At 35.1% G+C, this 60,948-nt stretch overlaps 1 long non-coding RNA gene across 4 annotated transcripts; it reads right to left on the reverse strand.

Annotated features, from left to right (window-relative positions):
* Positions 1-6,890: 6,890 nt before the first annotated feature.
* LOC116488114 lies at positions 6,891-57,381 on the reverse strand. Of its 4 annotated transcripts, XR_004253135.1 has the most exons (6): positions 57,088-57,376; positions 54,293-54,357; positions 41,758-41,868; positions 28,677-29,004; positions 9,362-9,453; positions 6,891-8,752 (listed from the first exon to the last, which is right to left on the reverse strand). It is a non-coding gene; the product is annotated as an uncharacterized LOC116488114 (long non-coding RNA). The 4 variants fall into 4 exon arrangements; XR_004253134.1 differs by lacking the exon at positions 6,891-8,752 and having other exon boundaries at positions 9,201-9,453; positions 57,088-57,371; XR_004253136.1 differs by lacking the exons at positions 6,891-8,752; positions 9,362-9,453 and adding an exon at positions 29,145-29,280 and having other exon boundaries at positions 26,854-29,004; positions 57,088-57,381.
* Positions 57,382-60,948: the final 3,567 nt, after the last annotated feature.

Here is a 60,948-nt window from a genome sequence, read left to right on the forward strand (position 1 = left end):
TCCTCAAGTTCTTCTATTTATGGGTTCTCTTCAGTTTATAAAATCCTTTGTAACTCACACGGCCACAAAGAATAGATAATCTTGCATATAAAAATGACATTATTATATGCACCACTATCAATCACTTCAGCCAATGAATTTTCTGATGAAAAGTTAAAATTTAAGTTGAATTTGTCTGCCTTTCTGCATGCGAGTAGGATTTTGCACGTGGCCATAACATAACATAATGTTCCATTACTTAGGTTTTGAAGTAGGTTTATATAAAACAGAAACTTCAACTGTATATAATACACTGTTCACCTTGTATTTCTTGAATTCCTTTGCCCTCCTCTGTGAGTGGCATGGACTTCATCAACATAAATAAAACATGAATCTACATCAAAATGTAAAGTAAGTTTCTCATAGATGAATCTACATTACAGTTAACCGAGTGAGAGGTAGAAGCACAAATTTACTTGAAATACTGCTAAGAATATACGTTGGGTTGTATCTTGTAAGTTTAGAAAAATCAGGGTATGAGCAATTTTAAAAGTCTTTAGAAATATGATGGGGATGGATGCTACTTGTAGCATCCACTTGTGAAACACAAACTTGAATACTTCCAATCAAAAAACCCTAATATGTCTAAAACTATTGAAATTAGGTTCATCTCTATAATGTGAATGCATCATCAGTCCTAACAGGGAAAAAAATATCCAGTATGAAAATGTCAGTCTCCTAAGCTGAAACTCTAAAAAATTTCATTATATCTATTATCACTTAGACTTCCTTTTTTAATGAACGTGGGATGGTAAAAAGACTTTCCTCAGCTAATGAAGAAAATTTAATTGAAAGTAACTATACACTAAATAAATTATTTTACAGAGAAAACATAAATCCTAACAATATTGAAAATATCCAAAGGTATATGAGCCAATATACATATACTAATATATGTCAAAGTTAGGTACCCTATTTCATACTACTTAGGGCCTATGGCCCTAAGTAAAATCAAAAACTTGTGCTAGTAACCTAGATTTACAGTCAATTGCCTAATGCCATTTCAATTGCCCTTGGCTTATCTACCTGGCTTCCAGCTGCTGATCCAGAGGTGCATGGGTTTCATATATCAGTTATGTCATATTAACTATGCTACTTAGTATGTTTTACATATATAGTTGAAATATTTAGCCAACCACATTCTGTCCTCTGCTTCTTCAAGGAAACATTGGTAGATTTTGTCATCTTTTTATGGCATGCAGAATGGAAATACCAAACAAAAGAGATTTGTAAGCACATTCTAATGCCTTGAGCTGAGCAACAAAAATACTTTCTAATTTTCCTGGAGGGCTCCAACAGCCCTGGACTGTCTGTTGAAAGGGTATCAATATACTTTCTTTGGGAAAAAGAAGAAAAGAAAACAGACGAACAACAACACCAAGACAAACTTTTACTTTTATTTATTCCTTTTCCTCTTTTTCTTTTTCTTTATTATTTTCTTTTTCTTTTTCTTTTTTCTTTTTTTCTTTTATTATTTTTTTCTTGTTTCTTTTCTTTTTTTTTTATTTTTTCTTTTCCTTTTCCTTTTTTCTTTTCTCCTTTACTTTTTCTTTTTCTTTTTCTTTTTCTTTTTCTTTTTCTTTTTCTTTTCCTCTTTCTCTTTCTTTTTCTTTTTCTCTTTCTTTTTCTTTTTCTCTTTCTTTTTCTTTTTCTTTTTCTTTTTCTTTTTCTTTTTCTTTTTCTTTTTCTTTTTCTTTTTCTTTTTCTTTTTCTTTTTCTTTTTCTTTTTCTTTTTCTTTCTTCTTCTTCTTCTTCTTCTTCTTCTTCTTCTTCTTCTTTTCCTTTTTTTTTATCTTTCCCTTTTTCTTTTTCTTTTCTCTGTTTTTCTAGATTTTCGAGAAAATCCGTATTATTTAATTCAAGATATCTACACCGTAAATATCAGAGGTATTACCCTTTGCACCTTTGTAGTCAATTAAAAGCAGATTAATTATACCCCCAAATTGTCTGATTTACCTGAATTTACCTTTGTTTTTTATTTATGTGTTTGTTTGTTTTTCTGGATGAGACAAACCACATTGTAAACTCTGTGTATCTCCAGAAAAACAGGGATGGTGTTCTGACTGTCTAATTTTGGATGGCTACAATGTAGTGACTGTATCTACACCTACACCTACTACATCTAGTCAGTAAAATCAGCAGAGTGTAAGGAGTGTTCTGGCTCATCAGCATTAAGAGTAGGATCAGTTGCTGAAATATAGGCACGGATCAGTTTTCACACCATGGGTTACCCTAACCTGTAGCTACCACTTGGAAAAATCTCCTGCAATGCTTATACTCTGTTAACCTATCTCAGGCACCTTAGGACATCTCAGATTGTGTCAGATGTCAACACTGAGACAACTGAATGCTGTCCTAGTGCCTTCTTTAAAGTGAGTTTTGTTGCTCTGCAGATATCACTGTGTGAGGGTTCAATTCAGTTGCCTGATCAGAAGCACGAGAGGCAGGACAAATGGGAAATCTTCCCCTTCTTAGGAGAGGTAAACTGAGATCAGGTGGGATGGCTGAGGGCCTCTGAGGTGACACTAGAACTCCTATATTTCAGAAGCTGAATTAGTCTTCAGATTTTCTTTGATCATACAGGGGGGTTAAAGATCTTGTTTGCCTGTAGACAACAGTGTAGACAACAGTTGTAGATGTACACACAGAAGTTCAACCTTGAACTGAATCATACACCCACAGACAGGTGAATGAATCTCATGCAGAGTGCAGAATTAAACCTGTACTGTGTAATCCTGGGACAAATCCCATTTTTGCATTTACATTTGCATTAGTGATTTTTTTTTCCTAGGTAATATCCTAGCAAATAACTCAATAATCCTTGCATCTCTTTTCAGATAAAACAGAAATAGCATATTCTCATTAAGTAAAGATCTTCCCACACACCAATGTCAGAAATGTGAATTAGGTATTTATTTATTTTTAATCAAGTGTTTATTTTGTTACAAATAAAGTAGTGAATGATATACATCATTTCCAGCTTCATGGCAATATAGAAATTTTTCACTTATCCCAGGATGCCCAAAAGAAAATCATAGCACATTAAATTACCATTTTAATTTGTGTCATGGGACATCTTTGATACCTTATCAATCTCAAGATATTTTACTGTGAAGTATGGAGTTTTTTAGGAAGCCAAAAGAGAATTGTGGATTTCCTTTCCTGATTATATTATGGTGTGCATGATATCTACTTACACATCCTGCATATTAGTTAACCCATCCTTGAAATAGGCACAGGAGTGCGAACTGTTCTTGATAATCACTTGTGTGAACCCTGGGCACAGAAGACTCCTGCACTGTACCTACCGGCATTGCTCAGAGATTGGGTATCCTGTGCAGCCGATAGTGTGGCTGCTGTGCTCTGTGAAAGTATCTGAGGTAGTTGTGGTGGTTTTACCCTGCTGAGCAGCTGAAATCCACCACAACCACTCTTGCAACCTCCCTCCTCAAAGGAAAAGAGGGAGAAAATAAAATGGAAAGGTCTCAGGGGTTGAGATAAGGACAAGGAGATCACTCTGTGATTTTATGGGCAAAACAGACTCAGCACAGGGGAATTTTTTACCTATTGGATGTTTCTGGGTATTTGCTGTTGTTACATTTAAAGTTGTTTGACCAATGAGAAGTTGTTTTGAAAAGAACTGCTGTGTAGAGAAGGGTATAAGAGGGGAGCCTGACCTCAAGATAAAAAAGGAAGGCAACACAATGTGATGAAGTTATGATCAATAAAGAAGCAGGAAAAAGGAGTGAAGAGGAACAGGCTAGCAGAACGGAGACCAGGACAGGAACAGACACATTGATCACCTCATGAAGATGGGTTCGGCCAAACTCAGCAAACTGCTCAGAGAAGCTTGTACTGAAAGTTGCTGGAAATGGGCGCATCGGAGCTGGGAAGAAGCTTGAGCTGAGAGAAGCGGACCTGTACACACAACTGCCTCCCGCTGGTAAGCAGTTGCTCATTATGGGGAATCAGTTGCTCATTATGGGGACCATGCTGTTTACTTGCCTTTTATACCTTTTAGAAATATTTGTTTTATAAATATTACAAAATTCAGATTGAGTTGAGACCTCATTTATAACAAACCCAATATAGTAGTAGCTGAGGCTGCACAGTCACAACCTGCAGTTGCCCACAGCAAGTATCCACCAAATATGGTGGATATACATATCCACCAAACTTATGACTTATTTTCTTATCACGCACCAAACTGTGTTTAGAGTGTTTGGGAAATGGTGAGGAGGCAGTTGTGTCCACATGGAACTGAAGCAGAGATGGTGTGCAAATTTGGGAGCTCACAATGTGTTGTACATAGATCTACTGAATCCACAGGGTAGTGCCAGACGGTGCTCCTTTTGTCTTAGCAAGAACTGCCTCTTGTCCATACAGCACTCAGTATATCTTCCTTGTTTAGATAGTTGTAAGAGTTCATATGCAGAAAGGGCAAAAGGAGCAGTTCAGAATAGTGCAGAAATATCTCTGTTTGTGTGGAGCTTGGCTGGTGCACCCTTGTGTCAAAGTGCAGAACTTTATAGTGGTATTAGTTCAGGATTGAAGAAATTATGTCTGTATTTGCACAGTACTGTGCCTAAACTAATGAGATTATAACACCTCTGATTCTGGCAGTAACTCAATGTTTTGTCTCTATGCTGTGCTGCGTGGTTTTAAACATGGCCCTAGATGACTGATGAATATGCAGTGATTTCAGCATTTGATCAAAAAAAAAAAAAAAAAAAAAAAGAATATATAAATGTGGTATGAGACCTTATGCAGATTTAGATTGCCTATGAACAGTAACCTTATCCTGGAACAGAATTGCCCTTTGATAGTCCTGACCCATAGATGTGAGACAGAGAGTTATCTTTAATTCATCTTGGTCTTTTCAATCTGATTAAAGGCCTAATTTGTCAAATTTCTGTACATTGTATTAAAAATGCAGAATATGAAAATCCATGTATTCTGATTGGTTGAGGTCAGTATTAGCTAATCAAAGGGCTGGAAATCATTAAACATGCACTGATATTTTCGTCATCAGAAACTCATTTTACAAATTTAATCTCTCACTCTCAAATGATTCTTTTCTGATTTGCTGCTACTACCTGAATTCTTCATCTCCATGTCATTAGCAGTCATGGTTTTCTTCTGTTTTTCTTCTGACCCTACTTCTCATCGCAAAACCAAAGATATTATCTGCCTTAAGGAAGAAATAAACACATCTTAGCAGACAAGAATCCCCATGTGCAGGTCAAAGGATGATGATCCCATAAAACTTTTATTTTTTTTTATAGGTGGACAGTAAAGAAAGGTAAGTATACTCCTTTTTTTTTTTTTTGTGAGGGAGAGGATGTGGGGTAAGAGGAAGCAAGATAATTTTATGTCTACAGTTATGACTAGATGCCTAGTGAGGAATTTTGCTTTGCTATATTCTTTGTTCCCCATTGCCCTTAATTGAAGGATGTTTATTCCTCATCTCCCTCTGCTCAGCTATTTAGGTTATTTTTTATATCTTTCAATCAAAATATCTGAATTAACACAAGATCACAAGATCCAGTTTAAGCTGTTATGTTAGTTTGTCATTTTTATGGAAACATAGTGGAGAGCTATCTCATGGACATCTGATGACACAGCTCTAATAAAAAGCAATGAGAAGCAGCAATGTGTACTGCCTGCTTTTTGGACTTTGCACCTGAAGATGGAAGGAATAAAAGCCCTGAAAAGCCCTCAAGATTAAAAAACAAAACAAAACAAAACAAAACAAAACAAAAAAACAACCAACCAACCAACCAAACAAAAAAAAAACAAGATATAATGAAGTTATGTCACCAATAAAGAAGCAGAAAGAAGGAATTAAAAAGAACAGGCTAGCAGAACGGAGACCAGGACAGGAACAGGCACATTGATCACCTCATGAAGATGGGTTCGGCCAAACTCAGCAAACTGCTCAGAGAAGCTCGTACTGAAAGTTGCTGGAAATGGGCGCACCGGAGCTGGGAAGAAGCTCGAGTTGAGAGAAGAGGACCCGCGCACACAACTGCCTCTCGCTGGTAAGCAGTTGCTCATTATGGGGAATCATACGTTCTTAGAAACAAAATTGTCCTGGTAACCTTACAGCTTATTCTCCTTATTAACAATCATACAGTTTATGATCCTGAAATATGGGACCAAACTGAGGTCAAGGTGTGGGACTCTGCAACTAAAAATGACAAGGTTGCAGTGGGATTGCTCGGCACCTGGCGAGCACTCTCTGAGGCCTTAAAGAGCCCTGTGGGACCACAGTCAGAAACGTGTGGTTTGCCAGATAGCTGCGGGCTCGTTTAGTGATCCAACTGCTACGCCATGGGCCCCTCTGCTGCTACAGCCATCGAAGATTTTGCTGTTACGCCCCCTGCTGACCTGATCGTGCCTTTTGACCCAGGCCTCATTGGCCTTGAAAAGGAGATGGATATGTTTTTCTTCAATCTGGGAAGAACGGGATACATAAGGCCCGAAGACCGAGTTGCTTGACAACTTAAAGTGAGACATATTGTTCAAAAGGAATGGAAAATGGAGACTTGTTTGTAATTAAGAAAAGGAATGGAAAATGGAGACTATTAAGTCATGGAACTGAAAGGATTGTTTGTTACCTTTTCTGATTGTATAGGCATATACAATCTGATCATATCATAGGCATATACAATCATATTCTGATTGTATCGGGTTTAGTATGTAAAAGCAACGTTCTGTATATTTAGAATGTTTGATGTTTGTGTGTGTGTGTTGGTGGAGCGTAGACTCCCCACACACGCAGCGCTGTTTACTTGCCTTTTATACCTTTTATAGCTTTTATGCCTTTTATACCTTTTAGAAATATTTTTTTTATAAATATTACAAAATTCAGATTGAGTTGAGACTTCATTTATAACATAACTTACACCAGCTCCCACCTATGGATCAGTGTTTATGGTTTTCTGTCTCTTTGTGTCATTTGATTTATTTTTTACTATCACCATTATTGATATTTTATTTGTGGCAGTATTTAGAAATCGTGCTTGTTTTAGAAATTGTACAGCTGCCAACTAAAGGATCCTTTTCTTCTGTCCTTCTCCTCCATTCCTATAGCTTATAATTTTTCTCCCTCAAAGACCATGGTTACCTAAGATGCAAGTATTAAAATAGTGTTCTAAGAGTGAAAGCTTTCTCTCAATTGCTTTAATCTATAAATACAGATTAACAAAAATATAGTCTCTATAATCCAATGGATTTTGCTAAGAAAAGGAAACTAAAACAAACAAAAAACCTAACATGAGTATGTGAATAGAGATGTGTCCTGTCTAAATGTTGGGAAGAAGTTTTGCATCTTGTAGTTTTCTCAATGATAGCCTTTAATTCCAGCAAAAGAGTGATAGAGTACTTCATCACTAATTGCTAATCAACTGTGACATATCATTTATATTCATATTCATGAATCTTAGCCAGTGTTCTAGGTCAGCTTCACATCACAAGATAAAAATTAGACTATTTCTTCTGATTCAGGTACTGTTACTGAAAGTTAGTATATGTAACATTGCTTCCGTACTTTATTGTAGGTTATTGTTTTCTTTTTTATCCCAGCTAAAAGACTGTCTACCAGAAGTTCAACAATATCATCTGTCACTTCAAAGCGCTCTTACATATGACTTGCCTTACCCCATCAGAAAGAGGTGAGAGATGATCTGAGACAAGTGTAATGGCTAACCACCTCCATCTAGACATTTTTAAAGTCTCAAAGAACAGTGTGTAGAAGCTGACCTTGCTCTGTGACCTAAATTGATCTCACTAGCTAAATGGGGTCAAGCCTGGTCACTCCTGGGAAGGTAGAAATGCTTCTTACAGCAGAGCTGAAGCTTTGCATTCCTCCTCCAAAGTACTGTGCAGGCAACCCAAACTGCCTGGAGGCAATTCTTAATGAGATCCTTTATTCTGAAGAAAAATCCTTCCTCCAGAGGTAATCACTCTGGGCTATGTTGTACCTATTCATCCTAAACAGCTCTGAAATGAACAGAGAGGTACCTACCATGTCTCTCCTAAAAAATTCCTTCAGAAGTTTAACCAGATTTGATTTTATTTGAAGGGAAGGTAAGTAGGAATGGATGATGCAATCGTACTCATCCTGTCTGGTCAAAGAAGCTGATACAGGAGTTGGGAAGGAAAATCTCTGTTCACATATCTCCAGCTGTAGGACAGGGAACAAGTTACCAGAAATTTGACTGGAAGGTGACAGACAGAAAATAAATAAATAAGTAAATAAGTAAATCAATAGATAAATACCAGCTCTCAATCAAAACTCGAGGCAGAATAAAGTCCTGGAGATATATCGATCTATGTTTTCAGAAAGCAAAGTAAAATCACTTTTTTTTTTTGGTACTTCTGGCCAAACTTAGAACTCTGGTCACTATGCATTATTTCCCTGCTTAACGGGTCAGTAAACTTTTCACAAGATCAGAACCATCCATTCCTAAGCACTTGCTGCCTTGCTTCAGTCCAAAGATTATATTTTTAACCGTGCTGCCCTGCCAAACACTCAGAAGTGAATGCGTTTCAGTGACATGCGGGTTGCCAGAAAATGCTCCTCCTTGTGGCTGTGTGGCTGCATAAACGCTGGCTGACATCCCCCGTTGCACACCAAGGGATGCAGGATGAATGCTGTCTGCTGCTGACTGTTGCCACGTATGCAGAACAATCAGATGACTTGCACATACTGGCGAAGCATTGTAAAAAATGTTAGGGACAGAACGACAATTAGAGCAGGAATGATTAATAATGAAAGCTCTATGGGAAAATAATTGTTCTCTGGTATAGGCGAATTATAATAAATACCAGATTGATCTTTCTTACTCTTAAACCACAAAAGAATGCTCAGTCTTTGGAAAACGTGCTACATTGCTAATTTGAACTTTGCAGAAATTCTTTGTACATGTAGCCTGAGCAAAGCTGTGTATGATTTTTACACATATACACACACACACGCACTGATATTTAGTTTTGATGTTTGATGTTATTCCAACCATTTCAGCCATTTATTTTCCACATGCTTGATTAACTTTTCTTAAGTGGGATTTGCTTTTCTTTCATTTATTTGTTTTCACTGTACGTGATGAAATGATTCAATGCATTTTCTGTAATCTATTCCTTCTAAATGACTTCACTTTTTTTTTTTTTTTCAGATAGTTTTAAGAGAAAAATGCTTCGTGAATCATTTGATTCATCAATACCCAATTTTAATTAGTGTAGACTCTAAACAGCTAACCATGCTCAATGTGATTTTATTTTTCCTTGTGTGAGAAAGAAATATCACTTCTTTGTTTACCTCTAAAAGAAGCAAATCAGAGGAAGCAGATGATTTGCCCAACATCAGAAAGGAACTTCAGGTGCAGCAGGAAAGGGGTCCAAGGCACCCATCTCGCAAGGGAAGAGTTTAATTAGTGGACTGTCTTACCCCTCTGAGTGTTTGAAATAATACATCCCAATGAAACGTTCAGAAATAAATAAATAAATAAATAGCCCTTACTTGCACATATTCAAAAATCCCATCAAACTTGTAGAAAGATTTTCTAATGTTTTTCAATGATGTCTATAAATCAAGATGTCATCTAGACAAATGATGACACATGCATCTACCAAATGGTGAGAAACTGTCATTCATTAATGCCATATAGACAGACGGTACACTTGTCAGTCCAGAAGAGTAAGACTAAGAGTCATCTATTCCTACAGCTCACTGTAATGACACCTTGTTCTGCTATTCTTTTGTACAGTTTCATTTTTAACTTCTATTCCCACCTAAAAATGCTTTGAGTGCTGCTCTAACTTTGAAAAACATTGTAACCATTTAAAGCTAAAGATTCAAAAAACATTGAAATATTTAAATATAGTTAATGAGATATGGTACAAGGCAGTGATTATTCCTGCATTATTGCAAGAAGGTGGCACTTCCATTGCAATGATGGTTTCCCAGCTGTAACAATAGCTTCCCCATCGAAATTATCCTGAATCATGGGTTTGAATCACAGCAGAATCTATATATAGTGATCTATTTTTTTCAGTTACATTAAGTGTATTCTGATGGAATCCTCAATAATATCTTAAAGACAGATATTCTCATTCTGCAGGGTCTTTGTAGATCTCATGACTTCTTCCCTTCCCTTCCCTTCCCTTCCCTTCCCTTCCCTTCCCTTCCCTTCCCTTCCCTTCCCTTCCCTTCCCTTCCCTTCCCTTCCCTTCCCTTCCCTTCCCTTCCCTTCCCTTCCCTTCCCTTCCCTTCCCTTCCCTTCCCTTCCCTTCCCTTCCCTTCCCTTCCCTTCCCTTCCCTTCCCTTCCCTTCCCTTCCCTTCCCTTCCCTTCCCTTCCCTTCCCTTCCCTTCCCTTCCCTTCCCTTCCCTCCCCTCTTATTTTCTTGTCTTTTCTCTTCTTTCGTAAGTTAAGGTCCTGTTTTCTACTTAGCATTGGTGTCACACTTTCATAAATTTGTCTCCAAAAACAAGGAATATGATTCAGAAACAAACATTTTAGGAGTAGGCTCAAACAGACGTATAAATTTTTCTAGGCATCACTGTTTCAGCATTATTTGTCAGGGAGAGTAGTGATGGGACAAGGAGTAATGGTTTTAAACTAAAAGAGGGTAGATTTGGATTAAATATAAGGAAGAAATTGTTTACAGTGAGGGTAGTGAGGCATTGGAACACGTTTCCCAGAGAAGATGTTGATGTCCATCCCTGGAAGTATTCAAAGCCAGGCTGGACGGGACTTTGGTCCACCTGGGAGCTGGAAATAGGTTATTTTTAAGGTCCCTTTTAACCCAAACCATTCTATGATTCTGTGATTTTAGTCTCACTGGTCCATAGTCAGATTGTTTATTAGAGTGCCAAAGTTGCTCTTAATAACACCTCCTGTGACATATAAAATCAAAAGGGAATTGCTCCACTGAAGACATGTATGCTCTGGACAGATTTCTTGAAACTGAAAAGAAGTAATCATGAAGTGAAACATTCATACCCAGCACTTCACCTTGCTTAGAAAATCATGAGTACTTCTCAGCCAAATATGGATCCAGAGACTGATAGTTCATAAAGCACAACATAAATCACTTGTCTTCCCTACAGTATACAGCTGTCTTCTTCTCCATTGTTAAATTACTAATGCTGCAGGACAGATAAAAGACTATGATGTCTTCAGACATTGTGGGAGATTAGATATTACAGTCTTTGATGCAGCTTCATCTCACCAATACCAAAATGAGTAAGATAAGAACATGAACCCAAGGAGATACTCTGTTACTAATAAATAAATAAATAAATAAATAAATAAGAACCTCTGCCATTTTTCTAAGACATTTACTTTTTGCTCCCTTGCATCTTCCTACAAGATGATATCCTATTGCTACTGTTAGAGTTGGTGACATAGACCTGATGGAGGGTGGGAAGAGGCACCAGAGTTGCTTTTTTTTTTTTCTTTTTTTTTTTAAATCGTCTCTCTGCTGCAGTAGAGCTTATTTTCTGTTGTTATGGAGCATCTGGACCAATATATAATGCCTTGGGTCCTTTCAAGGTAAAGCTTTAAGAGAAAACATTTGAAGAGGCAAATCTTGAGAAACACAAGTCAATCTTTTCAGCTACAAATATGTCCCCAGCTTCTTCATTATAGAAAGGTCATCTTACTTCAATGATTTTCCAGTCTGTTCTACACCTTCACCTTATGGTTGTTGACTTTGTTGAAGCAGCAACAGCATAAAAGCATTGTTAACAAAGTGGAGATCCAGGTTGTAAAATATTAAATTAAAAGCTAGGGTGTTTTAATTTAAAATAGTCTGTAGCATTTATGATTTCTCTCAAAGTATAACTGACTCAATTTGCATCTTGCTTAGAGTGGCGTAAATCAATGGTAGCTCCATGGACCTCAATACAGCTATGTTGTAATCAAAATGAGGATTAGAGCAACATGTCTACTTCTCCCATGCTACATTGTGTGTGAATTCTGATCTTTCTGCTTTATAAATTATGAATGGAATGGGAATTATGTTTTTTATTAATACATATTTTACCACAAGTGCTGATTAGGAGGAGACATTTTCTATAATTCCTTTCCTTTTCAAATAGAAATGCAAACAGCTTCTCAGAACCATTGCCCCAGGTTCAGAAAGTGATGATTAAAGAGGCACTCTAAATTCCCCCTCAGGTTCATTTGGAACTGAAACAGGCAAGACATGCAAACATGATAGTAAAATAAGCCAAGGCAGGAATGGTTCAGAAAGGGCAAACAATGCTTATTTTCAGTTCATTGGTGCTTTCTTATAATTATTATTATTTTATTTTTAGATTTTTATTTTATTTTGTTTTAATTCAAAGAGAAATACTAAGTTACTCTTTGCTGAGGAGTTATTGCAAGGGAGTCTTTTCTAACAGATCAAGTAAGACAGCCATTTCAGAGAGAGGGATAAATAAGGAATAAAGGAATAAATAAGATAAAGTCAAAATATAAAAAAACAGCTATGACAATGTGGACAAACAGAGAAGAGGTATGAGAACAGAAGCAGGTAAGTGAAAATATTGATCATGGACTGGAGGCATAAAAATTATTCCCATGATTAGACAGACCTGTTATTACTACAGCTCAAGAAGACTTAGTCTGTTATACTATAGAGAGATGCTATTATAATAGTCATGAAAACCAAAAGCAATTGCTGTGTCAAGGCTGGTTGATCTGATATGTCTCAAACTGTCTAAATTACATTTCAAAATGTTTATGTGTCAATATAACTTATTCAGCAATATCTTTACATCTTTATATGACACGCTCTATGCCTGACTGAAAGCATTTAAGCACATACCTAGTTAAGACCAGAGAGCAGTGGTGGTTTTGTTGTTGTTGTTGATGATGTTGTTTTTTCTTTTCTTTTTTTAATCAGAGGTGTAGCAGCTGCTAAATACAGAAATAAATCTGTGCTGACCAACAGTTCTATATTCACTATTTGTTAGAAAATGCATTATCAATTTCTACCAGTTTGCATTCCGGGTCTAGGGATACAGTAGTCACAGAAAAATAAAAATAAAAAAAAATCCTAACAGTTAACTCTCTCTAGAGATCAGACTAATTTCTTTTCTGAGCTGTGAGTTTTATTATGAGAATATCCTTGAGTTTTCTTCAGTTTCCAGGACAGTTTGCTTCCTTCTTTCTCATAAACCGCCTTCTGTCTGCCTTTTGAACATGGAATTTTCTCAAAGCTAAATTGATCAAAGAAGTTTCTGAGGTGATTGGTTCAGACTAAATGATATTTAACTTTCTGACATCCAAATATGCCATTCTTAATTGTCATCAGTACTCACAGATATTTACATCACTTAGAAGGTTTTAGATTCCAAAATTAAATAGAATAGCTCCATTTAAACTTCTGACTACAATGAGTTTGGGTGTATGGTAATCACACCATGGGCAATAATTATGTAATTATACTGGTGTGAGCTTCTCTGTTGGATGTACAGCATGTTCTTAGCTGTGTGCTGACAGACCTAGCCATGCTGCTAGAAATTCTTTCCTTTCATTGACCAAAGAACTAAGCTAAAGTCTACCAAGGTCTGTTGCTCAATTTTGCAATTAGATATTTTATTATTGTTATTATTATATCATAGTTATGTTCAAAACATATAATTAAATTTCAACAGCTAAATGTTAGTGAACCCAAAAAGAAGTTGAGGGAAGAAAAGAGGCACAAGCTAGACTAAATTTTTGCAGTTTCCTCTGCCCTTCCACAAACACCTGACCAGCAAGGATCCTTCCATGAAACCCTGTCAGGAATTTCATGTTGCTAATGTAGTCCATGACAATCTATCATCACTTAGAGTCAAGGAATAAATTAATCTTCACAGGGAATAAAACAAGTTGTGCAGTGATTGCTCTTTAAGCTTCCAATTGCCACTTTTTCCACTTTTTTTTCTTTTTTTTTTTTTGGGGGGGGGGGGGGGGGGCGGGGCGGGGGTTGGAGGGGGGGATGGGGGGTTGTTAATTTTCCATTAAGCAAATACAGAGTAAAAATAAGAAATAAGTTACACAAATCTCAGGGCTGATGGATATAGAAATTTTCTGTATACATATAGTAAATCTGATATTCCTTCTAAAAATACTACAAGCATGTGTTTAAGTCCAACCAACATTTCTAGGAAGCATCAGACATACTGCAGAGGGATTCATTTAATTAAATGTAAATGCAGATGTCTGCACCTGAACTAGTCACCCTAGACTCTCTTTAAATTCAATAGAGAGAAATGAGAGTTCTAGCATGCAATTCATCTCATCCTAAAGTACATGTCTAAAATAGATCAAATGAATTGCACATAAAAGTGCTTATTCTTTGCAATGACTATAAAGGAATACCAAGAAACTAGCCCTGCTGTAGATGTCTGTGTCACAGATATCTAGAGGATGATTGAGTCTATCTTATTCTAGATATTTAAAGAATAGGTTATAAGCAATAGAGTTTAGAGATTAATACAGCCAACCAAATGGAAGTGTCTATTTTTAGGAGAAAAACAACCAACCAACCAACAACAACAACAACACTCTATAAACTTAGGTAAGATGATTAGCAACCTTGTGTTGAGGTACAGTTGTGCTACAATAGAGGTAATTTTAGTTTCCTTGTCACCAAAGCAAAACAGTCCACTGTGATGCAGACAGCAACATGCCGTGGGATGAGTTTTCAGTTAGATCCCAGAAAAATCCATCAGTTTGGTCTCAACAGCCTTTACTGTTTCATATTGTCCTTTTCATGGGGTTTACTTTCTTATAGCCCTAGGGCCTGAACAGTGGAACTACAGGTCAACAGACACAGCTTTGGCAAAAGACATGGACCTGAAACATAAGCTCTCTGTCTCTGGGCAAGGGACCCAATACAGCACAAAATTAATATTCACATAATTCTTTCAAGGTCTTCCAACAGTATAACGAGATAATTACTCTATCAAAACCAACAGGCAAAGGTGGGAGAAACATGTACATGTACCCACATGAAATTCATGCATATCTCCCCATGTGAAATTAATTTCTTCTTCCAAAATTGTATTGGAAGTGCTTAATCTAGTGCCATCTTAATGCATGAACCAAGAAATTGATTCATTGGAAAAGTCAGATGCTTAATTTCAAAGTTTGAGATGCCAGAAAATAATCAGTTCTTAAAGAAGTTTAATGGGTGTCAGCAAAAAATATTTGCTTCCTTTTGACAGCATTTTAACTCTACTTCAATAGCTGATTTAACTTCAATCTGCTGTTATAATATGTTTCAGCACTTTCCTGGTTTAAAGTATTAGAGTGTCAGTGCTTTGCAATTTATCCAGATTTTTCTCTAACACACAATTAAAATCCCCAGCAATTATGTAAGTGCAACATTTTCTGAAGTTCCTTTAAAAAATGCAAGAGAAATGCATGATTACCTGTGCTGGTGACAACTATAGTAAGATTAATAAGGGTAAAGGAGAAACTATTAGTGATATAATTGGCAACAGTAAATCTTCCATTTTTATTGGTAAATGTTTGATGTGTTTTATAAATCAAAGCACTTCTAATCAAAATTGCTGCTCCACATATTTTTGGGAGAAATGAAGAATGTAAAATTTGATTAATTCATCTCTTTTTAATGTATGTGTTATTATCTGACAATAAATGTGTTGGGAAAAAAAAAAAAAAAAGAAAAAAAAAAGCAAGAGAAATTGTATTTATAATTTTTAATTTTTAAACATATATTTTTATTATACTTATCAATGTCAGTCTATAATTAGTCAGTCTTTCCTTCTCTTGTTACCTACAGTAAATTTCATAAATATTCTTTAAGACTACTACTGTCAGTTAAATCATGGTATATAACTGTTGATACATACTAAAGTTAAAAGAATGGCTTCATATATTAATTTTTTAATCATCTTTTTGATTTAATGGTGAAAAAAAATAGATTTAAAAAAGTAACCATACAACTTATTGTCATTTATTCAACAAGCTGCCCAATATGATTATGTACTTAGCTGGTTACAAACAGAAAGCTTAAGAGAGTTGTAAATACTTTAAACTAATGTCTTCATTTATTAAAAGTTTGTAGTTAAAAAAAATAAATAAATAAAATAAAAGTTAAGAGTATAAGAGTTTCACACAGAAATAGCTTTTCTTCCCTGAGTTCTTCAGATATTATCATCCACCAGGCCAAGGAAAAACAGGAAAAAAAAAAAAAAAAATCAAAATCTTCCTTTATTTATTTATTTATTTTTACCATCACTTTAATTATTTGTGAAATCAGAAAAATCGACCTGACCTAATTAGTGCTGAATAGACAAGGTAAATAATCTTAGAAGGTGATTATAGAAGAAGCCTGGAAATGATCTTGATTGGACACATAGTTAAGAAAGATGAATCCCACTACTAAAGACTTTACTCAATCTCTTATTTAGTTACAAGGAGTCTGTACTTCCCTATAAAAATCTAGGAAACCTACATGAACCAATTTCTACATAAAGCTGAAAATTTTCTCTGCATCTAGACAATGAAATGCCCTAAAAATCAGCAACTAGAATCAATACAAAGATACACGCTTTGAACTATTTGAAGTTATATTGCTTCTGTACTGCATTTGTCTTATTACTAAGAATTGCTCTTTGACTGAATTTTCATACCATGTTTAAAAAGCTTTGATTCTCTGTGGAAATTTTGTGATAAAAATTAGGTATTTAGCATCTTCATGCAGAAGCAAATTGAACTGGAGGTATAATAGTAGCATGTGGGAGGTCTCTGCCCAACTGCATTCATGAGATGTTAAAGAACATTTCTCCGTTAATGGTCCCTACCGACAAAAAGTATATCAAATCCCCAAATCCCTAAAATTTCACCTCTAGAGAAGGATCAGTCTGAGAATGGAAAACTTTCTTATTCATCTAAGACAGAGATACATTTAGAAAATCTTCAAGATTATCTTCAAGATTATCTCATTTGTACTTTGAAAGATGGTGCAATCTGTATGAAAAAATTTCTTTTTTATGGTTAAAAATCAGTTATTTTGTGAAAGTGATTTTTTACAAAAAGCATGAGTTAATAAAATAGTCAAGGTTGCAATATATGTTTTATAAGTTTTTCTCTTGTTTTGCTAAATGAAATTAGGAATGAAGTAGTACTTACTTAAAAAATCTTTTAAAAGAATCTAGACAGAAATGGATGGTGTTTTTCCTCTTTTGTTAATGTGTTTTTAATCCCTATGTAAGATTGCTTTCAGTCAGATTTTCCAAGTGCATTTAAAGAAATGGAGTTTGTAAATTAATATGATTGACCCAAATACACTTTCCAGGCAGTATCTCTTACTACTTTGCATTTTGCCTGAAGCCTCTGCTTATCTAAACAAAAGATGGATGCTTCTCCTTCAAAAATGAAGACTTTCTGGTTATAATCTTGCAGTCACAAACATAGCACAATAATTTTATTTACATCTGTATAGTGTTGTTGAACAGTTTCTTCCTGCTTATTCCTGATCAGCAGCTATGTGTAACGCTCTTGTTCAACATGAGATCAACATGAAAAGAGATGTATCTATATTTTTATGCTCCTGCAAATTCAAATTGATTATAGATATATTCATTTTTTAACAGTAAGGAGCATTGATTAGTGTGTTTGTAGAGTAGATCTTCTTTACCTTTAACAGAAGGCTTTGATGAGGACAACATTGATCATGCAGGATCAGTCCACAACATCTAGTAATGACCTGCTGAAATTACTGACCAATATCTCATTGCTTTCCTTGACAACAGGACCAGACCTTTAGTCTGTCAGAGGGACTACCTTAACATATTTTATTCAACATAAATTTCAAATATTTGCTTTAATAAGAGTGCAATTAAATGAAACTTAACAAGGTATCATGAGCATAAGTAGTAAAATGTATGTTTTCATACATCTCTCTCGCAAGTATGAATCAGGAAGCAGATTCCAGACTTGTAGAGCCTTGACAGATGCCTGCAGTTCTGATGCTGTTGTAGGAGACCAATATGTTCCATCACATACCTCAAGTGCCTTTGGGACTTACAACATAGAAAAGATCAGGAAGTGCAGCCTAGATGAGCGGATGATGAGGTGGATTGGCAGTTAGCAGGACAAGAGAGCTCAGAGAGTTGTACTTAGTAGTGCAAAATCTAGCTGGAGGCCTGTCACTAGCAGTGTCCTCCAGGTGTCAATACTGGGTCCAGTGTTGTTCAACTTATTCATCAATGACCTGGACGATGGAGTGGAGTACACCCTCAGCAAGTTTGCTGATGAGACAAAGCTGGGAGGAGTGGCTGATACCTCAGAGGGCAGTGCTGCCATTCAGTGGGACCTTGACCGGCTGGAGGGTTGGGCCTCATGAAGCTCAACAGTGCAAGTGTATGGTCCTGCACATAGGGAGGAATAACCCCATGCACCAGTACAAGGTGCTGGGGGATGACCTGCTGGAGAGCAGCTCTGCAGAGAAACCTGTTAGTCCTGGTGGACAGCAGGCTGACCATGAGTCAGCAATGTGCCCTTGTGGCCAAGAAGGCCAATGGTATCCTGGGCTGCATATGGAACAGTGTTACCATCAGGCTGAGGGAGGTGACCATGCCCATCTGCTCAGCCCTGGTGAGGCCACACTAGTGTGCCCAGTTCTGGGCTCCCCAGTACAAGAGGGGCATTCACTCTACTGGAGTGAATCCAGAGGAGGGCAACGAAGATAATTAGAGGACTGGAGCACCTGTTGTACGAGGACAGGCTGAGAGAGCTGGGCCTGTTTAGCCTGGAAAAGAGAAGACTGAGGGGAGTCCTCGTCAATGCGTATAAATATCTTAGGGGAGGGTGTCGAGAGGATGGAGCCAGTCTCTTTTCAGTTGTGCCCAGCGACAGGATGAGAGGCAATGGGCACAAACTGAAGCACAGGTTACGGCTGAATATGAGGGGGCACTTCTTTATTGTGAGGGTGACAGAGCAGGTTGCCCAGAGAGGTTGTGGAGTCTTCTCTGGAGATATTCAAAACCCACATGGATGCCATCCTGCACAACATGCTCTAGGTGATCCTGCTTGGCAGGGGATTTGGTCTAGATAACCTTCAGAAGTCCCTTCCAACCCCACCTATTCTGTGATTCTGTAAAATATTAAGGCATTTGTAGGAATAACCACATAGCAAAAATACTTATTCGGTGTCATCCATGAACAATATCAATTGTCATGAGAGACAGAGGCCTTAAGGATAAGAAAACATCCTGATACTACCCTCAAGCCCATACATGAGCAGACACTCCAGTCCACAGGTTAAACACAAAGATGGTATAAACATCATTGATGCTTAAAGATGAGGAAGATGAAAGGAAGATGAAAGAAACTTGTCTGTGTGTCCAGGCAGCGTTGCAGAGAATAGTTCCCTCCTTTAAAAACAAAAACAAACAAACAAAAATGCTTTAATGACATGAATCTTTTTGTTCAAGAGGAGAAAATGATCATAAATGGATGTGTATTTTTATGATGTGGTATTTTTTTTTCTGTGAAAAAAAAAAAAAGAAAAATAAAAATTAAATCTGCTGTGTAGTTATGCCTCAAAAGGAAGACCTTTAATCAGAAATATGGTTCTCTGATTTGAAATGCCTTTCTTATGATTGTCATCATTTTTATACACTAATGCTGCAGTTTTAAATTAATTTTGCCATACAATGGAAAGATGAAATAAGTATTGATTTTGTTGTATAAAAAGGAAAGCTCTCTCTTCTACACTTTTTCCCCCTCTCCAGCAGTGAGAAACTACATGGAGTGTATTACTATATAAGAAAATATAAGAAAAATCATGTAATATTGAAGAAGATCTTAAAATTATTATTATTTTTGTAATTATTATTGTTATTATGCTTGCTTTTTTTTTTTTTTTTTAACAATTTACAGATGAGAAGGCAAAAATGGTTAGCATTCCAAAGCTAGACCCAGTCTTATAAGATTTCATTTCTGAGGAGCTGCATTTGCTAATTAACTATATAGTGGGACATCTCACATACTATTATTAACAAAATTTGAAAGTTAAATAGAGATTCATTACCCACCACCAGCTATCAAATTACAGTCCCTGTGGAATACTGAAGTAGTAGCAACCATTTAAACTTTGCCTTGCTTAGGAAAATAGAACCCTCAGACTCAGTAGCCTGAGGATGTTCAAACAGACATGTAACAACTTTCAAAAGTGCTGAACAGATATAAATGCCCAGTTTCTACTGAAGTGATCAGAAATGAACATCCAGATCCCCTCTCCAAATGAAATCTCTGGTTCTTTCTTTCTTTTCGGAATACTTTTTTTTTTTTTTTTTTTTTTCTCCTCTGAATTCTGGCCTGATTGCTACCTGACTACATAGATCAGTTCTACTATGATTTCCCTAGAATTTTACCCAGCTTCACATGGGATGTTCCAGACACAGCTGATTCCTGGGCAAGATGGTAGACAATGTTCAGATAAACCTGATGTACCCAACAACAATACTCACCTTTATTTATTTAAATTCTTTTCTGTGCTTATGTTGTCAGGAAAAATGTATTTAAAACAGAGCTTGTTTCCTTCAAACTAGTTAAATCCTATTTTGGATTAAAACACTTAAATTGATTTTAAAATTAAAAGTACAAAGATTTCCCTCCACTATGGATATAAAGTATTTGTATGCACTAACTAGATTGCATGTATCCTAGTATCTTAACTGAATTCCCTGAATTTATAATATTTAAAGTTGAAAACCATTACAACACCACTAAATAATCTTGCTTTCTCTTAAATTATTGATATGAATGAACTCCATTTTTATGTAACTTTTTTCGAAAAACATTAAACATAAGAAGGATTTCTTACAAGCACACATTCTAGATTTTAAGTATTTCATACATACAATGCGAGCTAGGTGACTCTGAAATACTACAATTTTTCTGAACTGGTCTTTACCTTGTGAGATGAATAATATTCTGATATAACTGCAACCAAGTCATGCAACTCTACTAAGTCAAATGGCCTAGGTGTCTGCCTGGTTCATTTCCATTTCAATTTTAAGTAGACTGGCTTAATTATTTTGCATTTGGATGATGCTCAATGATGTTAAATATTTATTGATAAAGACACTTTCTCATAATCTATATACAATATATGAAAGATATGTGATCACATGATATGTGATATTCATAATTATTTGCATTATTATAATACTCAGTGCTCTAGTTTTGTACTATGTCTAGTATAAGACATACATTTCCCCCAAAATTTATAACCCAAGCTTACAAAAAGATGCAGAAAGATGGAGTATACCCAGAAACTACAATACAGGACAGAGGAAAGAATTGGCGTCTGAAGTGCTCCCAATGTTTTTGGTAGTCATTCCAGGAAGGGGAGCTTTGAAAGAGTTTCATGGAGCATAGTGCTGTGTATCTGCAGATGTTTTACTTTTGATTCTTGATTTTCACTTTTAATGTCCTGACACATTTGAAAAAAAAAAGAATCATCTAGTACTTTCCAGATGTATCACTCCTCAAACAGATTGAGGAGAGATTGATCATGGCTTCCAAGATGGTCTTGAAAATTAAATTTGTTGTTCCATTATTATTTTTCTTCCCTAAGATGTATAAGCTAAGAACATTTATTGAAAATTTATGCATGGATTTCTTTTAATTCCTTTTCTTTCAGCTTCACCTTTTTTGAAAGCTCTTGGGGGTATTGATAGGAATGGTAAAACTCGAATGAAACAAGTTTACCCAGCTAAGTTTTCTGACTTATTTGATGTTCAATCACATACTCATACATTACAACGAGACATATTTTACATCTTTTCTTGTACTTAAATTACATAATTATCCATTTATTTACATTTTCTTTTTAAAAAAGCTACCCTGGTATCAGAAGAATCTTGCAAAAGTTTTGGAAAAGACATGGAGATATTTAATGTTTCTAGAAGTTGTTTGATCACAAAGTAAAGTAAAAAACTTGGTCTTCTACAATCTGGGTCAATTCACGCCGAGATGAAGATACTTACACCACTGTCTTTTATCTGTTGTGAAAAAAATGCATCACATAAAATGTAGCTTTCCTAGAGGAAAACAGGTGTAAATCAGTTAAAATGTTTGTCTGGAAACTGGCAGTTTATCACCTAGGTGATGATCCTTTTATATTTTTAGTTGGTAGTGTGAAACGTAAAACAATTTCAGATGACAGGATGACAAAATACCATTTTTTTCCCCTGTTGAAATCTTTAACCTCTCTGAGATTATGATTCAGATATATTTTACATTTGAGATGAACATCATGAAATCCCAAATCTCAGCAGTGAGGCATTAAATAGCTTGTGTGCATTTGGCAGCAGCAGTTTACCACTAAGTCACACACTGTGGAGGATTCTCCCTCTGCAAAAGAAAAAGCAGGAAAAAGGTTTGGAGATGCGGAACAGCTTGCACCCTGCGAAAGGGGCACTTATCATAGAAACGGTGTGATTTTCAAGTCAAATTTGTTAATTGTGCTTGTGCAACTTTCTGGGAGGCTATGTTGATGTGCTGCTTAGATGTACAAAACTGCTGCTGATCTCAACAACACTGTCTGCATGCTCCCTGTGCTCTCCGATGGAAGATTGGATCAGATGTATAAACAGGGACAAATGGATACAGTTCTGCTGACTTCAGTCAAGGTGCTTTGCAGCTGAGTATGAGCTAATCTGTAAAATACATCCATCTCTTTGCAAACTTTTTTTTTTTTTTTTTTTTTTTTTTGGCTGAGTGTCTTATGCTAAGATGTTCTTGCTTAGAATGTGCTGTGTTTGGTCTTTTTTCTTCCTCCCTTCCTTCTTTTTTTTTTTTTTTTTCTTTTTCCTTCTTTTTCTTGTCTTTCTCTCTCTCTCTCTCTATTTTTTTTCTCTTTTTTTTTTTTTCTTCTTCTCTAACATGCTGTTCAATTCCAGACAAGATTTTCAAAATCGGTAATAACTACAGTATAATCTATTGTACTTTTTGAACGGAGAAACAGTTAATGATTCCCAGTCATTCTCAACTGCCTGGTATATCTTTGACAAGCACTAAGGAGATGGAGACAGATAGTATGAATCCAAATTCTACCCTGTCATTAGGTGTGGACTTTGATAAATCTGTTCTGCTTCAAGCCTTTGAATAGTACTTCCTGCTAAAATGTAAGGGCTGGCTCTAGACCAGCTGCATTCCATTAGCTATCAGTATATTCTGAATTAGTTTTCTCTGCAAATAACTCATACATCTGACCAAGTACATTGATCATTTTTTTTGGCCAGTGGGCATACCCAAATGGGTCTATACATTGGCTTGGATGACAATGATAGAGCATTACCATTGTGGCCTTCATCTTGCTTTTTGCCCTTACAATTCTCTCAATTAAAATTAATGGTACCTGCAAGAAAGATAAAGAACGTAAGAATAATTTTGGAAGGAAGAAACATGCATTAATTCATCTCTTGAATGTTCTTGAAGAACATTATCTGGCACAGCAGCATCTGTCTCTGCATGAGCCAATATTTATTCAATTTTATATTCTGATTAATTTAGCAGTATTTAGAGCTCAGTGAATTTTTAATTGATGTTGTAAGACCAAAAAGTTCACATGCATAAAACAGAACTGTAAGATTCAGCCCAGATCGTATCTTCAGAAGTTAGTAAAACTGGTATGTGAACCGTGTGAAGCAGTTTCTCAGAAATACAAGTTAAGAGATTTATTTATAACTCATTTAGGTGATGGGAGGACAAGTCAGCATTGTGTCATTAGTTGTGGTCAGGGCAGCATGACTCAGATCAACAGAGTACATTAGTAATGCTATTTAAGATCTTATATACTTCAGTGCTTGCATTTTCTGCAACCTCAATTAAGTTTACAAGGTGGGATTTATCGTACTCATCTGTGGACAGATAAAAATTAGTGTCTGGTTAAAACCATTCATCAAAATTCTTTCTGCAGTAAAGGGACAAGTACCTTCAGAAATTCATTTTATGCTATGAGGATTCACATCACCTATTTTCCTCTAGTGGTTAATGAAGGAGCCTGGCAATGTATCTAGTATGTATAAAACTTTAATCTGGCAAAAATTTGGTCACATGACTCCAACCTATGAGTTCCTTTAACACTAGTCTGTATATAGCTATAAAAATAAAATCAAAGTGAAACAAAACAAAACGATAACAAAACACATGCACAAAACTTGCAAAGAAGTTGTGAGTTTGTCTGGAAAGAGGTGAGCAAGAAAATAATGATCAGAGGACTGAACATAAACATTGAGCAGGATGAAACGAAACTAGCAGATTCTGTTACTTATAACTGTCTAGTGTCACTCAGAGTGATGTGTATCAGAAAGAAAAATAAGCTTTACAGACAGAGTTCAGGAATTTCTCTGAAAATAAATTAATGGCATCAGCTCTTGGAATAAGGGCTATCTGAGTATCTTAGAGAATGTGTTCCAGTGTTAGAATGGAAACAGATTGGACTAGTCTCTTCTGCAAGAACTGAGTATAACGATGTTCTTATATGATACTGGGACCATGTGACAGAGTCCAAACTGATAAAATGAACAAAAAATATACAAAGAAAATGAGGATGTTTTCATAAAATGTGAAAAGATCTCTGTGATCTCAGTCACAGTTAAAACTCATGTCAATTCTAGTTCATCAAAATCATAAGAGAGAATGCCAATGCCCTTTTCAAAGTGCAAGCACAAAAAGAAATTGGTCTTTATATTTTCTTCACTTAAACCACTTAAATCACAAGTAACTGGAAACGTTCCATGACTGCAAGAATGATCGGAATCATGCCTGAGGGTTGCCATTAGGATTGATCACTAGTAAAAAAAAAATAAACTATATTTTTTTAATGATAAACTGAGTAAGAAGAAGAAGAAGCAAAATTTACAGTATGAAAGTGCACTTCTTTTTCATCATAGTAATATGATGAAAACACAATATATTTGAAGTCCACTGCAAGCTCGACAAGCTTAACTCAGTAATAGGTCAAATATTGAATGTGGAATACCATTCATAAATTGATGATGTCTCCTTATTCTAAATGCATCTTGGTCTGAGAATTATAGTCCTAAAAAGAGTTACACTGGAAACAAGTAACATAGCTAGAGGTGTGTTGAGCATGATTAAACTGTTCAAATAGTTGTGTATTTTTTTTCAATAGCTATCATTATGTATAATTATTATTTTTATTATTGTTATTGTGAACAAAGTCCAGTCATGATGAATGGGATTCTTGCATTATTTGTTTTTCTGAGACTCAGGTATAAGATGATGACAAAGGTATAGTAGCAATATGATGAGTATTTTTCCATGAAAATGATCTAAGTAAAAGTGATATAGCATTCGGGGCATTACAGATGTTGTAAACATCATTTTGTCTATGGCTTTAGATATCTCTCATTTATTTCGGTTATCAGACATTGCTTATTACTCTTCAAAAAAAAAAAAAAAAAAAAAAGAATAAATGTCAAATCTAATAAAAAAACAATAGATATAAATATAAACAATTTATTAATACAGAAAACAATAAAAACTGTTATATGTTGTACAAATAGCTTCATATAAAGTGTTGCACTGAAAACTCAATTACATTTTACCAAAGACAAACACAATTTCTCAAAGACTCACAAAAAAGTGACTCATGCAAATGAAGTATGAGTTTACAGGAAACCCCATGGTAGGTTTGATTCTTTGTCGTGGGTTTGTCTTGTTTTGGTGCCAGGTGCTCACCAAGCTGTTTTTGCTCACCCCCTTCCTCAGCAGAACAGGGGAAATGTAAGATGAAAAGCTCATGGGTCGAGATAAGGACAGGGAGATAACTCACCAATTACTATCATTGCCAAAACAGACAGCTTGGGGATTATTAGTTTAATATATTTCCAGTTTAAAATAGAGGAGGATAATGAAAAATAAAAACAAAACTAAAAGCATCTATTCCCCACTTCCTTCTTCCCAAACTACACTTCTGACCATTTTACCTACTTTTACCACCATCCCTCTTCCCCAAGTTGTGCTGGGAGATAGCGAATGGGGGTTGTGGTCAGTGCTTCATCTCTGCTGCTCCTTACTCACATCTTTTCCCTGCTCCTTTGTGGGGTACTTCCAGTGGGATAAAAGCCTTCACAAACTGTTCCAATTTGGGGTCCTTGCCATAGGCTGCAGTTCTTCAAGAACTGCTCCGGAATTTCCTTTCCACAGTGTACAATCTTCCAACTGCAGACTGATCCCTCAGGCTCCTCCATGGGCTGCAGCATGGAGATCTGGTCCACCATGGGACCCATGGGCTGCAGGGGCACAGCCTGCTCCACCAGGGGTCTCTCCAAGGCCACAGGGAAACTGCTGCCATGTGCATGGAGCACCTCCTGCCCTCCTTCCTGCAATGACCTTGGGGGCTGCAGGGCTGGGTCTCACTCCTCGCTCTCCCTGCTGCTGTTATGCAGCAGTTTTATTTCTTCAATTTGCTCTCCCAGAGCCTCACTGAGAGCTGCTCCCTGGCTTGGCTCTGGCCAGAAGTGGGTCCCTTTGGAGCCATCTGGAGCTGGCTCTCATCTGACATGGGGCAGCTGCTGGGTTCTGCTCACAGATGCCACCCGTTCAGGTTCTCCACACCCCATTACTAAAACCTTGCTACATTGGAATCAGGGAATTACAAAAAGGGTTGGATTGGAAGGGACCTAGTTCCAAACACCCTGCCATGGGCAGGGACACCTCCCACTGGACCAGGCTGCAAAAAACCCCATTCAACCTGGCCTTGAGCACTTCCTGGGATGGGGAGTCCACAGCTTCTCTGGGCAGCCTGTTCCAGTGCCTCACCACCCTCATAGTAAAGAATTTATTCCAAATATTCAATCTGATATATTCTGTTAATACAGAATTACAGTCTATATTTAATAATTACAGTCTAAACCCAAAACATTCTTTTAATATCTCATTGTTTCCTTGGTATGTTTTACAGATAAGAACATGATGAGAATTTAAGGTAGTGTGCCTCTGAACACAAAGTTACTGATTTAAAACTGAATGTTAAATATATATATATATATATATATACACATACACACACACGCACACACACACTTGTGTCTGTTGTAGTCTTTTAACTGGTTTGGCTCACTTGTGTATTTTCCTAAATTTGTTTCATATTTAAAGAAAGGAAATGATCGTCTTACTCAGATTTACTATAGGAAAAATTTTGGGATCCAATGCCACACTATATTTCTCAATAATATGTATAGAGTTACCAACATTACAGAAAGGCCTGTCTTGATTTATGAATGAATATGAAAATGGCATGAAATCAGGCAATCACTATCCTACAGGTTCCTGTCAAGTCTTAGACCTTTAAGACAGAGACTGTTCAGATTGGAGAAGAGAAAGCTCACAGGGGATCTTATCAACATATATACTTAGAGGAAGGGTGTAAGGAAGACAGAGGCATGCTATTTTCAGTGGCACCCAGTACCAGGACAAGAGACAGTGGGCACAAAGTGGAACACAAGAGGTTCTGTCTAAAGTACTGTCAAAGGTTGCTCAGTGAAGTTATGGACTCTCTTCTTGAAGATCATCAAAAGCTGCCTCGACATGGTTCTAGACAACCTGCTCTGGGTGTCCCTGCTGGACCAAGGGGGTTGGAACAGGTGGAACCACAGGTCCCTTCCAACTTTAACCATTCTGTGATTCTGTAAAGACACTTTCCAGGATGCCAGCTTGGACATAGGTGTCTGGCACAGCAGATTCACATAGGTAGTGTCTGAACTTAACAGTAGAGCACAGAAAGTATTCCAAACAATCTACTGCTGCAAGTGAGAACTGTACTAAGGTGCAATGTGAAGCCAGTACCCTGGTGTCTGTCAGGCAGAAACAGTAGAGAGGCATTGGTTAATGATAAATGTATAGAACATGTCCAGCTGACTTATTCGTGCAGAAATTCGGAGGAAAAAAAAAATCAGAAAGGGAAGCCATACTATGTATACGGCATGACATGAATGAACAGCCTATATAGCTCAGAACATGTGGAATTAAATGATAAGAAAATTACCCACTTTACTATTGCAAAATAATATCAATATGATAGTATCATTTGTTTTCTTCTCATTAACTATATTGACCTAAACGGTTGACTTGTTTTGCTACCTTTTGCCTTCTTTCACTTGAAATCTAGCAAAAGATGGACTTCTGATGACTACTTCTGCTGGAAAATTCAGATAATTGAGTCAGTCATTATTTAGATATCATCTTATGGATTTAAATGTCCTAGTTTTAGACTCCAAATTTCAAACCTCTAGCCACTGTTCCAGATGTTTTTGGTTGCTATGAACATCAGAATAAAAGGTTTATTTTATGAGGACATCCCTCAACAACAGTTTGTCCAAAATACCATTGTGACATTCTGTAATAGTGAGAAGTGATTCATCTTTTCTCTGTTTCCTAGCCAGACAAGGTATCCATTCATTATTTTCCCCAAATAGGATGTTTCTTTGTACTACAAGCTTTTAAAGTCCCCTTTATCTTCATTAAACTGTCACACCAGCTGACAAAGTTTTGTCATTGAATTTCAGAAGTACCAGTATTAACTATTCCTACAAAGTTTTCTGATGTAAACAACATTTGTACAATACCTGAAACACAGTAGGTGATGTCTCAGCTGGCTACTCAAGGATGTCAGCTTGTGGCCAGCTACTTATAGCTGCCACACTCTTAAATTGACAGAGAAATCAGATGTGATTATGATAGTGACTGTTTTTCCACACTAGTTATTTCCTTATATTCCGAGAGTTAACACTGAAGATGGGTGCTGAAAAGTACATTATGTCCAGCATGTGTGACATTACTCTTACTTAAATCTCCTTAGGCTTAGGCAGTGACATTCAGGGTGGTGTAGTTGTCTATGGCTGTTGTTGTGCTGATGAGAGCATCCAAATATAGAACATGGCTTTGGCAGGAGACCTGCAATCACAAGAAGACCAGCAGAACAGTATCATGAATATAAATATATATATATATATACTGATGTGTATAACAGCACTGTATGTTTTGGCATATGTCCCACCAGCTAATAAGGATTATTTAATGCTGAAAAATTTTACCTGACCCCCACTCCAGAAACCTTTGAATCTTCTTCATGTCTGGGAACAATTCAAATTGAGCTTCAGAGCATCACTGATCCCACAGTCCTTAATGAACTCCATTTTATAGGTGAGGCAATCTGATCCCATGATTAACCTTTCCAAAAAGTAATTTAAATTTTAACATTATTTATATGAAAGGCTATTCCATGTATTGGTTAAAAGATATCAACTTGTCTTTCAAATACTGTAGAGCAAGTCTAAAGGATATTCTTTCAAGAATACAAAGCTTCCTTTGCAAAAGTAGTTTGGATATGACTGGTAGAATTGCTACAGGCTACAGAAAAAAGACAGTGGGAAAGAATCACTTTTCAGTCATACTGTATTCTATCTTCTGAGGTCTTTTGCCAACATTTAAAGGTATGGTGACATTCAAACAAGACAAACAGTACTGATCGTACCATGAGATATATTACCACTCCAAGACTTTTGTTGCTATCATTTTTCAACATGCAACAGATTCCCTGCAACACAAATAATGAAATTTGAATAGCTGAGATTTAATCAGTCTTGCAGCCTTTCATATTTAAATAATCCTTCCATACTCCCTATAAATTGAACCCTTTTTACTTGTTTATAAGATATGCATTAAATCCAATAAGAAATAAAATAAAGCAAAATATATGTTCTCTACAATGACCTTTAATCTGAACAGAAAGAATAGAAAGTTCTCGAAAAAATCCTCAGTAGAGTACCCATTCTTTTGGATTTATTTCAGCCCATCATACCTAAGTTAAGGATGTATATTTCAGGATGGATGTTAAAATGTCAGTGCAACAACATTACAATGTTTGCTATTATCATTGTAGTGAATGCTAGTACTTTTTATCATTGAGAAGAAGGATTTTGACATCCTCCATCTGCTTCTTTACCAATAAAATAAGATATTGGCCGTATTTAAGTGTTTACAAGTTAATAGCAGATATTTAATAGCAAGGAACAGAAGAGAGTGACCATGAAGTGAAGTGAAGTGAAAGAGCTGGGAAAATAATTAAGTGTGGGATAGGGTGAGAAAAGGGGAAAACAAAAACAAACAAACAAACAAACAAACAAACAAACAAAAAAAAAAAACAAGCAAAAATTAGTTTATTATACCATTAATTGTAGTAGAAATATTCAGACTAAAATACATGCAAAAGCATTTGCAGTTCCAGGTTCAAGCATACATATTGCTTCAGCACACTCAGGTCATTAGTTGTACAACATGATAAATAGAACTGGTACGATTCTCACATATTGTGAGAAAATGGTTTTCCTCTACGTACTATTGTCTTTATGAAAACATGCACAGCTGCATGGTCTGAAGTTCAAGATCCCCTGATGTACCCTAAAAAGTCCTTATCTTACTCTGGCTCTCTTGTGACTAAGTCTGCCAACCATTTTCTCCAAGTCATCCCATCTGCCCAAAAATATACAACTGATCACCAGTTTAGCTTTCTTAATTTAGGGAAAAAAATAGAATTATTTTTCACTGCCTTCTGCCCAAGGCTCTGGCAGTCACATCAACAGTCCCATCTGTTCTTTTTCCAGCTTAATCCCACCCCGATCTCTAGTTTCAGGATTTGCCATTTAAAGGGAGTATATATGCAATATGCATAATCAATGCATTTTGTCCGTTCTGTACTTTTGCACAGCAGTGTACCTTCTTTCTCTCTCATACATGCACACACGTGCACATGCACGCATAAAGACCTCTCATTCTAAATATACCTTTTCTTAAATGAAAAACACACTCAAACACTGAGCTATGTTCAGCCAATGATATCATCCGTTTGAGGGAACATTGCTATTGTGATGAATTTTCTTAGTAGCAGGAATGTCAGAACTGCTAAACCAGAAGGCCTGACAATACAAGCTGTAATGTTCTGAGCTGGCTGGAGGCAGCAAAATAAAATGTCTATACATATGTCTTAAAGTCGTCATCTTACATCATGTCTCACTATTCTAACATTTAGAAGCAAAGAGAGTTGCTCCATCATCGAGAAAATGGAGTTTGCATCAGAAACTATATTTTGTTGCTTTTCACAAAAGAGAATCCAGAGGAAGAACCAAAAAATACAAAATTTGTTGGCCTGAAAATATGTAGGGTATTTCTGGAAAGAGCAGTAGAGCTTAATACATGAAGAAAATAAAAAGACAGTGCTGTCCCAAACTAGATCCATTAAGCAAAATCCTTAAAGTCCTAATTTATTTGCTTTTTCACGGCATATGGAGAAAAAAAAAATAAAAATAAAACATAAAAAATAAAAAGGAAGAAATATGGCAGATAAAATATATTACCCAAATCTCCTAGCCAAAATCTAGAGTGATGGTGTTCATATCATTGTAATTCTCTATAGTGGTGTGAGGATACTCACTCTGATGTTTAGAACAACTCAACAACCTGGTAAAGACTAGATATAAAATTTAAGGCTAGGTCTTTAGGCTATTCCTTGGACTCACAAGAACAATGAATACTTCCTAATACAGCTCAACAGAAAAATATTTTATTTTTTTGTTCATGCCCACTGGGGGATATACTACACAAGAAGTGTTTGTCAATATCGCTTCTTACAGATTGGTTGGTACTGATTTCTGTGGCAGTTGTGATGAAAATGGCAAGACATGATAACTGACTTCTAAAATATTTTCAACTTTCTTAATAAATATCATAAAATATCTTTTAAATAAGGGGAGAATGATAATAGGCAGAAAGTCACTCTGTATATGGGTATGGCATAAAAAACAAACCTTGTTTTTTATGAACAGTTATCATTATGACTTCTAAGTTTACACCCACATATACTCAACAAGCACCCCCAAAAATAGTATATCTAAATTCAGCTGAGTTATGTGGTCAGAGGGGTTAGGCAGAGCCTTTAGGCTGATTTCAGTCTTTTTGCTACTCCAGTGATGTGGAAGAGATCTAATTGTAGATGTCCTGATTGTCCTTAGTTCTTTCCCAAAATTTTACTCACATAGTTGGAAGTATGCTAGACTTCCCCAAGATACGTTTGGAAAGCAGAAAACTGATCAAAGACTATCTATTAAATCACATGGCTTTTCCTAATATGCATGCAGGATTTTTTTAATTTATTTTCTTCCAGACTTCTTGAATTTGAAATACATTCCCTTTGAAATACATTTTAGGTGCATTTCTCTTTGAAATTCTTCGAATTCTTACGCCAACTCTGAAGAACCACAAAGTTTCCCATAAAAGACAAAGTCTGTATCAAAAATACCATGTGCAGTCTTTACTTACATCTGTTCCTGGAGATGCACTTAAGAGATATGATTGGCTACTCCTCTTGAGAGTCAAGTTAATTTGAGGTTAAAGGCATAATACATTTCTAGGTTTCCTGACTAGTTGGATGATTGCAACAGAATTTCAAATGCAACACAGAAACCATCACAATTTTGGATCTTGATCCAAGCATTCCTATCAAATAGTATTCCCATCAAATATAGTGGCTTTAGATCAGCGTTCCAGGAAATAGGAACATGAAAGTTAAAAACAGTTAAATTTTTGTTAGAAATTGCATGTTAATGTAGCTATAATATCTGGCCTTACTTAAGAAGACTATGTTTGATTTCCAGCTTTTTTCCTGAGTCACTATGAGAGGCTGCCAATAAACAAACAAACAAATACCTCCCCACAAAACAAAACAAACAATAACAACAACAAAGTCACCAACACACACACACATCAATCACCTACAAACAAAACCCAAAGGCCTGTAAAACCACATCAATCTACACTAACATAATTTGTAAAGGGTTTAAGGATTTACAGGAAAGATAGATTTAGAAAAGAGAGACACCATTCTCTCTCTCTTTTTTTTTTATTTCATAAAAATAACTTACATTTTACAAATTGCTAACGTATTACCTACTTTAATTTCTCTTCCTTGTAAAAGATTGTATGTACATACACATTCTTATTTGGACACAAAACACTTTTCAAAAATTAACTTGTTGAAGCACAACACAAAATAAACAGCTTCTTCAGCCTTTCCACATACAATGTTATTTTCAAATCCCTCCTAAAAAATACTATTTCATAATCTTGATAAATAAATCATTGCACAATATTGAAAGAAAAAAACTCCTGAATGCCCTAACAAGACGTGGACCTTGACCTACAGCCCTTTCCTTAGCTAGGACCTTCACCAATAGACCTTTCCTCACATTGCTCTTGAAATCTCATGATTGTTTCAAAGACCATGTATTTCCTTTTTAATTACAACTCACTGTAATTCTTATTTACTTACAACCCAGATAAGAAAAAAGTTTAGGCAACCAGAAAACAGAATTTGAGTGAAATTGTCATATTTATGTACACTTCTTTGCCACATTCAGTAGGCTTCTGAATACCACTACAGATAAAGGCTTTCTTTTTGGTGTATATGGGTCCAGTATACAAAAAAAAACATACTCATTCAGCAGGATTGTGCTGCAATACACTTACTATGATTTTTATTTTCACCTTTTTACTTCATCACCGCAGTTGAAAAAAGTGTTCAATAAGGTATAAATTAACCTGACACCACATATGTTATATGAAAGGCTATCATGTATGAGAATTACATCAATTTTGAGTACATAAGATTAACTATGGAAAACTGTTTAATTTTATATAAATTTAAAAATCTGTTTTGGGACTGATGGAACATAACCTTTACTGTGAGAATATGGTGGATCTGCACTAAAAACAAAGGAGTTACTTTGATTTAGAGCAACTGAGAATTACCCTAGGGAGGTGGACTGTCCCAGGCAAAGGCTGGAAGCATTCCTTTCAAAACACTTGCAACAGCAAAGTAAATAAAAATCTGATTTGGAGAGTCATGAATAAAACAAACAAACAAACAAACAAACAAATAAATAATAATAATAATAATAATAATAATAATAAAAAAAAAACAACCACTTGTGATTTACATTCACTAAGTTAAATGGAAAGCATTTCTCCCTCTACCTCTAGGGAACCGTTGTATCTCCTGACAGAGGCTTATAAAGAGTATCCATGTACTTAGACCAGGCAATACCATAAGGTATCTACTCTTCTTTTTTTTCCTCTTCTGTTCTTAGTTTGTTCTTTTCTATAGGCAAAATTTATTGCAGGATATAGTGAGACAGCACAGAAATTATATCAAAAAAAAAAAAAAAAGTAAGGCAAGAAAAATAAAACAGCCTGTAAAATATAAGTGGGAAAATAACCAATACAGTAAAATAAATTCTGGGCTATCCACTCTTACTAGCATCTGTACATGTATGGCAGCAATGCTCCTCTCGCAGTGCCAAAATACAGCATTTTTCATGAAGTGTGGGTCAGTCTTGCATCCAACAGAATTGAAGAAGTCTGCGTAATATGTTTACAGGTCACAGCAAGAACACTTTCATTTACCAGGAAATGAGAATAGACCTGTGCTGTGTCTTTGACAAGAAATTGCCATTTCTTTGTAGGAGCTGGTCCTTTGCCAACATTTCCTCTAAGTGCATCTTTCTTTTGGGCTGCAGGAGGAATTGTCACTGGTCCAAAACAACATACTTAAAGTGTAATGTGCCAAGTGCCTCAAGTGGACCAGTAAGCCAAAACATGCATTTAGAAGACTGGATATTTACATGAGCAGGGTTATTTTTGCTAATCAGGAGGCTCACTAATGGACAAGTTCATTAAAATTATGCCTTTTAAGACTTGTACTTTCATCTTCCAAAATTACTACATTTTTTATTCCAGAACTGAACAACCTAAACATCTTTTGTTTTTCTTTGTGATCTTTATAAACAATTCTGTGGGCAGCTCAGTTAGCATGTAGATGAGCTAAGGGTTTAGACTAGCAAGAAGACAAATATGGAAATCCTATTTGGACTGCAGAGTAGTAGTGGCTGTCACAATGAGGCATTTTTTCCTAACTCAGGGCTGGAATGCACATAGACCTGGTTTCAAATTACTAGCAAGTCCTTGATGGGGAATGGCGAAGCAATGTATAACAATTTTAAATGGTGATGACACACAAAGCTTCTCACTGCAAGTGGCTGAATTTATTGTAAAGTATGTCTCATTTAAGGGGAGGACCAAGCTGGTCAGTGTCCTTCAGGTTCCCTGTCTTTCAGTAGATTTCAGGTCAGTGGATTTCAACTACTCACTGCCTTGTGCAGAAAAGGGGTATTAGGAACATCTGAACAACTTAGGTGGTGAGATGCTTCAGCAACACTCTTCCGATGATCTTAAAATAAAAGAACTGGGGAACTGCAGGCATTTTCAAACCTCACCCTTTTTTTTTTTTTTTTTTTTTCTTTTCTTTTTTTCTTTTTTTTCCCCACCATATTGTCCAACATCCAATTCATTGATAAGTGCTGAAAATTTCCATAAACACTTATTCTGGGAAACAGCAAGGTACATTCACAGCTGACAATTCAGTTTCAGTATTGATCCAAATAATCGTATGCTCATAACAAATGTTTATAATAAAAAACCATGGAAGTTTGTTTTAAGTGTAACCTAACAGCTACATGCATCCCTCCTCCACAGAACTCAGGGATTAAGCTCAAGGAGATAAGCCTAAAATGAACTGGATTTATTCTCGGTACCCTGTACAGAGAAAACTTAATTTGGCAGCTTCTTAAAGAAAACAGATATCAATATGCATGTGATAACTTGCGATTATGAAATTTTTTAATACTCCAAGAAAGTGACAGCAGTCTCAAAGTATTTCCTCTGCCAACAAATTGGCACCCTTGTAGCTGTAAGTTAATGACATTTTCTGTTTGCTTAGGAGCTCTAAGTTCAGTGGGAGGACAACTTAGACAGACCCTCCTCTTTTGCTACTGCTCTCAGATGAGTTCTTGTCATGTTTAATATTGTTCCATTAAAGCTGCACAGTTAATAGCTTATAGGAACTGGCACTCACCCAGTTTGAAGAGAGATTGTTTTACATTGTTGTGAACACTTACTATTAAACAGCAAGGGTAACGTTCAGAAGCTGTGTATTTCCAGAATGCTGTTTTCTGTTATGTACTGTTGTATATTCTTAAATGATCACATACACTCACTGCAAACTTAGGATACTAACCTTCTGTATGGTTTAAAAAATAATAATAAAATAAAAAAAAATATATTATGATTCTATGAAACCAAATCATCTTATTTTTTTTGTTAGAATATAATGATGTATTTGAATTAACATCACTGGGATCTGGGAATGGCTGTGAAATGTCAGTTCTTTGCATCCACTTGATTTTGGAGGGAAAAAAAGAAAAGAAAGTGGAGTTAGAAATATTTATCAAGAACAGTGCACACATGTATGCTTTTTAACAGTTGTTATCTCTATTATCCATGCATGGTTTTGTACTCTTGCAATTTTATTTTGAAACAGTCATCCGCCCTCCAGCTACTTGTATGGACTGAAAAGACAAAAGACAAAATCTGTGCAAACCTTTTATCATCGGACTGTTTTAGCTAGTTTTAGTCCGTCAAACTCCAACTCTGATTAGAAAATTTTACTTTTTTATTAAACAGTGCTTCATTAATGGTTGGACGTGATGATCTTAGAGGTCTTTTCCAACTTAAGTGATTTTACCATTTTATAATTCTGTGATCAAATGCATAGCCAACTCTTTAATATATTTTAAATTTTGTCATTCAGGTTAAATCTCCTTTAGAATACATGTTCTGGCTACAAATGAAGAAAAATACATATAATAAAACTCAAGTATTATGGGGAGAGCATGGGTGTAGAAAAGAGATGCAAGACAGGAGAACGTGGAAGTTCCCTCTGCGACTTATCCCTACTACCTATCAATCTTATACTGGGATCATAAGTATGGAAACCAGAGCCACTATGCAATACTCAGCTACAAGGCTGCATTGCAAAAGATCCAGCCTCTGCTAGAGGCCTTAACCTTAAAGCATAGCCTTTGCTACAGCACTGTAAATGTGCCTCTTTTGCATTCTTTGCACTAAGGCATATGATTCTTTATTCATCTGCAGTGAATTTCATTGTCAATTGTCTTTGAATCTGGTGGTCCTGTCCCCCATTGCACCCTTTTCCAAGCATTGAAACACTGATGGCTTGAAAGTACTGCTTCCACCAAGCATTATCCCTGTGACACTCACATGAAGCAAAGACAGAAGACAGAATCTTTAATCTTTAACCTAATATCTTTTATTTATTTATTTATTTATTTTTAAATCATAGCTTTTTGACCCTCCTTTTTAACCAGGTTCATTATCTGGTTATCCAGTCCTACATTTATGTCATGGCTCAGCACCATCATAACCTGTGTCACTGTCAGGAGTTTACTGATAATCTAAGCACTATATATACAATGCTATGGCCTGTTCTGGCTGTAACAGTCACAAAGAATTATAAAACAGTGAAGCATAGCACTCCTTTCTGATACCAGTTTTCTTCGGTCAAACTCAGCTTTTCATAATCCTCTATCTTACCTCCCTTGAACTTCTTTTTAACTTCTCAAAGTTCACAGGGGTGCTAAGATACACCTCTTAACCCTTACTTTTTCCCAGAATTTCTGGATTTATCTTCTACCCTCATAACCACTTCCACCTGCTTACAAGTCAATGAGTTTTATAAGTTACAGTAAATCTGCCTTGTTTGCCTTCCTGTATCATGCTAGTAGACATGAAAACTGATAGCCAAATATTAAAAAACAACAACAAACACCAAAACATTGCTCTTACAGAAACTTTCTATAATCCTGCTCTGACATGCAATTTTTTTTTCAATTATCGTTTGCAATGTCATTAGCATTTTGACTACAAAATAAAACCATTGTACCTATCACAAAAGGGGAATAACAATATCAAATCCTACACATCAGCAAGTTTCTAAAAAGTATACTAGACTTCACGCATAAAAGAAAAAAACTTCTGCCAAAAGACAGAAAAGAACAAAGATAGAAAATTTTTCCCAACAATGCCAGACTAAATAAAGCTGAAAGAGCAAAGTCTCTGACATGCTTTGCAAAGCAAAACTCTCCAGATTGCCTTACTCAAACTAACTGTCTGGGTTCCTTTCAGAGGAAGAAACTATACTGCTTTGAGGAACTATTCCCAAGCAGGGTCCAAAAGTAGTTAGAGTAACTCATCCTCTCAAGGAGACAACCTCACCATTCCCTAAAAACAGGAATTAGATTAAGTAGACACTTTATTGTGGTGGAAATTAGGTGAGATGAAATAGTTTAGTGGGGACTGTTAGTGTTAGGTCAGAGGTTGGACTCGATGATCTTGAGGTCTCTTCCAACCTAGAAATTCTGTGATTCTGTGATTCTGTGATTACCTATAACTGCTGTGATGAATTCCTCCTAAAAGTGAAGAACCAAACCCTGTGGCTACCTATTCTGCTAGAAAGGTTCTCTATGGTACTTGTTAGGGCCACAAACATATTTTGGGAAGATATTTTTCCTCTTGCTTTGAAAGAGAGGCTAAGCCAGCATCACTGGTATGCCCTCACTGTGTATGCCCTCACAGTTAAGAGTTAAGAGTAGAGAGGTGCCCAATGAAAGCCAATACCCCAATTCAAGTCTTCAAGGGAATTCTCCTTGAATTTTAAAGTGTTTCTGTGACTACTTTTCCCTTTGATAAGAGTATTCTGTTTTTACTGGCATCATTTCTCTGAAGTAGTAGGTAACAAGCTATCAGGGTTCTCTTCCTGAAATGTATGCTGTTAATAAAATGCCCTACCTATTCTACATGTATATCAGTTGGGGCTGTCTGGCTGGTGCTCAGCCTCATGAAGCTGTTGTGAAACCAGTGAAGGAGAAGGATTCTGCTATAGCTAGATCATTGAGCTCTTTCTAGCATTTTTTTCCTGTAGCTGGCATGCACCAGTGTAATAGCTAAAGAAGCACAGTAATGTTAAACATCTTGCCTAAAGATCTATGTGTGTTTCATAGAGGACTGAGACACTAGGGATATTTATAAACCTACCTGGCAAGTAATCTCTACTTAAAAAAAAAAAAAAAATCGCAACAGGAACAACAACAACTACTCTTGTAGATTAGAGAGAATATAATTAAAGAGTCTCAGGGGTCTGACAAGTTTCTTGCTGAGAAAAAAAGAACACAATGTCGTGCAAAACCCTTTTGCCTAGAGTAGCTTGACACATCATGTTATTTTCCTGTGAATTATATGCTGTCATTTAAACATAAGAGCATAAACCTACTGACTTACTACAAAGCTTTTAAAATTTTCATGTGTATGAAAAACTTTGCTCTTGCTTGATAAATGTTCCCAAATTAACGCAAAATAAATCTTGGTGTATGCACCGTGAATAGAAAGGGAGAAAGAAAAAAAAAAAAAAAAAAAAAAAAGAAAAAAAAAAGAAAAAGACAACACAGCTGTATTTTCCTTGCTCCTAGAGTCCTCTGTGCTTTACAGTAGTGCCAGATAGAATGTGACAAGATAATTTTCCAAGAAAAAAAAAAAAGCTTAATGTGAAGTTCAAAATTTTGCTAGAAGCTATATTCAGTAATAAATCAATAAATGTTGGCATTTTCATCATAGTTTGCACATTAAATGACTGTAAAAAGTAAGGGCTAAGCTACATCTGAGTTAAATGAAGTAGAGATTTGCACAAGTGATGCAGCAATAGTTTCAAACAGTGAGAATTAAATTAAATGAATGAAATACATGTACAAATAACCTCCACATTCTACAAAAAAAAAAAAAAAAAAAATTATTCACTTATGGTATTTAATAAGATATATCATCATTCTGTTGAGAAAATATTCTTGTAACTATAGAAATATTTAACTTCAATTCTCTTGCCCCATGTTATACTTTTAATATTCAGTATCATGCTAATATAAAAATAATATCTCACACATTATAAAATCAAGCACAATATCAGAAATACAAAATGCTCATTCTACCCAAGATATAAATATGTATAGAATATATTAGGAGGAGGAAATCAGAGCAATAGTGAGGCACCTGTATATTCTTTCTCAGATGCTTTGAGAAATGACATGTAAAGTTAGTCAAAATTTGTCAAAATAGTTTGTTTTCACTGGATTGTTCCATCACAAATATAAAAGTCAGCAATATTCTCTCAAACATTTTAGATAAATGTTTATAATGTCCTCCACAACTTTCATCCCTCCAAAATGCAGAAGTTCTTCAAGCTTTCCAATGAGCAGCCTTTCAGTGATGGCAATATTCATAATGTTTTTCATACATTCTTGAAACAGATCTGATTCCAGCATATTCTGAAATATGTATTTTATTATTTATTTATTTATTTATTGACAAATAAACTTTGTGTATAAATAGACAAAGACAAAACTGAATCTGATCAGTACAGTAAGTCATAAGGACAACTCCCCTGAAGTCTGCCACTCAGCTGAGCAGTTATATACACATAAAAATGCTTGTAGAGACTATCCCTGAAACAAAAGGATAACAAAACAATTTTTCACTGTTTTCTGAAACCTGAGACAAGCAACTAGCTATTTAAAATTGCCATGACTGCGGGATCACAGAATGTAAAAGTGCTGTAAATGATTCTGAATAAGCCGTGAATTTAGGATTTCTGAAACTAGCAAAGTAAGTTCAGCAATGCAAACTGACAGAAAAAAAATACACAATTTTGGAGGCAGAACAGAGGCAAAGTCCTCTAAGGCAAGATTTAGGAAACTACAGGAAATGAATGTAATCACTCTTCATCTTTTCACAGTTCATTTGAGATACATTTACATGCATTAGTATCAAAATATTGTAAGAAAATATGTCTATTCTCTTCAAACAGATTAATTAATCATCCCTGAAAACAATCTTTTCCCACTTCCTATTCTTCAGAGAGCTTAAGCCAGAAGAATTAACAAATGCTGTCTCATTACCTTAATGTGGTTTGATTTTATATTTTTAACCAAGTTTGGTTTCTTAAAACAATTGTTTCATTAGGAGGTTTTTATTAGTTCATATCTACATCCTCATTAGAAAACTGACATTTTTACTCATTTTCTCAATATATTGGCATTATCCAGTGTTAAACCCAGCATTACTTGCCTAAGTGTATTGTGCAGCATTATTTTCAGCAGAATCGGGAGTACTAATTTTCCCTGACTTGTCTGGAAGGTTACAATGCCTTCTTTTTCTCAATCTTTGAATATATAATGTATGCATATTTTAATAAATTATTTTAATAAATATGCATACATAATGTGTTCATAGAAACAGTTTTTGGAGAGAATATGTACACATCAAATTTCCTTTTATGTTCACATGACTCAATGAACTTTAGTGGTGTTCCTCCTAATATTCGACGGCACTGGAAATAATACCAAAATTAACTCCCTTTCTCACTCCCACACTTATCTACTAACTGAATGATTAATTACCATTTCACACTACTGTTGGCCAGTCATGTCTTTGGACATTCTCTGTAGCACTTCGTTTTTTCCTCTTTCCATCATTCTAATTTCCTTTTTAATTTTTACAAAAAATTAAAAAAAAAAAAAAAAAAAAAAAGTTGGGGAGGAAGGGGGAATGGATGGACAGAACCCTCACAAGGTTAAATACTTCTCACAGGGTTAAACAATTCTATTAATTAATTAATTAATTATTCTGACTTACATAAGTCAAACAAAGGCATGGTGCTATCCACTTCCTCTCAATGCTTGGCAAGACCTGCAGAGGCAGCTTTGTATTTCCAATCTGTACCATACTTCAGACCTGTTGGGGAAACTACAAAAAAGGCTTATGGAATTTTAATGTTGAACTAATGTTACATTTTTAGCTGGCAGTATTAGATGGGTGACTGCAAGCTGAATGGAGAAAGGGAAAAATGTTTTCCCCCTTTTACCAATGAGTTCAAATGTTCATCCTGTCCTTTCTGTGAACCCACTATTTATGGCACACTCTTTTAACCTATATATAATTCATGAAGAAATCTGTATAGAATAACATTACAGATAGATGACTGTGTGACAGAAAGCTTTGTTTCCCATGTTCATGTTGTGAGTCAGAAACCTTGTGTCAACCCACAGAAAGCTTCACAATATCTCAAAGAAATCAATTAAATCATAGCAAATGTAAATTTTTTTTTTTTTCTTTTTTTTTCCCAATAAGTAGCTGCAATTTATATGTAAAAACATGTAACCCAGTCACATAACCTACCTAATCTCTTTGCAGGTTATTGATTTTACGGTACAGCTAGGGTTTATTGGTTTGGTTTTGTGATTATCTTTACTGAACATCATAGAACTAGCAGTTCAAAGCCTCATAACAACAACAACAACACAAAAGTGGAATATTTTCTTTAGTTACACATCAATATTCCAATTCCTATTTTCTTTTTTTTTTTTTCCTTTTTCTTTTTTTTTTTTTTTTTTTTCTGTAGAGAAATACAGAAGTAATTAAAGATATCTGTTAACATTAATTAACTAGGCTTTACAGATTTGGCAACCACATTCACCTACATTTTCTGTGTTAGTTATGTCCACTTTATACTGGAAAACACCTGTCTTATTTAACAGCACATATGAAGAATAGTGCACATTTTATACATCTAATTTTATTTATTTAATTTTATACATTTAATACAAAATACAGATTAATTGATCCCAACTGTAGCCCCTGTACTATGTTTCAGTACCACATCCCTCATTTGTTTTTCAGTTCATGTGATGGTGTTCATCCCCATACAAAATTGAATTAACTGTCTTAGTAAAGGAAAAGCAAAGCAGAATTATTATTATTAACAGTGAAGCTAATCATCTGAGGAGGAGGTATTCTCAGTGTAAATAAATTAAAATTAAAAAAATAATGAGTTATGCTAATGGATTTTATCCCTGTCAATTTATAGTATTTTAGAAAAAAATCTGTAATAAAGAAAAAATATCCCCATATAAATATATCCTATATAAATACCCTTAAATATTATAATAATACCCCATGGAAATAAATTCTGAAATCAAATACAAAATGTTCCTGGTTATCAAGGTAAGCATACTGTTTTATTTATGCATTGTAAGACATTTATACCAATAATATTGCAATAAGAAGTTGAAGTGATGACTTTTGCTTTTCTTTTTTTTTTTTTTTTTTTTTTTTTGTGACCTTGCTAGCAGGTCAAAGTTATCTCATATGACACATATTTTACTCCAGTCCTGGAAACTCCTATCCACGGGCATAGTTTTATTACTTTGATAATTTTACTACCTCTAAAATCAAAAGTATAATTTCTTTCTACCTTTCTGCATTTTATTAACATTTAAACAATAAATATTTTGCACTGTTACTTGATGTTAATCTTTTCAATAAAAAATATAGGTAATTTATTCATTTTACAGTTGCTAGTTTTTAGAATGCAATTCCATAAACAAATTAAGCAGACAAAGTTCATAAACAGAAGTAATGTTCCTTGTTTCCCCGTTGGAAGATGTATTTTAGCATTTTGTTTGCTATACCAACTACAAACTCATAATGGCATCAAAATTAATAGTTTGTAGTCCATTTTATATGTTGATATTTAATTAATGAGTGTATAACTTCAACACACGTTATATTTTCTACATTCATTACTTATATTAATGAATATCACTTGATAGGCATCAAGAGGAGTCATTTTACAAGGATTATCAGTTAAATGAGTAAAGCCCAGCTTTGCAACCTAGCTTGGATTGTATTAAGATAAAGGCAGTAAGCTCACAAATGGAGCTTCACAAATAATAATCACTAGAGTTGGAACCATCTGCAGAAGTTTATGCAGAAAACCATCTTCTGAAATGTTAGAAAGGAGGTGGTTGAGAGTAACGGAAAGAAAGCAGTTGTCAGAGCAAGGTCAGTAACTATTCATGTGTATCAAGCACTGAAACAAGCTCAGGGACAGTTCATATTTGAGAACACATTACAGCTTATGAAGATGGTGAAATATGGACGACAGAAGGAAAGGTCTTCATTTGTAACTCATATTATCTAATACAAAAAATCCATTAAAGTCCTCCTTTGTGTTAACCTTCATGAAGGAGGCTTAGCACACCCATCATATTTAACTAGGTCTGCTATTGCTGATAGATCAGAAACATACTTGATGTTTGATATTAACATCCTCACATATAATTTCAGCAGCTTCTTTCCCAAGGAATTCTTTGAGGTTTTCACAGAGCTATTTTATTAATACTTATATATATGCCAGTGATGTTCAATGAAGGGACAAAAACACATTTTAGAGAAAATAAAACTATACCTTCTTCATACATCAAAAGGCATGGAATAAATGAAGAGTCATAGATTATAGTCCTTAAAGAAAAAAAAAATCATCTATTTATATGTCATCTATTCTTAGTTGTTCCATGATCCAAGGTACTGAATAATATGCTCCTGTATTGTATTGATGAGTTAAATACAATTTAGCTTAATCTGCTAGAGAAATTGATATAATAATATCTGCATACTCTAGGAATAAAAAGAGACTTTATATGGTTTACCATAATAGACCTACTAAATAGCACATTTAATATTTGGATGGTGATGAAAAAAGTAATTGATAGCATCTTTAGAGAAAACTTCATCAGCTTCGTTATGGCATCTTAAGAAAGAATAGACTCACTATATTGTTATTAAATCCATACGCATAACTAAATCCTAAGTATATCAACTGCTATTGCTAGATGAAAAACTCCAGGTTTCACTGTTGTTTAAAAAATTTAAAAGTGCTATATGAATGTGGTTGCTGTTTTATTTTGTTGTTGTTGTTTGTTTGACTGTTTGTTTGATTGTTTTGAGAGAGCAACTATTCTAAAGGCTGATTTCCATTTGCTGTTTAACTATCTGAGTTGTTTTGTTAAAAATGTTCTATTATAAAAAGCTGAGAAAAAATAACAAAACTCAGCTGAAGGTCATTTAATCTTTTCTCATGAAATATCTCAACCAGAATGAAAATCTTGCACAAGAAATCTTACCTTCTTTGTTGTTGGGGGGGGGAGGGGGAGGGGAGGAGGTAGAAATTGATTTTAAACTCAAGACATAAATTAACATCAAACACAATATAAACAGGTTACTTGAACAATATTCTGTATAGTGTATTATTTGAAGTTGCTTTAAAAAGGATTAGCAGCTCCTCACATCTTGCAAGCTTCAGAATCAATTGAGTCACTTAGGAAGAAGACGTATTTCCATAGCCTAGCTTTAAACTAGTGTTCAGATTCCACTTTGCTGAGTACATTAAAAATGTACAGACAGATAGCTAAGCAGATAACAGTAGGTGAACTTCTGGCCTCATTACAGTCAATGGGAGGTCTGTCATGATATCAAAGGCGCCAGGATTTCACCCTCTAACTCATCTTTCTCATCCATCAGAAAAGCACTTTCACCCACCAAACTTAATCACAAAGCAACTAAAAGTTTTGAACAATTTTGAAGTCCACACTGCAAACTTAAATTTCACATTTGTTTGAGAGGCATTGGCAGCTTTCAAAGTGTGGATTATCAGTCAGCCTCCTGCAGTTGACAAAGCAAATCAGAGCAAGTAAATTTGAATGTGTGAATAAAATACATGTTAAAAAAATGTAGTAACAACTAGTAAGATGCCAAGAAATTTTCTGTATTTAAATTAGACATCTGTGCCCTATTTTTAAATATTCATCATTGTAAGTGATTCAGCATGTTACCCACTCCTGTCAGAGTACACATATTTTAAAAACCTTTTAGCTTTAACACCTTCATTACCATATGAATCCATTACTAGAAAATTTTCTGCCCTTAATCTTATTCAAATCTATAGATTTCACCATAAGCATAACAGAGTTATGATGTTTCATGAGGGTGGTAGTTTTGGTCACTATTTCATGCTGAAAACAGTAACTGCAAAGAAAGCTTGTGTTTCAGAGATTGTGAAAGAAAATAAACAGTGCTATTAAAATGAAATATGATTAATTACATAGTTCAAACTCATAATCAAAAAGGGGTCACAGCTTGCCAATTCTCATTTATATGCTCCTGATTCATAGCCACTGAATAAGAAAGGAGCAAAATTACTCTGGATTGGATAAAAATAGAAAATCATTCCTGAATAGGATATACAATCCAAAAAGCTTGCAGATTATCTTGAAAAAAAAAAAAAAACAAACAAAAAAAAACCACAACAACAACAAACATGACCACCACAAAAAAAAAAAAAAAAAAAAAAAAAAAAACTAAAACAAAAAAACAGTCATGGGAGAAAAAATGAAGCTTGTTTATTCCAGAGGCAGTTGGATAGAGGCATACTTAGAATAAATGAATGGATAAAACGCTGGACAACATTCATTGGCCTATTTTATGTGAGAGGTTGCATAAGGTGACTGCTATGGTTTTCTCTGGCCTTGCAATCTATTAATTTATGTGTTATCTGAAATGAAGGGGTTTGGGGGGAGGAAATGAGTGTCCCATGAATATCCCAACCTAAAACCTAGTCCAGAGTTGACAGATTACATTTTATGACAAAGTGCAAGATCCAAATGCCTGTGGGTTACTTAAACTGGATGTTAAAAAATGATGAAATGATTTGGGATAAGGAAGAAGTTGTATCTAGTATATCCAAAATTCATGAAAAGCCAATAAAGCAGGGGACTAAACTTTTAATAAATAAATAATTAAATAACACAATGTCTGGATAGATCTGGTGCACAGAAAGGCGCACAAGCAAGATATATTTCTGCTTGAAAATGAAGTGGTGAATGAAACAGCAAAAATTCCACTTGCTTCCATGAAGCCACAATAGCAGAAAATGTCTGTTTTCAACAAGCTGAGTAAGACCAGATTTTAAACAAGGACACATATTGGGGAGATATGAGAGGGTACACCTGCAAAAGGAAGATCAACAAAAACAGTTTAGTTTAAAATGAGTTTATGAATGTGTCACAAGTCTAACAAATAATGCTGCACATTCTTTTGATAATGCACTTTATATATACTGCACGCTAATAGTCTGGCAATGTTAGCTTCTGGTAAATTAGGAAGTTATCAAGATACACATCAAAATCTAGGACTGGCAAACCTCCACACTGAGTCTCAAGGGGCAGTGGACAAAGACACCAGAAAGCATCTATCTGTTGAATTAGAAAGTGAAAGGAAAAGATTATGAGACAGCCTTAATACACAGATTTCACTAAAACTCTCATTAAACACCGAAACAGTGAATGTAGTTTTACTCCTTGTTGATTTGAATGAGGTGATTGGTGTCTGTTTTGGATTTGGGGAAAAATACCCATTGAATGTATTTAGCCCCCTGTTCTCAGATTCACTTAAGTGTTACAGAAATAGCTTATGTTTATCTCTTTGAAGATTCATAGAGCTTGCATAAATCACTAAGGACTGGCAATTAAAGAAGATATTTATATTGCTGAAAACAATAATTAGGCTTTTTCTGCTTTCTTTGCTTACTGTTTCTTCTTTTGGTCCATTTGTTATTCAACCAGAGGTGAATGTCAGAGCAGTCAGACTGTAAAGTGCGGGAGTGTTTTAACATCTACCTGATAAGACATACTCTATTTTATCAGCTTCTTGATTTGAATAGATGCCATATGATTTCCATATCTAATCATTGAAGTCTCCTAATTTATACAGGAAAAAAAAAAAAAAAAGAAGGGAGGGAGGGAGGGAGGGAGGGAGGAAGGAAGGAAGGAAGGAAGGAAGGAAGGAAGGAAGGAAGGAAAGAAAGAAAGAAAGAAAGAAAGAAAGAAAGAAAGAAAGAAAGAAAGAAAGAAAGAAAGAAAGAAAGAAAGAGGAAACAATGGCAAGATTCTCAAAAATTTGACAATAAATGGGATTAACTTTGGTCAGTATATGAAATATTAAAGAAAATGGTGCCAGTAGCAAGGCAGGCAAAGATGAAGTGCTTTCTGAGTTGTAGCTTTAGTACTTATCATATGTATATCAATGTCCACTAACCTGAGATGTTGAATAAAAACATTTTTTTACCAAGTAAAATAGACTATTGTCTAGAGCCTGTCTTGAAGTATCACTCTAAAAACATATTTTTAACTGTATGTTACCTCATGTGACATGGTTTATATTCAACTTTAAATAAAAATATTTCTCTTTGGAGAATTATCTTCCAGGATAGCCCTGAAGTTTAAAAACAGATAGGTGGAAATCCCACCAGACTGTACAGATTAATGTCAATCTACTGACTTTGATGACGTTATAATATGCCTACATGTAAACATATACGTTTAAGGTCCTAATCTGAAATATCATCCCATCAGGGATGTAAAGGTGTGTAAATTTAGGAAATCAGAATAACTTTCCAGAGAACTTTCCAGAAAACTCAGTGTGGCATAATGCCAGATCATATATTATTAAAATCTATCTTTTGTTGCTTTTGTATTCTATAAAACTGTACCTGAAAATAAAAACTCACAATAAACACCATATGGCTTCAAAAGTAATTTGAGAAATTTGGTCAAAAGAAAGATGCATGTATGTCCTCACTTTCATATTTTCTTATACTACGGGGTTTTTATTTGTTTGTTTGCTTGCTTGTTTATTTATTGATGCTTGAAAATGTTCGGTATTTCTTCTCCATATATTCTTCTATCTTCTTCTAACATTCTTCTAACAAGGCTGTTAGAAGATTCAAATAAACCAGGTAGTTGAGATCCAAACTGAATGTAAGCTGAGTGCATATACTGATGAAAGTGTGTAACTTTTTGCCAGCCCAGGATTTAATTTGTTCCAATGATGAAAATGGATTGAAACAAAATAAGATTGCACTGCATCTCACAGTAACAAAATAGTTTAGTCCTCTAGTTTAAAAAGTTTCTGATGGAAGATCTTGTGAAAGTCTGATAATGAATAAAAGCCTGTGTTAATTTTCCTCCCACTACAAAACTGAAATTTGTAGTTTCTACCCTCACTCCATTGGTTGTTTGTTTGTTTCTGCTATTCTAGTTCCCATTTAGCAACTATATACATCTTGAAATAGCATTTCCAATCAATTAAAGGTATTATAATTTGTGTTGGCTACAGAAGATTTTAGCTGAACTGACTGAAATACATATATCTGGGAAAAATACTTTTGAAATGCTTATTACTTTACAAACACTCACTATCAATATTCATAAGGAATGGATGTATTTTGTGGTAAGCAGACCTACGAAGACATTTCAAGAAATTGGAAAATTGTACATGTATCTTTCATCAGGCTGATCTCACCTTTCCTTCTCAGAGTTATGGAAATTTATACATTTAGACTTGTAGGTACTGAAATATTACCTAAGATCCTACTTCCCACCTCTGAATGTTCCTTTCTTACTCACTTTGTACACACTGTGATTTATATTCAAAACAGTCCAGCTTTTAAATTTGTGACTAACATTCACCTAAAGCAGAAGCACAGACTTGATATGTGTGTGCTTTAGATGATGATTTGCACAAGATCCAGACTCTCAATGTCCATTGGCAAGGCTGGATCCAAGTGTCTATAATATCAAAAGATGATGGACTCAAACATGAGAGCCAGCTCTTGTTAATCTGCTCTAAAGCCTCCTGTTTACTTCTAACTTATAAAGATGGCTTCAGCCATCCTCCATTGGATTTATATCAGTCTACTTGACAGGCCTGTAGTCATGAGAAGCTTAGTGGACCTCCACAGTGTAGTGAGATTATTTATAAGTAGATAGATTTCGGGACTGTGATGTACCAATAACTCCTCAAGTCATGTGACCACGATTGAAGTCACTCTTTGAAAATGAAGCTTAAAGAAACACATTTTTTACTGACCTGGGAACTGCTGTTCATAGTTACACTGACAGACATGCATCATTGAAATAGTGAGATTATAAACCTTACTGTGAAAGACTGCTTCTCTTTGCTCCCAGTAAAACCACCAATCACGTACATAAATCCTTGTTTCAGACGAGGCTTCAAATTTCAGAAAACATTCAATGGACAATATAAGGAATCAACCTTCCTTATCTCACCCATTGAGAACTTGCAAACAAGATTCCCTTTTTCTTATCCTTGATGCTAAAACATTAGTTATACTTACAGCATTCACAGTTTTAAAACATCTTGGCACAACAGGTATTCTGTTATTATTTTCTTCTGTTTTACATTAAATTCTCTTCACAACAAAACAATGTAAACTTGTAACATCCATCTTAAACATACTCAGCTTTGTCATGATTTCATTAAATTAAAAGGTGAAAACACAGCTAATGAGCAGACAGAGAATATTGGGGAATGCCACATATGTGTTTAGATTTACTAAATATATGTGTGTTTATATATGTGTTTAGATTTACTCTTGACCATAATGTTTAATGTTGGTTTCCAGACTTTTTCCCTTTCTTCCTCCACTTTTCCAAGATGACAAAGGAAAAGCAGGTGAATATGGACTAATGAACAACACTCCATCTGTCTTGTTTTAATTAAATCAGAAGCTGTGGAGCAGGGGTAGATCAGCATGCTCCCGCCCGCAGCCTTAGAAACAAAAGAAGTGACTTGTACTGTATGGAGGGAGACTAATGGGCAAAAGCATTCCTGCATGTAGCAATCTGTGCTCCCTACAATGTTACTCATCATTCTGTCTAACTTCAATAATATTCTTAGCATGAGATGTCTAAGATTAATGAGGCATTTGTTCTCTGATAAGAAGCTATCACAAAGAATATATTTCCGTCAACATTTTTGCAATTAAATTAATAATATCAACTTTTTGCAAACATGGGATTCAGTGGTAGTTTATAGTAGATGATGTGAAACTATTTCACATAACAGTTTTACATCCTGGATTGGGTCAGCATTTTTTTTTCTTATGACCCAGTATATAAATATATGCACACATATTTATTGTATGAGCAAAAAACCTCTAAAGTTTGCCATATTTTTCTTGCTATGTAATTGATCTTGAACAGAACTTCCTGAACATTCCTCCCTCATGTTCTGGGGCTAGAAAAAAATCTTCTAAAGGTGGTCTCCTATAGAAAGAGCTTAAGCATAGATAGGGCGGGTCACTGTTGGCCTCGCTCTTCTTATTGAGCTGTAAAATAGCATAATCAGAGCTTCAAGTTTAGCATAAAGGTAAGAGACTGTGTCTTCCAATACAAATGACTCTGGTATCATTTTTTAGGTGTTTTTTTTTTTTTAGAGTAACTTTTTGCATGGGCTTTTTTCAGAAGGAATAGCTAGCTATGACACGCATAGGTCAGAACATTGCAACAGACTATATCCTTTGTTGACCATTAAAAGGATCAAACACAAGAAGTCAGTGTCTGAATCAGTTCTGCTGTCTTTCACAAGATTCAGCCACATCCTGACTAATGTCTAGCACAAAATCCTCAAGTCTCTTCTCCACATACAACAAATGTCATGTGGAAATCTTGGAAACACTGTTGACTTCCTTGATTTTGTTCCAGTGAGCTTAATTGAGAATGAAGACAGCAGTAATTACTTAAAAATAAAGTTGCTCCATGAATAGTGGAATTCATTATGTCATGAGTCATCTCCACCCACCAGTACAGTACCACTAGCTTCTGACTGCCTCAGCTATCACAAAGCTACTCAAAAGCCTTAGATCTACCCCACAATATCAGCTTCTCAAAGGGCAAAAGAGACTTTCTTCTAAGGCACTCATTTCTCTTTTAGAAGCTTGTGACTGCTTTTTCTCTCAAATTGTCTGACTGCTTTATAGAATTAAGCTAAACAAGGAATGATTGGTTTTACCTCAGAAAATGCTTGACGCTTCCCCATTTTTTAGCTTAATCAACCAGTCCAGTAAAATGTGTAAATCCTCAAGCCGCCTCCCCACCTCCCCCCAAAAAATAATGTATTTCTATTTAAAGGACTGCCTGACTGTAAATATAAGAAGTTTGTCCCTCCCCCTTCCCATCCCCACCCCGTCTTTTGGATATTCCTGATACTACAATTTCATCCTTTCCCTCTAGAAGATAAAAAGTTTTTCCCATAGAACATAAAAGACTGCACATGATGCAATAGGAAAAAAAATAGGAATGGCTAAATGGATTAATCAAATTTTTGACTGAAAAGACAAGCGTTTCTGAGGCAACAGAGAAATATCTGTGGCAGAGCAGTATCAAGTATATCTTGAATCACATATTCATTCTGTATAATCCGAAGGCACAGAACACTTCATTCCCTTATAACATTTGTAGGCATGTTAGTTTTATACCATGAAATATAATAACCTGCCTTTCATAGGAATTAGATTCTGAATGATTTGAAGTTTTGCTGCCTGTCTCTTGGTACTTTGCTGGGTTTTGCCTTTTGCCCTTACTTTCAGGAACAAACCCATAGTGAAAAGTGGAACACCATTTTTCTCTAGAACAAACCAGCAATATCATAGAAAAGCAATGAAATTCTAAATCTAAGTCTAAAGAAGTTTTATTAAACCTGAGACAAACTTAGTTATAGCTATTCATTGTGTTAATTCTCAACGTAAAAAATGTCTCTTGGGCAAACAGATTTAAAGAACTGTTGTTTTCCAGAGTATTTCAATGCCTTTTCCTAAACTGACAATTCTACCTAACCACTGCATTCAGAAATTTTCACCTTTCTATCATGTATCTACTCTTTCTTCAAATATACCTTTCTTTCTGTGTTCTGTGTTCACTACATAAGCTTAATTAAAAATATATTGGGAGTCATTTTGCTAGACAGATTAAAATATCTAATAAATAAATAATTGCTACTTTATGTGCTATACAGACAAAACTGAGCTTCAAATAAAATGAAATTAAGTCTTGTCTCAGAAAAAAAAGTGAAAAAAACCACCATACATTTGCATAACAACTACCCTGTTTTTCGTGTCTGTCCCACACTTTATTATGTCAGACATGCCTTAGAGAATTTAAACATTTAGACATTTTCTCCAGGTTGTATTCATTGACAGTTTTAGATGCTATCTGAAGCCAAAAATTATGTTTCTCTTCAGTTTACTTTTGGGAGTTGATAGTTTTATTAATCAAGACGTCTCCTATATTTGAGTGAAAGTCTACTTAACATAAACTGTGCATCTTTCTGTTAATGTACATATATATTGATGTACTGGGGATAGAAGCAGAGAAATACTTGTCTGGGATCACACAGTGGGTCTACGGAAGAGAGAAAAATTTCTTTCACTTACTTTCATTCCCTGGACACAACAGGAATAACACTTTACCTTTAACTAATGTTTGATACTGCCTTCTCTGGTTGTTAGATTCAAATCATAGATTTTGTTAGATTCAATCCCTGATACAATGGGAAATAACTGATTTTAGAAACAAAACAACAACAAAAAAGACCTACTCTCCCTTCCTTCCTTCCCCCCCATTTTTATTTTTTATTTTTTTAACTGTTTTGCATTATCATCAACAATTCAGGCAAAATCAATAATGTGCATTTTCAATTTATAGTGTAGATGCACCAGCAATTACTATTGGCATATCCCCCAGGAAATCTGTCTTTAGAAAAAATGCAAGAACAAAGACAGTGCAAAGCTTGAATATCTAAAGCACATTTAAAGAAAGAAATGAGCTATAAGCAATGTCTTTACTTTCCCTGTGGAATTTTGAAGTACTTGCATTTGATGGGGCGAAATCAAGTGAGACTGTTTCTGCTATAAAAACAAACATTTACAGATTGACATTTACACAGTCACCAATTTATAAAAAACTACTCTCATAGTGATTTGTCATGTCTCACTCATTCTGCTCATCCCTGTAAAACAGAGAACTATGCTGAAGGGGATCAAAAGTTCACTTCAAGATGAAAGTACCTTTTGCAGAAATTTTAACGTTAAACTATCCAGAAGGAGAAATGATTGTATTTACCAAAACATTTGAAAAGTTTAAACTTTTTCCTAGAAGGTTGAAAAAGCAGAAAACTGTTTTGAAGAAAGATCCTTAATAGATTAACAATCTATCAAATTAAGCAATGCTTTATCCTGTTCTCCCAATTGGTTCTCTGTTTATTTTTTATAATGTGGACAAACAATTTAGAAATAAAAGGGCACCCCTTATGTCTTTTCTCTTATCCAGACAAACATAAACAAAGCAGTGGATCTGGCAGTAATCAGGGGAAATGACTGGTCAGCAGAAAATCACACAAAAGTGTTTAGTAAGGTTATAAGACAGTTCTTTAACAGAAGACAAGGCGGAACTGCATACCCAGATACTATACTTACTATCTTTTGGAGAAACAACAGCATGCACATCCTTGAGTTTTCATTTAGGTGTAGTGGTCTGGAGTCTAGAAGAATTGTTTGAACATATTAATTGGCAGTTAAATATAAATGAACATATTAATTGGCATTTAAATATATATATATATATTTCTGTTTTGATTACAGAAAGGATGGGTGGAAGATAACAGTTTGTAAAACTTACTGAAAAGACAACAATATCTGCCTTACAAAGTCCAAATACTTTTACTTAACACACACACACAAATTTATTCTGCAGCCTAATTAAAAGGTGCACAATGTACTTGGATATCAGAAGAGCAATTGCACAGATTTCTAATTGCTTAATTTACTAGCAGTTTGTTACCGTGTTTTATTTTAGTTTTTATACACAATATTCTAAGTGAGAAGGAACTTTGCATTTCAATGTAGCAGAATACAATATATTTGTATACATATTTTTAATAAATGAGTTGTAGCTTATGTCTTTCTTAATAAGGTTAATAAGGTTAAATAGAAGATAATTAATTGATGCAGTTTTCATGGCCTGACCTTGTGAATGAAGCATAGCTGAGTGTGATCAAGCCAAAGAAAAAATGGTTTGAAATTCTAGAAACAACAATTTGCAAAGACATTACTGACTTCAGATAATGTAAAATAGATAAAAGCACTAAATGAGAATGAAATCTACTATAGTGAATGCATATTTCAAATTTAAATGTTGTTTTATCCTTCATTCTATCTTTACTACAAAGTCTGTCCTGATGCTGTTGTCACAAAAACATCACTCATCTATTCAACCCTCACCATTATGCACTTTTCCAGTTAATTAGGGGAAACTTTCATGGCAGAGCTGGAGAAAATAACAGTCACATGGATTTAAAATACTTAGGACAAACACAGTCTGAGCAGGCAAACACCCCAAATGCGAAGTTGTAGTGCAAGTCATGTACATTAAAACATCCTACTACTGCCTGGTCTCAGGCTTTTGATTTCTTTCTCCAACCAAGGTTCATACTAGATGTTTTGAAATCAAAGGGATTAATAAGCCCTTAGCAGATACCTGAAGCTTTTTAATATATTAATTATATATTTTCTTTTTCTTTTTGCAGAGTTTATTGATTTTCCCTACCCTACTTTCTTCTCCCTGGAAGGCTCTGGAAATAATGTTATTAAAATTGATCTGGTGTGTTCAACGCAGACATTACCCATGAAATCCAGTTTTTAATGGAAGGTATATACAATACTAACCACATGGATCTTAGTCCATGTCAGTCTCACATTTTGAATGAGATGGGAAAGAGATGATGAAGCACAGAGCTAGTTACACTGGAGTGCAATGCTGGCTCTTATGTTAATGGACTCAAGGACTCCAAATCACAAAAGAATCAATAAGAATAAGGCACCTTAAAATATATATATTTGAAGCTGTGCTTTAGCCAAGAAGTTTTCTGATTAATAAGAGAAGGGCAGTCAAGTATATGAAAAGGAAAAGACTTTCCTTGCCCTCTATCACCTTAAAAATGAACAACATATATTCCCATAAAACACAGTAATTGGTGCCTTTCCGGATCTTGGGTTTCTCAGTTCTAATAGTAGCAGAGAGAAAGTGAGTGTCTGTCTCGCAGATATCTTAGAAAGCCAGGCAAGCTTGTGGGGCAAAGTAGAAAAGGAGTTTTGCTCCAATGATCTCTACTGTGTCCTTCCATTCAATACTAAATAAGTGTCAGGCAATTAGAAATGGAACAGTGGATGCGTAAATGATACTGCCTTTCCAATAAATTGCTAATACCTGGATAGTGCTGCATGACTGGAAGCATACTGTTACAATAACTTCAGTACCAATTTCTATTTCTGAATAATGGAGAATATGAGATCAATGTAGCATTGGAGAAATGAAACAAACAATCTACTACATGGTTCTTTTCCTGTCTGATCTCTACCTTCCTTCATTCCAGAATTGAGACATACTCCACGTAAGCTTAGCAAAAGCAACATGAGTTTTCTTCCTTCTTAACAGAAGTGTGTGGTGTCTTTACAAGGATGTCTCTGAAATATTTAATGACTGTCAAACCACGACATAAAGTTCATGCTTGTTCTTGTATGGTAAAAATCAACCTCATTTGTAGAGGGCAACTGAAGTTCACTATTTGGAAATAGCTAGAAAACATAAAATAATTAAATGATTTTTTTCTTAATGTATTGACACATACAGCTTTCATTACAACAGTTTGGTCAGAAAACAGGGACATCCACAGGCCCAAAATCCACACTTATTTGCATTACTTATTTCACTTGGTTCATGTACCGTCTTTTACCATCTGTCACATGGAAAAAAAAAAAAAAAAAGAGAGCTTTCAAAGAAATTCTGGAATACTAATGGAATTCCCTCAGCATCACCATTCAGCACAGGTGGCATTTTTAGCTCTAAAACTAATTAAAATGCATGTTTTAAAGAAGCTCGGTGTTTAATTCAAGCAGATAGGATACACAAGACATTTCTTCAGGGTTTCAGAGGTCACAGCATGAGACTGATTTGGCAAACTTAATCTAAAATAACCCAGTACTTAAGAGGGAGTGCTAGGAAGAAATACATAGCATGTTGATTTCATACTCACTAACAAACTGTAAAGTAGCTGTAACTATATGGTGGATTCAGCTACATTTTTAAAAATGGTAAAAGAAGATGAAGAACAAACTTTTGTACTTCTTGCTATTCACAAATACTATACAGTGAAAATTCAAGAAACATACTCAACGTCTAACTACAAATTAGCAACTGGAGTTTTATATTTTACCTTCGGTCGCATTGGTTTGCAGTTTGGCACTCAGCCATCTTCAGTTAATGGCTAGTTTTTGTTGTTGTTGTTGTTTTCTTCAGGGTAAGTACCACCATGCACAAGAAAGAAAAGGAGGTACAAAACAAAAGACAAATAAAGGAATCAGTCTTGTAGGACTGATTATACCATTTCCCTGTGAAATAAACTGGATGCTGCTGCAGTCTTGTCCACCAAGAAAAGAAAGTGGAGCCCTGACAGACACTGAGCTCCCTAAGAGTGCACTGAGCTCTTATATATCTCTAATAGATGTGCAAAAACAAAACGGGCATCCTCTTAGTTTTGAAAACCTTGACTAAATGCCACCTACTGCTGGAATCACAGCCCTTCTTCCCTGCTCAGACAGCAAGAACTTCAGAAGAGGATAAGTCTTGTGGCAGCAGCATATCATCAAGTCATTCACACTATTCTTACAATAAGGGAATCCTTTATTTTGTGTGGAAATTGGGATTTATAGGTAAAATATGCTGATTGTAACTAAATGAGAAACATCTGCAGAGTAATTCTGTTTCTGTGTGCACTCTTTAAAATATCTTTAAATAAAAATGTTTAAAAGATTTGCTTTTGTGTTATTTTTCCCTGAGCTGATGTCATTATGAGAATATTTTGTATGATTTTAAGGACAAACATAGTGATTAAAAACTTCTTTCAATTTCTCCTTTATTGGTTGTGTTTTAGCTGATTCTTTGAAGAGGTACGAAATTGGACCCGGTAGGTGTTGGGAGGTTTTATAATAACCTGAGAAAAATCTTTCTAATCCTGGGGCTTTACTAGCTCTAAGGGAATTGTCTTACTTATTTCCATTAAATCATTAACTGATTGTAATGTAATTTTTGAGCATATGACAGCATTGGAAACAATAACAATAAAAAATGGAAGCAAAGGTCTAACAACATTTGTCTTATTCTAGATCTGTGGATATCTCTAAAGAGCACCCTGGAGTGCTCAATGACATCCTTTAGAATCAGTGATGGGAATGTTATTGTTATCCCGTTGAGCAGACACAGGCATAGATACTCTGCTCAGTATTTATTCCATTTCAGTCTTCTGAAAGCATCCACACAATTTGCAGAGAATGAGGACTGATTATTATGCAGAAATTAAAACATAATCTATTTGATTAGGGGATAGAGGCTGCAGTCTAATGACAGGCATTCAATTCCTACGTCTTTCACAGGAATTCTGCCTTAAATGAAGGTCTCTCCACCTGACCTATTTGTCTAGACTTTCTTTAAGATCAGTAGGAATCTACTCAATAGTATCAATGAAGCCTTGGGAGTGATTCATCTCATGCTGAAACAGACATTTATTTACACCCACTCAGATGAATTGCACCCTGTATTCCATTGATCCTATTGACTAGATCTCATTTGATTATTATGGAAATCTAGAAAACTATCTCTGATTAGTAATCAGAGATACCTACCTCTAAGTAAAAAAAATAATAAAAAATCACCTTAAATAAATAATTCATGTCCCAATTCAGTCAAGTGTCAAAGCACACTTCAACTTTTGGGAATTTCACTCATTCTATTTTGCTATGGAAAAGAAGAGAAATCTGTGCATAGGCATGGTTATATCTATCCTTAATATTCTCTGTAGTCTACCTCTGACTTGAAATCTTCCTGTACAAGGAACACAACAACACTTAGCACAAAGGAAGGTGATGTCATTTGCTAGCCTGAATATTGCCTCAATTCAAACTATTTGTCTTGCTTACACTGGGAAAAGAAAACAGGCCCATGTAAAGCAGTGAGGGATGTAGGAAAAGATGTAACTTGAAAATAGCAAGAAAAAGAAAAAAGAGAGAGGGAGAGGAAAATACTTACTCTTGCATTTTAAAGCATTCCTGAGCTGGAAACATGGAGGTACATTTTACAGGAACTCTGTGCTAATAAATGAAGTTCAGTCTATGTAGCTAGGTTTTCTTATGAAAAACAAACAAACAAACAAACAAACAAAAACGTTATGTATTATTGTATTACACTGCAATAAAAGGCTGTGGTAACATAACTGTATAACAGATACAAATATAACAGAAGAAGTGTAAGAAAGATAAGCAAAAACACTAGAAGAAATATGTGATTGAACAAAAGAGTATGAAACCAGACAGAAATGTAGAGAAATTCACCACACTGTAAAAAGAAAGCATTTCTTTTTATGAGGTAAGAAAAACCACGAGTTGTGTAAGTAACGAAGGGTGAAATAATAATCTACAAACAGAACAACATTCTTGGAAAGAGGACAGAAATCTAAGAAGTTTAGGATGGTCCTTATAAATCTGAAGATCTAATATCAAATGAGAAGGACAAGCTATAGTGATTTGAGTATGGGAGCTGGGCAAAATACTAGAAGGTGACAAAAAAAAAAGTAACTAGAAAGGATGATATCAGACTTGAAAACCTGCAGTCTTTTAATTAAAATGTCAAAATGTATCCTAATCGAGCTCTGTAAGCAGATATAAGCAAAAAAATAAATAAATCAGGAAGTCTGTATACATTCCTAAGGTCCAGCAATGCAGAAGATCAATGCTAAACTATCTGCAAGTTGAATCAGGTGTGTAAAAGATTGAATCTGCATCATGGAGAAGCAAGGAGTCAGCTCATTTTCTATTAAAAAAAAAATAAAAAATGAATGAAACTGTCCTTTAGGTATAGAAATTTGTATTATATATGATTCTATATACCTATATATATAATCTATCTATAATTATATATATTATATTTAGGTATAGAATTAGAGTTAATAACAGTAACCAAGAACTAGAACTTGACATAAAGTACAAAGAACCAGAGAACATAGAAAAGGTCTAAAGCAACCTCTAAGGACTGGAATCCATTTGTTCCATTTGGAACCTTTTACAGATCCAAATCGTTCAGGGGTCCAGTAATTGATAAAACCCATAAAATTCAGAAGTTTACTGAGTAATTGCCTGAGCCTCATTTCCATGACCAGAAAAAAAAAAAAAAAAAGATACAAAAATATGCCTTTCTAACCTCTTAAAGCTATTTTAAACACAGAAGGTCGTTTTAGGAATTGAAATGTGTTTGTTCATCTATCAGTGTTTGCAGCAAGTAAACATGATGTCAATTAGCCTTGCTAATGTGAAATCATTACTGGTTCCTGGGCAGGAGAAAGAGTTCATCAGCTCAAACGTACATTGTGTGTGTTGCAATATATCCTGTTGGGTAAGAACAATCCTGGATGTTTAATTAATTAGTATTTGTTTGGAATCATCCATACTTAGGTAAAGGTTTTGAAGCCTTCAACAGTTTTGAAAAAGATTTTTAAAGGCTTAAAGGTCAATTAGACTGTCCATCATTGAAGGTTAGTTACCCAATTCCTTTTCACACATTTGAAACACTTCATCTTAAATAAACAATGTTAATAACCAAGGCTGTAGACTCATCAGCATGAAATCAAGACTCTAGTAATGAACTGACCATATTTATTCTAAAATTTCAAATAGTCTGATACTATGCCACTGAATTTTATCCAATAACTATTTCTGTGTCACAGTGGGACACCAACTATCTCCATATGTGAATTAGGAAACAGTTGTGCTAGCATCTGAACAAATGACAACAAAAAACAAACAAAACAAAACAAAACCAAACCAAAACAAAAACACATTTCCCTAAATAAATTTTAAATTGAATGCTATTAAACCTACAATTTTCTAATGAACCTCTGCATAACTACTACTGAAAAATATATATACATATCAACTCCAATGATGGAAATTCACTTGACCTCTAAGGAAATATTAGTGCAGTCTTTGATGGCTGCTGTCTGAAGCTGATCCGTGGACCAAAAAGGAGG

Source organism: Aythya fuligula, chromosome 3 (assembly GCF_009819795.1).
Source record: "Aythya fuligula isolate bAytFul2 chromosome 3, bAytFul2.pri, whole genome shotgun sequence".
Classification (NCBI taxonomy): Eukaryota; Metazoa; Chordata; class Aves; order Anseriformes; family Anatidae; genus Aythya; species Aythya fuligula.